A 72,089-nucleotide genomic window follows, 5' to 3' on the forward strand; every position below is an offset into this window, starting at 1 on the left:
ATCATTTAGAGAAGTAAATAAATGCATAACTTATGAGAGTGTTTATATCTGATCTCATCCTCCATCAATTCTTATTAACCTTTGTCAAAATAGTGATTATGGAAACAAGCAGTCCTTCACTTCCCCCTCGTCTCCTTTCCTTTCTCCTATTGTTCTTGTTAATATGATCTTTTTATTTTTGTTGTTAAACCTGTATTTAATGTTTTCATCAATATGGCTATGTGTATATGGTTCATTGTTGGTCCAAATTTGTACACTATGATTATACTTCCTTTCTATGTAAGTTTTATATTTCTCAAAGAAAATAACTGTCCCTTTATTTTCCATCTGCTTATTCTCCTTCAAATCTCTTACATAGCTCCTGACATCAAACTTCAGACAGTCATTATCAGTTCCATTTTTTTCCTTCTGTCCTCATGTTCTTATATGGCCTAATTGCCTACCTTAGTCTGCTACTGAGACTAGGGTCCTTGGAATGCCTACTTCTCTTTCGTATGTTGGATTCCTTATCTCCTGAATCTTGTATTTTACTGTTTTTGTTTTCTTCCTCATTTTGGTGGAACATATCCTCTAGTGGCTTCTTAAGTAGAAGTGCAGAGAAGCTTAATATTTCTGAGAATGTGATATCAATAAGATATCCCAATATTACCGTCATACTTGATTGATACTTAGGCTGGGTATAAAAATTTGGGTTAAAACCATTTTACTCAGAATATTGAAGACGTTATTCCTTTGTCTTATAGTTTCCAATACTACTTCTGAGAAGTCTGAGGCCATTTTGATACCTAGTTCTTTGTATGTGATTTGTTTTTTCTTTCTGAAGTTTGTGAGATCTTCTCTGTATCCCTGGTGTTTATCTCTAGTACCTTCAGATAGATCTTTGTGCTGAGGACTCAGACTTTTAGGATGTACAGGTATATCTTTTAGTTCTAGGAAACTTTGGGGGAGGTGTTTTTGTATAATACCCCATTCATTTTCTTAGTTTTCTCTTTATAGACCTCCCATTAAATGGACTTCCAATCCCCTGAACATATACCATAAATATCATATTATTTCTCTTCTATTTTTTATCTCTTTGGTTCTTTATTCCAGGTATTGATATTTTCAATTAGAAAAACTAGAATGATAAACAAAAATATATTTTAAATTGTTACATATTGTTGGGATGGGAATAGGGAATAAGGAGTATGGGAAGACAAAACACATATCACTGTGTGTGTGTCATGTATGTATCTTTCTAATAGTTTGACATTTGAATGATATAAAAAATTATAGTTAAAAAATAAACTTCAAACATAAAATACAATAACAAGCAGTTCTTGCTACATAACAAACACTATATAAATGTTACCTATTATTTTATCAGAGATCCATCTGGAAACAGAAACTCCACTAGATATTTTAAATAGGAATGTATTTAATTCAGAGAAATGGGTTCTTAATATTATGGAAAGGCTATGAGACATAGATTAGATAAAGCCACCCCTAACTTTCAGGAAATAAGGAAGATATACGAATCTCAGAAAACCATGATTGATGTATGCAGCACCAAAGCAATTTCCACAAGAGAATGCTTGAAAGTCACTGGCAAAACTGCACACCTGCTGCCTCTTAAAATCACATTCTTGCTTTCCAATTCTGAAGTAGCTGTAACAGCTTTAGTTGTTCTTCTGCCTTCTGAATCTGAATCATGAAAGTGCCTCTCATTGGCATTGAATCTGCTGGTAAAGATTTTGAGAAATGAGGTTTCCCAGCTTCCAGCTCCTATGTTACAGGAGAAAGTATAAAGGGAAAAGTGTGGCAAAAGGCAATGTGACACTATTATGAATATGACAATTTTTTAATATTAATATTTTCTTTTGAAATATTATTCTGTTCCCTACATTGTCTCTTTTTTCTCTTTAATCATTTTTCTCTGTTTATAGCTCTTTTAGTGTTGCTGTTGCTATTTATTTCCTCAAACCCTTGGTAACTCTTTCTTAGTGAAACACTAAAAGCCTCCATAAGCTCTGTGTACATGGATGGGACTTGTCTCCAGGTGAATGGAGATTATTTTTAGGTGGTCTGTCACTGTGAGTATATGGGCAGCCAGATAGATTTTATGCTGGGAACTACCAAATGCCAGTATCTTCCTCTATGTTCTAAATGTTCAGTTTCTCTGTTAGGTGGGTCCTCCAGACTTCTCAAGGGAGTGGATAGCCTGAATGACAGTAAGGCTGTCATTAACAATGGTGGGATTGGTACCTCACCATTGAGTATATAGATATTAATGTAATTTCATTTTCAGTAACATACCTCATTCCTGCCCTCCTATCTACTTGTTTCTGAGTTTGGAGGCTCTCTGCAGAGCCAGCTTCATGGGTGCACCACCCATATAGTTGCACTTAGAAGGACCCTGTACTTTAATTCTCTACTGTGGCCATCTTGAAATTCTTCATTTTTGAACAAGGGTCCCACATTTTCATTTGCACTGGGCCCCACAAGTCATGTAGCTGTGCTTGGCTCTGTTTCAATTTCTGCCAAGTCTGCCTCCTGACTTGTGCAGGGACTAAAGATGGGTAGTCTTATACAGGCTTTCACAAACAAACAAAAAAACAAACACAAAAAACCAGACCCCCAAGTGTCTGATAACTCCAAGTGCAAGTCTTCCTGAGGCTTCACGGGTAACCTCCTCCACAGACGCTGTGTCGTACCTTCTTCTGCTTGCTGAGTCACTCAGTAACTCCACTGGTTCTTACATCCTGTGGTTGGGGATACTGATGTCTCCTAGTTTTATTGAAGATGAACTTTGTATTTTTTCTGCTTCTTTTTTGCTTACTCTATTATTTTGCGGGGTCATTTTAGAAAGCAGAAGGGAATAGAAATTTCTGCTTGCTGTCACCTTGAAACCAGAAGCCCACATAACATTTTTACTGTGGTATTTAGAAACAGAAAATTTAAGAGGCTGCCTCAACCTGACCACAAGACTGAAACACACAGTTTTGAAACATATAGCCAAAGGTGAGGTCAATTATCTTCTTCAGTTATTTCAGCTGAATATGTTGCTTGCTCAATGTGTTATAAATATTATTTTCTAGACATCCTTCCTTATTGAAGTGAAATAGGTAACACATTGTTTCAGAAGAGAATCGCCCTCCACCCAAATCCAAATGGTTTCTGCTAGTCTTTGCAGTGAATGATTTCCCGATTTCTAAGCTAAAGGCTTTAGCCATTTGTGGCATGTGTTTTCATTTTGTTACTTATAACCCACTTCATTAAAAACATAATTTAAAGTATTTATAGCACATAAAACAGTTAAGTAATTTTTAAAAATATAAAATTACGTTCATGAAAAGAATGTGGAAGATTTTAGAACTATGAAAGCAAAGATTTCCAATGATTGATCATGATGTTAAGATCCTCATTTCCTGAGAACCAGAGCAAAAAAAAAGTTAGTTACATAGTTCTAATTAGCCTCTATGATGGCAGATGATTTGCTCTTTATGCAGCCAACTCCATTTCAGGATTTTTTCAGTAGATACCTCTCAAGTCCCGTAGTGGGAAAGACTAAATATTTGCCTCTGTATAAAACCGTGGAGGGGCATATTCCTCAGTGGCTGTCTGCTATTCCACATTCCCTAACCCAGAGGTAAGCACCGTAGTGTGGGCTGTCTGTTTTTAGCAGACCCCAGTCTAAACTTTGAGGTATTTCTCTTTTCTTCTATGTACGCATGTATTTAATTAGTTTGGACTTCTAGTGTACCAGTAATCTTTGGGTTAGTAACATATCAGTAATCCATGCATTTCTATCTATTTAGTTAGTTATTTGTAATACTGTAACAAGCACTCTTGAAGCCAGTATCCAAATAGAGTCTAGAACCTTAAGAATAAATTTGATCTTACCATAGAGTTCATGGAATAAACTCTACCTCATCCTCCGGCCTCCCCTGTAACCTGAATGCTGTATCCACCATATCCAAATAAAGGGCACATCCTGTATCCTTTATTTAACTTATTACAAATATATGTATTCCTAAAATGTGGAGCACAGGAGTAGGTGTCCGTGTGTGTCTGTGTGTGTTCTTTGTTTTAATTTTATGAAAAGTGATTATGCTATGCTCAATTCAGGGTACTTACTGTTTCTCTTTAATATTATACAGCTAAGATTAATTCATGTTACTGCATGTTTCATGCATTTTTACCATTATATAATATTATATTATACAAGTATACTTCTTTACCCCTTTCATTCATTAATTCAGCCAATATTTATTGAGTGTAAACTCTCTTAAGCACTATACATGCAATGGTAAACAAAACAACTCTTTTCTATCATTTTGAATCCCAGCTATGAGGCCAATGCTATCATGTCTCCCAATTTCTCTTCCTTTAAACTTATAGAAATTGTCTGGTAAATTCACCTACACTACACTATTAGTACCCTCATGAGCAATAGTCCAAAGCAGTGCAATGTCAATGGTGGAATTTCAGGTTGTGGCACCAGGCGAAAAAAGTGCTGGTGAGTGAAGGAGATGGTTCCATTGCCCTTCAGATCTCACATCTTAGGTAACCATCTATGCCACATTCTTTTAATCAACCCTACCCCAAGTAAAATCTTTCAGTTTATAAAAGAACACATAACCATAGCTAAATTGAGATTACATTTAAGAATTGAAAAAGCATGCAATCATTAAATAAATCCTCAAAACAAAAAAAGGACTTTGAATCTAGCATCCAATATACAGAGTAGGATGTAACAATTCCTGGTGAGTATATTTCGGCATTCACACAAAAAGAGAAGGAAGGGGGCTTCCCTGGTGGCGCAGTGGTTGAGAGTCCACTTGCCGATGCAGGGGACATGGGTTCGTGCCCCGGTCCGGGAAGATCCCACATGCCGCGGAGCGGCTGGGCCCGTGAGCCATGGCCGCTGAGCCTGCACGTCCGGACCCTGTGCTCCGCAACGGGAGAGGCCACAACACTGAGAGGCCCGCGTACAAAAAAAAAAAAAAGAGAAGGAAGGAATAACAGCATACTCCTTTGAAGCTAAATACATTTTTCCTTTTCTCAAACTATGTGAGTACCCTCTTCACCCTCCCTCATTCTAGACTAGTTTACTGAAGAATGGTGCCTCTCCTAAAAAGTAGCTTTAGAATAGTTCATTAAAGTGGTCCTTGTTTTCCTCCTCCTTCACGAGAATTGTCTCTACTTCTGACATCATCTTTCTATATTGTTTGCTTCCAGTGATTCTCCGATTCTCTTACACAATTTGTCACCTAGTATCTTCCCTCCCACTTGTGTCTCCACATACTGGCCTCCTCAGAGCAACACCTACTCCATTCTGAAAGTGTTTGCAGCAATACCTCAGCCCTGGCCCGGAGATTACAGAAAACTTTGGCTATTACAACACGTACATTTAAAACCTAGCCACAGAAATTTTTAACTTTTCAGGCTGGCAACGATGTCAAGCTAAGTACATAACACATTCTTTCACTCCTCACTATTGTTGAGTTTCTTTTCTTCCCTGTTATTACTTTCCTGGCACCTTCTTAAATCCTGCTTCTAATCCTTTTGTGCAGGTTCTTTAGATTTTCTCCATTATCCCACTTTTATGTTCCCTTACATTTTCTAGTTCTGATTTCTCTGTCCCTGAAAACCTCTTTCTTCAGGCTGTTTTCATTTTACTACATCAGAAGTGGTTTCTCCATTTTACATAATCTTGTTATATGAATGCTAAATTATTTTTTAAAGTTTTATTTTAAAAGCAAACATCTTGACAACTAGTATATTCTTCTAAAGGAGCATATATAGACATGAAAATTTCAAAAACTGCTTGAGAAGTTTCTCAAAGCCATAGGTTGAATTTGTATCATCTCTTTTGGAGTTAATGTCAAAATGATTCAAATCAAGATGTGCTTCTTTTCTTCTTTTTTTACAAAAGTATTGCATATGTCTTATTAAAAGAGGGAATTCCATTTTAAAAAATAGCGTATGCAGTAATAATATTTTCTAATGAGAAAATAAAATCAGATTATAACTTAATCTTCACACTAGGTAACTGTGAATAAGATGCATACTAAGTAAAGGTTTAGAGTTACTTTATACATTGGTATGTATTGATTTAAATACCTCTCTCTACCCAAGTATCCTCAAAGATCCAGGGAGATAAAACTGATATAAGAATATATTTGAATTCACATGTTCTTCCAAAATATTGTTGACATTTTGGATGACTGAAGATGTTGCTAACCTAAAACAGAACACTTGTGTGTCCATATTTTGTTTGTGATAAAATATTGTCATTTTTATGTGGCCATATGTATTTACTGTTTTCTTTGAAAAATCTTTGAACACTCTTTAAATATAAATTATTTTATTATACCTGGATAAATAAATGTTGTAATAACATTTTATAACAATAATAATATTACAATAATTTTACTATTTTAAAATTTACTTTATCTCAGTGGGATCCAATTTAGCAAATTTTAAATGAATGGATAATTATTTGGTGTCAAGTCTATAAACTCTTCACCTTGCCTTGCATTCCAAGGGTTTTTTAGCACTTTTTCCTAACATTTTTCTATAGGTTTATATTTTACATTTAAATCCATAAACCATTTTCATTTAATTTTGGATAAAGTGTGAAGTTTATGCTGAAATATATATATATATATATATATATATATATATATATATATATTTACCTCTATGGATGTCTAATTGCTCCAGCTTCCTTTTGAAAAAGCTATCCTTCCCATACTGAGTTGGTTTTGTACCACTGTCAAGAATCTGTTGGGGGCTTCCCTGGTGGCGCAGTGGTTGGGGGTCCACCTGCCGATGCAGGGGACGTGGGTTCGTGCCCCGGTCCAGGAGGATCCCACATGCCGCGGAGCAGCTGGGCCCATGGGCCATGGCCGCTGAGGCTGTGTGTCTGGAGGCTGTGCTCCGCGACAGGGGAGGCCGCAGCAGTGAGAGGCCCGCGTACTGCAAAAAAAAAGAAAAAAATGAATCTGTTGGGCTGGGGGTGGTGGTGTGATGAATTGGGAGATTGGGATTGACATATGTACACTAATATGTATAAAATGGATAACTAATAATCTGCTGTATAAAAAAATAAATAAAATAAAATAAAAAAGAATCTGTTGGGCATATTTGTGTGGGCCTGTTCTGATTACTTAATTCTGTTCCATTGATATATATCTGTCACTTAGCTAATACCACATTGTCTTCAATACTAGAGCTACACAATAAGCCTTAACATTGGATAAAGTTATTCCTCCTACTTTGTTCTTCTTTATCAAAATTGTGTTAGTATCATTCTGTTTTAAATGAGGGACAAGACAAGGATGTCAGCTATTTTAATTCCTACTCAATACTTTAATTTCTAGAGGTCCTAGTCAATACAAAAAGAGTAGAAAACAAAATTAAAGACTTAAGAATTGTAAAGGAATAGAAACTTTTTCTTATTTCCTGATGTTGAGAATATTTATGTTGAAAATCCAAGTGAATCAGGGGCAAAATATATACAAATTGATAAGAAACTTAAGCAAGACCACTGGGTACAAAATCAACTACAAAAATGTAGAGCATTCCCACACCCAAGTAATTAATAAATACAGTAGAAATGAAATCATTCTAGAATCAACAAAAATGCTAAAGTACTCAGGAATGAATCTAACAAAAACCACACAAGTCCTTTCATAGAAATATTGTAAAGATCATCAAAGGACAGAAAAGGTGCTTGAAGAAATGGAGAAATGCAAGTAAAAGATGATAATATTCTCCCAAAGTAACCTGTAAATGTAACTGATATTCTAATCAAAATTCCAACAGTTATTTAAGGAATTTAGCAGTCAATACTTAAATAAGAATAGATGTGTAAAGGACAAAGAATTGTAAAAATAATCCTATGGGGACAGGATTCTAGTGTTGGGACAACTATCCAATCAGGTATCAAGACTTACTTACTATAAGTTATATTAATTAAGAGAGTATAGTATTGGTGTAGGCAGAAACAAACACACTTCTGGAACAGAGAGATAGGCTTGTGTGTGAAGAAGTGACAAAATTAATGTGTGGCACAGGTGGCATTACAAATTATGTGGAAAAGATAAACCAGTTTCAATACATTGCAGTGGAACAACTGGTTATCCAAATAAAAATAAATAGACCTATGTCCCAGCCTCACACTATGTGCAAAAAGAAATTCTAATGAATCAATAACTTAAATGTACCAAAGCAAAACTTTACAACTTGTAGAATAAAATATAAAAGCATATTTTAATGATGCTTGGGTAGAAAAAACTTCTTAAACAAGATACAAAGATTATAAATTCTACAAGGGAAAAAGATTAGTAGATTTAACTGCCTTAAAACTTAATCTTACATTCTAAAAATATACACACAAAAAATTTAAAGGGTCTTCCCTGGTGGTGCAGTGGTTAAGAATCCGCCTGACAATGCCGGGGACATGGGTTTGAGCCCCAGGAAGATCCCACATGCCGTGGAGCAACTAAGCTTGCGTGCCACAACTACCGAGGCTGCACTCGAGAGCCTGCGAGCCACAGCTACTGAGCCTGTGTGCTGCAGCTACTGAAGCCCGCATGCCCAGAGCCCATGCTCCACAACAAGAGAAGCCACTGCAATGAGAAGCCTGTGCACCGCAACTAGAGAAAACCCGAGTGCAGCAACGAAGACCCAACGCAGCCAAAAATAAATAAATAAAATAAAATAAAAAGACTGGATGCTAGCAGACAATAAAGCAATCCATCAAAAGTCTCAGGGAAAATTTTTTTTTAAATTTAAAAGACAAAGCTTTGGTCTTGGAGAAGATATGTTAGTATACAACTGTCAAATGATTAGTATTCAGAATTTATAAATGACTCCTAAAATTAATGAGAAAAAAGAAAAGCAGACCATTAGAAAAATTTGAAAAGCATAAGAGCAGGCCATTCACACAAAAAATCCAAAAAGAAAAAAACTAAACTTCACAAAGAATGAGAGATGTATAGTTTAAATACATATATACAATCTTTCAGGTCACAGATTAGCAAAAGTCTTTAAGTCTGACAAAACAAAGTTTTGGAGAAGCCATGGAGAAATGGAAATCCTCTGTAGGGCTTATGAGTTTGTAAATTGGGACAAATATACTATAGAGCATTTTGATAGCAACAAGCAAAGTAAATGTGCATTAATGTGTGTATCCTTCAATAAAGCAGCTCTACTTCTGGGTACATAATGCAGATAATTTTTGCACGTCTGTACCAGAAACCTATTACAAGAATCTTCATTGTCTTATTGTTTCTTAATAACAACAACAAAAAAATGTTTTAAAATATCCATTAACAGAAGAATGGACAAATAAATAGTGGTGTGGTAATACTGAATACAGCAATTAAAATAGTTACATAACTTAACATGGACAAATCTCAAAAACAGAAAGCTAAATTTTTTTGGTTTTTGTTTCTTTTTTTGTGGTACGTGGGCCTCTCACTGCTGTGGCCTCTCCCGTTGCAGAGCACAGGCTCCGGACACGCAGGCTCAGCAGCCGTGGCCCACAGGCCCAGCTGCTCTGCGGCATGTGGGATCTTCCTGGACCGGGGCAGGAACCCATGTCCCCTGCATCGCCAGGCGGACTCTCAACCACTGCGCCACCAGGGAAGCACCAAAAGCTAAGTTTAAAAAGTGAATGGCCTAGCAATGAATTGAGCAAACCTGCAAAACAAAGTCATATAACTGTCTATGGATACATTTCATTTTAGTATTGATATAAAACATGGATAGAATGATAAATACCAAATTCAAGAAAGCAGCTACTGCTCAGAAGAAAGGAATTGGGATGAGAGAGACGTGCATGAGGGGACTTTAGCACTACCTGTAATGCTTTAGTATGTACAAATATTCCGAGGCAAATAAATCAAGATATTAGGATTTGATGAAGCATCAAAAGGCAAAATGAAATGGGTATAACAAACCATCAAAACAAGAAGTCAGGTAGGGAGGTAGAATCAGGATGTGTTTTACCATGAAACCCAGAAAACGTGAAGCAATTTCTGATGGAAAATGGGAAGTGAAACCAGGAAAAATTCTCTGAGGTGTGGAAACAGTACCACAGGCTCTTTGTGTAGGTTACATGTGACATCTGATAAGTGAAGGTTCCCTTTGCTCTCGCACTCACAGAGATAAGGTGATAAGGTGCTAGAAGATCTTGCAATAAGGTCTTGTAATTTTTAAGATCTTTGTAATTTTGCCAACTTTGGGGAATTTCATGATCAGGGCATATTATGACACCTGGGAATGCCTGGGAAATGCTAGTATCAGACATTTGTGATTGCTGCCTGTATGCAATCTATTGTTGATATGAAAAATGTCAAAGCCTCACCCATATAGCAACTAGGAAATTGGGAGAAACAACCCATTATTACTCCATCAAAACAACCATGGTAAGTAGGGAGGCCAATTGACCATGTGTCACTAAAATTGTCCAGGACCATTTCAGATTACTTGAATTCAGACAGAGAGAGTAGACTTTAAGGAAATGTGCGCACAATTCACGAAGCTCATTATCATACTCCTCTTTACAGCTGTGAGACATTGCACACAGCAAAGTGCCTCCATGAACTGTTCCACCTCTTACGGTAGCAACTTGAAGGCCTGAGTTATTTGTGTCGTGTGAAAAAGGCCTAGGAGGTATCGGATCCCAACTATCTCTTGTTTCTCTCTTCTCCAAATAATCTCTTCCTGCAGTGCACATGGTGAAAGCCTCTGCCAGAGAGAGTAATGAGATTGGGAGATGAATTAAGTCATTTATTTTTCCATTCCATCATGAAACAGTCCGACACGACTGCTTTCAACAAGCAGCCAATTGGTCATGTGACCACTAAGCAGTCCTCATTCTCTCTCAGCACATCTGAATTTATTCACCAAGGCAGAGAGCATCATCAAAAGCCTTGGATGAGGCTATGTGAAATTCAGTAGGCCTGACGATGCTTCCGAAAAAGCCTTCCTACATGTGTAAGCTGCATATGCATTCTGCAGGATAACCTGTAATAGACAGGAAATATTGACATTCATGAAGCAATGGTCCATTCTGCCTCCCCAAAGGGGCTGACTTCAAAGCCACGATCACCTACAGAGACCAGAAAGACCCAGAAAATGTGAAGTAGTATTACTGATGCTCTCACAATGCCTCCAACTCTGTATGTAAACATCTCTGATTCTCAGTATATATAAATTAAAGTGGCTTTTCAGGGACTTCCCTGGTGGCGCAGCCGTTAAGAATCCGCCTGCCAATGCAGGGGACACTGGTTCGATCCCTGGTCCAGGAAGATCCCACGTGCTGTGGAGCAACTAAGCCCATGCGCCACAACTACTGAGCCTGCATTCTAGAGCCCGCGAGCTACAACTACTGAAGCCCACGTGCCTGGAGCCCATGCTCTGCAACAAGAGAAGCCACCGCAACGAGAAGCCTGTGCACCGCAATGAAGAGTTGCCCCTGCTCAGTGCAATTAGAGAATGCCTGCACGCAGGAACGAAGACCCAATGCAGCCAAAAATAAAAGAAATAAATTTATTTTTAAAAAATTGGTTTTTCAGATAATATTTCAGGGAAACCTACAGGAATTTTTGTATCTTCAGCACACTTTCTATCCTCCTCAATATGCCACTCACCCGTGAAATGTTGCTGCTTTCAAGGGTCAAATGTTCTTGAAGACTGAGCCTGCCTTCCAGATAAAAACTTTTTTTACATTTGTCCTACTCATGTAATCTCTATTTCATTATCGGGCTGTGAAATTTCAGCTGCTTCCTTGAGTGACTTTTCAGCTGGTCCTAAAAGAAAATCTGGATTGCTGACAGTTGATTGCTTACTTGGCAATCTCTTGTCCTTATGTTTCATAGCAATGGGAAATACCACTAAAAAGACGGTCATTTTCTCATGCAGAGGTGAAGATCCACATTTAGAATAAGAAAATCCCTAAGCATCCCCATGAATATGAATGCTTACCCATAATATATTCCCATCAACCATTCTGGGGCAAATATTATCTGATATGCTATTTGTTTCTGTGACACTTCGGACCCATTCAATAGCCATAGTTTCCGAGTTAGTAAGAATTGATAGAGTTGCTTTTAGATTTCGAAATAAGCTCTTAGACCTTAAAGTCTCCTTGCTCACAGCGAAGGCAGATGACAAACTCTATCTGGGAAGCAACAAAGCGAAGGGTCTACTGTAAATTAAATAAGATAAAGTATGCACCCCCAATTCTTAAATAGTATACAATTTTCTATTCTCTGTTTAAACTACAAGCTCAGGAACAAACCTCTCCCTAAATTGTTTGTTACCACCCAGGAGCACAGGAAATAAAAACGTATTGTCTGGGAGATAACCAGTCTAGTGTGGCGGTAAAATTCAGTATGGACAACTTTAAGAATAATGACTCTAGAAAAAGTGAATAGTTAGCTATTAAAGAGTTTTTCTTTAAATTCTGAGAAGGAAGATTGGTGGATATAAAAATAATCTGGGAAAACCTTGTTTATAGTCAGTAAGAAAATCTGGTCTTTCCTCAACCAAATTTTAGGAGTTTACTTTGAATTCCCCAAATTTAAAATTTTACTTTATATTGATTATTGTGAACTGGTTATTGTTTTATGTGTAGACTGAATTATTACAGCCAGTTCTCTGTCTTATGCATAGAACAATAACATGGAACCCTACCCCTGCCCTAGGAGGAAGTATTTTAGACATCACTTGGGGGATAGCTGAGTATCTATCTTTCTCATGTATGATCTCTTATTCACAGCAGGGTAGTATGAAAGCCAATGTCTGTAGAATTGTAGGTGTTAAATTGGGAGTATTTAATATGGATTTAAACTGTTAGCTGTTAAGGAGTTTAAAGTAGAAATTGGCCCAGAACATATATTGTGATGCCCTTTTATGAGCTTAGATTGATATATGTCTTAATTCACAACAGAAGAAAAAACATTTGGAGTATATGCTAATGCTTCACATATGAATGCACACGCACACTGTGTATACAAATTCACCATTAGAACACAGCACCCTATATACATACATAATCACCAAAACATTCAGTCAAGTCTGTGTTGCCTTTTTAAGTCAAAGATATAAGGACAAGCCATGACATAAGTATTATGATAAGAATTTAGAGACACCCATTTTCCAGTTCAAGACGGTAACTTAGAAAGATCCTGAATTCCATTGTAGCTCTATTTACAATAACCAGGTCATGGAAGCAACCTAAATGCCCAACCATAGACAAATGGAAAAAGAAGATGTGGTACATATACAATGGAATATTACTCAGCTATAAAAAGGAACGAAACTGGTTCATTTGTAGAGATGTGGATGGACCTAGAGACTGTCATACAGAGTGAAGAAAGTCAGAAAGAGAAAAACAAATAGCGTATATTAACGCATATATGTGGAATCTAGAAAAATGGTACAGATGAACCGGTTTGCAAGGCAGAAATAGAGACACAGCTGTAGAGAACAAGCATATGGACACTAAGAGGGGAAGGCCGGGGGGCAGGGTGGTGGTGGTCAGATGAATTGGGAGACTGGGATTGACATATATACACTAATATGTATAAAATTGATAACTAATAAGAACCTGCTGTATAAAATAAAATAAAATGAGTCTTAAAAAAAAAAATAGAAAGATCCTGAACTCACCTTCTTGCATGAACACACTGAATCTACAGCTACAGTAAGGAACAACTTCCTTGAAAAAAAAAAAAAAAACTAAAAGCTAGATGAGCAACACCTACACATTAGATAAACAAGAAAAAAACGCACATTAAAGTATGTAGGAGAGGCTGAGATATAATGTCACCATAAACCCCACCGCCAGTGCAGTGACACACAATTAGGAGGGAACTAAAAACCCAGAGCTTCTCCTGGAAAAGCAAAGGGTTTGAACTCCACACAGGACACTCCCACTTTTAAGTCCTGCAACTGAGAGATGAGCCCCCAAAACATCAATATTTGAAAGCCACCAGGGCTCATATTCGGAGACTCTCAAGGCTATAGGCAACTGAGAAATGGCTCTTAAAGGGCTTGCATGCTCAGACTCACTCACCCCAAAACCAGTGCAGAGGCAACTAATTGAGAGGATCCCAGACTTTATGTGAAATAGGCTTATTTGCTTATCTTAAAGTGTCAGACTCAGGGACAGGCATCTAATTTAACACACACACAGCGGTCTGCTGGGGTATGCTCTGGAACAGAGGCTGGCAGGCATCATTTTACACTTTCTCTGTGTCTCTCTCCAACCTTGCTGGTGTCTCCCAGAAAGGAGTTTATACCCTCATCTGGCACCCTGATTTTTGCAGCAACTTCTAAGGGACACCCCTAGATGACCTGGTTTTAGTGGCAGGTGGGGCTTATGCTCACAGGTCCCACGGGCTGTAACCAATAGAGAAACAGTTTTCAACCAGTTACCACCCGCAGGGCACAGCAAGAGACAACAGACCCGGGAGCCCAGTCTTTCTGTGAAAGCGGTCTATGAGCTTGCCTTCATAGCTGTACTCAGAGGGACAGGCTTCTAATTAAACAGAAGTCTAAGAGCTGACCGTAATCCTTTCCAGAGACCTCTGAGGGTAGGTGCTGTCTTCGTGCTTTTCCTCTGCTGTGCTCCAGAGCGCCAGTATCACCTGTATGGGAGCTTACACGGGCATCTGGTTCCCCTTATTTATGCAACTGCCACCCAGGAGACACCCCTCGATCACCTGGCTCTGGTGGGCAGGAGAGCTTGTGTTCCTGGGCCCCAAAGGACTGTAGCTACCACAGAGACAGTTCTTAGATGGCTACCATCCCCAGGGCACTGCCCAGACAGAAGACTATAACACGCCACCAGTGTTTCTGTGAAAGGGGCTAACTTGCTTGTCTTGGAGCTTTGGCATGTGGGGCAGGGATCTAGTTTGGCACGCATCTAGGGATCCACCGATACACTCTTGTGATGGAGGCCAGTGGACACCATCTTTGCGTTCTCCCTCTGCCTTGCTCCGGAATTCTGGCATCTCCTGAAAAGGAGCTTGTACACTTCATAATTTTCAACTATTTCACGTTGGAAGTACTTTATCCGGCTCTTCTTTTTGCTTGCTTCTCAGACTTATGGAGAACATGAGGTAACCCATATTTTAATAATCTCCTCTATTAAACAATTTTATGTAAAATAGTGACTTTAAGTTAGTAACCTAAAATGATACCACCAAACGGAAAAATTCAGAGATCTTTAGAGTGATTAATATCGGGTTATGAGTGAAAATAATGATACTTAAACTTTACTGTAATAGCTGATTTTTTGAGTCTAAAATCTGCGGTAATAAAAATATTAATTATTATTATAGAACAATATATTACTCTTTGAATGTGAAACATTTTTTACATCTTTTTTTCTCATTTGAAATTTATAAGTTAACAGTACCTATTTTTGTTGCTTCCAACTTTGCAATATTTGCCCCTTTCCATAATTTTGCAAAAATTAGCTACACTCATGTTTGTTAAATGGTCTTTCTGATGACAATGAGGAAAATAGATTCCAATGATTAGATCATATTATACTAGAGGGCAGTTGTTCTACTCCTCTTTATGAAGTGAATTACAAGGTATTTGCTAGACTTCAGATGTCTGTCCTTCTTGCAAAAAGATGACGCTCAACTCATACAACTCAATGGCAAACAAACAATCCACTTAAAAAATGGGCAGAGAACGTGAATAGACGTTTTTCAAAGAAGCTATACAGATGGCCAGCAGGTACATGAAATGGTTCACAGCATCACTAATCATCAGGGAAATGCAAATCAAAACCACACACCTCACACTTGTTAGAAAGGCTTTAATTTTAAAACACACACACACAAACACACACACACAAGAAATGATGAGTATTGGTGAGGATATGGAGAAAAGGGAACACTTGCACACTGCTGATGGGAATGTAACTTGAGGGAGTCACTATGGAAAACAGTGTGGGGGCTCCTCAAAAAATTAAAAATATAGCTATCATATGATACAGCAATTCCACTTCTTCTGGGTATTTATCTGAAGAAAGTAAAAACTCTAACTTGAAAATATACATGCAACGCTCTGTTCATTGCAGCATTATTTACAATAGCCAAGACACAAAAACAACCACCTAAGTGTTCATCGGTGGATGAATGGATAAAGAAAATGTATATTTATATAATGTAATATTATTAAACCATAAAATATAAGAAAATCTTGCCATTTGTGACAACATGGTTGGAAATTGAGGCCTTATGCTAGGTGAAATAAGTCAAACAGAGTAAGACAAAATACAGCAAAACAAAAATCAAACAAATCAAACAAACAAAAAACGAGCTCATAAATACAGAAAACAGATTGGTGGTTGCCAGAGAAGAGGTAGGGGAGAGAAAGAGAGTGAATGAATGGATGAAAGGTACAAATTACCGTTATAAAATAAATAAGTGCTGGGGATGTAATGTGCAGCATGGTGACTATAGTTACCAATATTGTATCACATATTTGAAAGTTGCCAAGAGAGAAAATCTTAAAAACTCTCATCACAAGAAAAAAAATTTGTGTGGTGACAGCCATTTACTAGACTTACTATGGAGATCATTTCACAATATGTGCAAGTATGGAATACTTATGTTGTATACCTGAAACTAATATAATGTTATGTTATATATGTCAATATTACATTAACTTAAAAAAAAAAGATTAGCACTTCAGTTTCTGCCTATTTTGGGTCATTCTCCAATGATTTTAAGTAGTTTTGAAATATGTTGCCCAAAATTATAATTGTTATCTGCAGGAGGACTGGTCTGATACAGGATTCTATGATATTTCTAAAAAGAGAACAGAGCTCTAAGTATGATTTTCTTTTAATTTATTCTGCTTGCAGTTCTTAGTGATTAAGTCTATGCTAGATGTCGCTCATCAGTTTTGGAAATTTTTCAGCCATTATCTCCTCAAACTTTCTCTGTATGTTATTCTATCTTTCCTCCTTTAAAAACAAACAAACAAAAAACCTCTAAATATCAGGTCTTTGACTGTGTCCCATATGACTCCTTTATTTTTTTCTGATTTTAAGACTTTTTCTCTCTCTCTGCTTCAGTCTGAATATTTTCTTCTGACCTATCTTCTGCTTCACTAATTCTTTCAGTGTGTCTAAATGGCTATTAAGTTATATATTAATTTTCTAATTTCCATTATCATATTTTTCAGTCATAGAATTTCCTTTTGATTCTCTTTATAGTTCCCAGTTCCCTGTCATGTTCCTCATTTTATCGTATATTTCTTAAAAACATTATTAATCATTATTTTAATTTTAAACTATATAATCACACCAATATATGGATCTCTCATGTGTCTGTTTCTGCTGTCTATTTTTTATCTTGGATTTTGGTCAAGTCTTGCAATTTTGTGTACTTACATGTTTTTAATTCAGTCTGAAAATACATGTTTTAAAAATTTAAAGCTAATTTGAGGTCATTTATATATAATAATACAGATAATTTGATGAATATTAACATTTACTAAAGGAGATTTCTATTTCTGGACACTCTCGCAGTATGTAAATCTTTTGGTCCCCAATCTGTACTGTTTACCAGGGCCCCTCCTCCTTTTTGAGCCTGCCAAAACATTTTCTTAGCTTCTAAGCCTCTCAGCTGCTGCATTCATGTTGGCAAATGCCTCAAGGAAAAGAATGAGCCAATGTCATAACACATCTCTTGGTTTCTTTTATGTTCAGACTCTTGACCCTGAAAGTCCTCGGTAATGCTCAGTAAAATAAATTGCTCAGATTTTTAGTCATAGTTGATAGGAAGTTTGGTGCAAAGAAGGTGCTCTGCTATTCCAAGATCTAGACTCAAGGGATAGATGTGCTGGCATAACATTTTAAAACCTCTTTCTGAAACTTTGCAATCCAGAAAAAAATTTTGTAATCTTGCCTTTAATATACATCACTGGTTTATGTCTTAGCTAATGCATATTACTTGGTTATAAAAACAATACAAATTTAGATGTAACGTGATGTTCAAATTAATCACTATATATATAAATATATATCCTTATAGCTTCCCAGATAATCAAAGGAATCGTATTTGGCAAATATTCATCTTAATGCTGCATTTGATTCTATTCCGTATCTCTTTGGTTTCATGTGAAATCAGGTCAAGTAGTCATTCATTTAACATACATGTGAATGCTTATTATATACCAGAAACTCTACGAGATAATGGTTAGTTAAGACCACAGGGAGAAATGTCAGGATGGATAAAGAGAGGTGGAAGCTGAAATTTAATATTTTTAACTTGTACAGCTAAATAATCCTTATAACGCTATTCCTCCTTACCACAGTTCCTATTAAATTTAGAGCAACCATAGTAGAAACATTGTATTAAGATATTTGAGTAATTGAATACTGTTTATTTATGTGTGACCATCATTTTTTTATGGTGCTTATTCCAATTCATCAATTATTTTCTAACGGTAAAGAGAGAATCAAAATACTCCTTACTACACAAAATTTTAGAATGTAGTTTTGTGGATTTGAGGAGTAGGAGGAAGGTGGAAATTAATGCTTTCATATTGCTTTCAATGGAAAATATAAATACTATATTAAATAATAGTTTATGCATTTTGAATTCCCATTAACAGATATCAAATGGTATATTTTAATTTTATTTTAAAATGATAAAAATTTATTCAGTTTTGTAAATTGAACATCAAACCTCTTTTAAATTAAATTTAAATAAGTGAATCGAACACAAATGGAGAGAAATCACAGCAACTCTATTAACAGAAAGGGAATGAATTCTGGAATCTATTGATTTTTAGAAAAATAGTGCTGAGTAGTAGCTGGACAGCATTCTGGGCACTTTCATTTCAGCATCTTCGCAGAAGTCCTTGCAAATGTCATTTATCTCAATGCACGCAGGTTCACAAGAACTTCTAGAGATGAAGTACTTTTCTCTTCCTGCTTGTATTACACAATGAACCATTGTACTTGCATCATCTTACCTTATCCACTCTCTTTTTCCATTCTTCATTATTATTCACCAAGTCAGATTCCATTCCTTTTCAGAGACTCCATTCTCACTGTGTCAAGCAGTCTTCATGCCAATTTATAGTCTTCTCCTCTTTATTACAACTCTAAATTTCCATAAGGTGAAGTCTAAAGAAGATATGAGCTTTGTTTTTTGTATAGTTTTAATAGCATAAAATACTTTTATAAAGTTCATGTCAGAGCCTACTCTAATACTTGCATTATAGTCTAATATACATATACCATATTATTCTTTATTTTTCTAGGAATATTATTTCAATGAAATTTCACTGAATAAAGAGTTTTTAATATGTTAGTTCTTCTACCATAAAAGTCAGAGACACTTTTCAGAGACTTACTAAGGGCTCTTGCTTAATAAATTAGTCTTCAATGAAGGTATATCGCAAAAATATCTCAAAGTGTCTGGCAGAAGTATGAATTAATAAAGCACGTAAAATTAGTCTGGATTATATCATGACAGAATAAATTTGAAAGTCATTTATTCTTTGTATTTTGGAGTATTCAAACTTTATCTGATAAGCTATGCTTGCTCTCTTATCTTCAAATACTCACTACCAAGTTGCAGAACATGGATGCTTCCAAGTTTTCCATTTTAATTTTCCAGCTTGAAACACTGACAGACTGAGTTATGAGCATGTTTTCCCCTGATGTCATGATTACCATTATTATTCTGCAGTTTTCTCTTCTAAACCTCTGTTTAGTTTCTAACTGAATAAAAATTACACTATTTTAATCTACTTGAAATTTACATTTTAGGGGATTATTCTGCATTATTAGCTGGATATCCAATACCCTTGTACTAATAATAAATGAAACAAATGACGGATTTTACTTTTTCCTTCAGAAAAGTTCTTCCTAGCTATTGTTTGATCACTCATGGATATCATCTTCACACAAATTGTTACTGAGTAATCATGTGGTTTTATGTATTAATCCTGTGTTTTGGCATTTAAAGATCTAAATCCTTCATGTGCTGCTGTCATTTGACTAATGTACTTTTGATGAGATTATAATTAAAGAAATAGATTTCCCTTAGCTCTCATTTAGTCTCTAAATTTAAGTCCCTGTATCATCCCAAAACCAAGAGATTTTTTACATCTTCTCCACTTTCCTGTGGCAGCCACATATACTTTAAATCAAATTTGGAGACCTTTATAGCAAAACCTAATTTTTCTCATTAAGTCAGGTAGATATGAGTATACATTAATTTTTATTGAATTTAATTTTTATATTATTTTTAAAGTAAGGTCATTAAATCTCCTAAATGGGATCAAATTGCTGAAATTATATGATGGTCTGACATATGTCTAGTGGATGAGATAATTTAAATATTTTTGCTTTTTATATCTGAGGTTTTGGTTTCTCATTACTTCTAATTTTCCCTTTGAGAGAAAAAGTATTGAGGTTTGCTAAACTGTTGCCTTCTCTCCTATGTAATTCTCTCATATTCATGTAATTCTCTCATATTCATGCAATCAGTGTGATCTTTTCCCCATAATTATCTCCATGGTGGAGCACAATGAAGCAGAACTGGGCCCCTAATATCCACTTGTTTTCTCTGACACTATGGCGCTATGTAGTGCTATTCCTTCCCAGGGAATAACTCCAGCCAATAAAATGATGATGATGACAAAAATGACAATGACTGCAACCACAATTTAGTGAATACCTTCCATGTATCAGACACTGTTAAGTGATTTACATAAATTATATCATAAAATCTTCTCAACAATACCTACTTTAAAAGGTAGATTGCTATTCTTATTATACAGTTGAGAAGCCTGAGGCTCAGAGAAGTTAAATGATTTGCCCAGGGTCACATAGCTAGTAAGTGTAGGGCCAAGATTGGAACCCAGCATCCATCTGGCCCTAAAGCACATTGTCTCCCCTTTATTTAGGTGGTTTTCCAACTTGAACCATTGTCACAATCTGCTGGGGGTCACTTTTTTAAATGCAAATAATCATGCATTCTAATTTAACTGTGGGCTTTGCCTAGACAGATGGTTGAGGCAGGAGCAAGGAGTTCTCTTTTCCAGGGTTTTTAGGAGATGCTTTCTTTATTCTTGGGTTACCCCTGGGAAAACATTATGATTTTTCCAGGAGGTGTGAGGCATAAGTAGGTTTAGGTGAATCATTTTCCATTCTAGATTTTCTAAAATTGCTCTCTTTGCCTTATTCCCTCTCACAGAAGAAAAGCATACTTTACCAATCCCCAATCTTAGTATGGTACTTTCCCACACACTATAAAATCTAAGACCAAAGAATTTTTTTAAATGGAATACGTTAGGTGTTGATAAAGGGAATGACTTTTATACCTAGGTTAAAAAAAATTTTTACAAGTGTAGTCATCTCCAATTCTTTGATTTCAACAAAATTGAGTTGTCAGTTATTTTTAAATGATAGGTTATTGTGTCATTTTTTACCTATAACTTGGATGTTCAAAGAACTGAATTCCTTCTTGTAAAAAATCTTTCATTTCTATCTACTTATTTATGTGAGAAAAGTTTCTTAATCTCTACATATATGAAAATGAAATTTAATTGGTGATAAACGTGTCTCATTCTGCCAATATTATTTGTCTATAGATATATGAAAATAAATCTTATATAGTTCATTAAAAGATGTGTTTCCAAAAGCAATTAATTTTGAAATTTAATAATTATGCAAATTTCTAAAATATTGTTTAGTTCAATCGTGAACTAATAATAGGTATAATAAATAAACAGCCCAGAAAAAAATTGTTATAATCCACAGTCTACAGTTATAAGAAATTAAAAAATGATATTGATATACTTATCTATACAAGTCATCTTTTTTAATTGAAGTTAGTTGACAAAATATTATGTTAGTCTCAGATGCACAGCAAAGTAATTCAGTTATATATACATATATGTATATATCTATATTCTTTTTTTGATTCTTTTCCATTATAGTTTATTACAAGATATTGAATATAGTTCCCTGTGCTATACAGTAAATCCTTGTTGTTTATCTACTTTATATACAGTAGTGTGCATCAGTTAATCCCATACTCCTGATTTATCCCTCCCCCTCCTCTTCCCCTTTGGTAACCATAGATTTGTTTTCTAAGTCTGTGAGTTTGTTCCTATCTTGTAAATGAGTTCATTTGTACTATTTTTTAAGATTCCACATGTAAGTGATATCGTATAATGTTTATCTTTCTCTGTCTGACTTATTTCACTTAGAATGATAATATCTATGTTCATCCATGTTGCTGCAAATGACATTATTTCATTCTTTTTTATGGCTGAGTAATGTTCCATTGTGTGTGTGTGTGTGTGTGTGTGTGTGTGTGTGTGTGTGTGTGTGTATCATATCTTTATCCATTCATCTGTTGATGAACACTTAGGTTGTTTCCATGTCTTGGCTATTGTAAATAGTGCTGCTATGAACATTGGGGTGCATGTATCCTTTTGAATTAGAGCTTTTGTCTTTTCTAGATATATGCCCAGGAGTGGAATTGCTGGATCATTTTTTTGTCTGTACAGTCATCCCTCAGTATTCACAGTTAACTTGTTCCAGGACCTGCCACAGATACCAAAATGTGCAGATGATTAAGTCCCATAGTCAGTTCTCCATATCCATGATTCTGTATCCACGAATTCAGACAAATGAGGAGCATGTAGAACTGTAGTGTTTATTGAAAAAAGTCCATGTGTAAGTCAACCACAGAATTCAAACCCATGTTGTTCAAGGGTCAGTTGTATTTGCTAAAGTTTAGTGATAACACTAAATGAAGAAAAAAATTCATGGAAACTTTAAGGTCTATGGTCCAGATACTTATACTTGTTTAGAAGAAAAAGTATTTAATTTTAAAATTAATCCAAGGACATGTCAGAAACTCAATGAAGAGGAGATTGTGTACTATACAGCTACCATTTTTGGCACTGCTATGTTTTAATCATTTTAACCTTAAAGTTTTCATGATCACAATCACTGACACTGGGTCAACCACCACCACTTTTATGTACATGTTACCAAAAAGTACAAAGCCACTTAACAATTTAAGCAGTATTTACTTTTATCTGTCTGCAGTGTCATCAGGAGAAGAACATCCCTTACTCTGCCTAAAATCTCCTAAATTACTCTGGTCATAGGCAGTGATATTAATATTGAAAAACATATATTGACATTTTCAAATTGTACCAAACTATTTTCCAAAAAGGCTTTGCTCCTGTTTAATCACTTTAAAAGCACATTGTGCTATTAAGAAAACAAAAACTCTACCAAAAGGACAGTCTTTATTCAAAACTAAGAAGTTAAAACTAAATGTAAAGGACTTGAGGACAAAGTTAGCTTTGCTGAACTTAAATACTTTGTATCAGAAATAGCTGTTATTTCAAAGTATTTCCTTTTTATTATTAAAGATTGTGTCCAAATCATTGAAAATTTATGCCCTCAGTAAGACTAAGAATCAAGTAGTTTCTTGAAGAATAAAATATAGAAAACCTAGGTATTTCATTCTAATTCCTAAAACTTACTTTTTAAAATAATGTTCATATTTAGTAAGTGCTATTATATGGTTAAACTCACTTTGTTTATTTAATCATATTGTAACATCAGAGAAAAATTGTGACAGCGGAGTTAAACGTACAAGAAAGACTTTATTTGAGACTTTTGCAATAGGATTCAACACTACTGCAATACGAGAGAGAGACTGAATTCAACTTCTTTGAAACAAAGCACAGGAGCATTTTCAAGCATTGGGGTGAGCTATGGAAAAATACAGGCAGATGTTAGCGGGGAGGCTGATCAACTGATTAGGCCATCTGTGTTTGAACACTGGTGTTTATAGAAGTTAGATTTTTACCCTTCTACAGAGACTGAGAGGTAGGGACCCAGTCTTTCTTGATGATTACATTTCCAAAGGATGGTTCCCAAGTCCTTGAGAAAGACATTGCTGGGTTGTAAAACAGGCAAGAGGCTGGAAAAAGATTTACATCTCAGAGATAGAAAAAAGAATTTACAATTGCAAGTTTTTCTAAAATAAATGTTCTAAGAAAAGGGCAGTTAGGGGCCTATAGTCAGGAAGAAATCTGTCTAAAGCTTAGTCAAACTGAGGGGAACAGTAATACTGTCTCGGTCAATCATATAAAAAAGGTGATTTTGGCTGTTGAAAAAAATCCAGCAAAAAGATGGCTCTTCTTTATCTGTAACCATGCGTATGTCAATTGTCTTAGGACAGGGTGAACCAGGTGATCTACCTGGTGGAGCCTGGGAATTTTTGCCAGTTAAGATTGGTGATGTAGCTATAACATGCCTCTGTGACCAACTCACTGTAATAGATCTCACCATGAATAAAAACAGGGACTCTTGTTACAGAGGTGCTTTATATGCTCTCAAGCATATGATGGTTACAGACCTGGAAGTAAAGCACATCCTGGCAACCCAGGGATGTTGGCTTGCCAGGATGTGAAGACAAAGAAGCCTGAGCCTGAGATCTCCAGACCCCTTTCTCAATGCACACCCTCCTGCTATTACTATGCTTTAATTTTTGCCTGTGATAAAGCTGTTCTGTGACTGTGAGCTGAGTCTAGTGAGCTCTTTCAGCAATTGAACACTTAGGGTAATTACCATGTAATTAATACAGGTATTATATGCTTATACATTTTGATTCATATATAGAAACTGTCTCATGTAAATTAAAGAGAGATTACTCATTTTAATTAATAGAATTTATCTTTCAAAAGATTTTGATCATGATAGTTAATAAATGGTTTGTCAAATTTGGACCATCTATATATAGATTGATTTCTGCACACAGACTCCAAAATGTGTATGTATTAAGGCCTAAAAATTTGAGACTGAGTTTTATAAACTAGAGACCTCCAGGCCAAATTTAGAGATTTTACATATAAATCCTGATTGCCTCCTTCATTTGAAAAATTGGAAGATCTGGCCAAGTGAATACTGCCACCTGGTATATTGGCTTCCCTCTTTATACCAGGCATGGCATTTTCTGTCTACCATAGTCCACACTTAGCCTACTTCACACATTTATATTACCAGCCTAGCTTAGAACCATATGGCAACTGATATAATGCCATTCAAAGAATATCTGAAAGGGGTGGGGGATTTTAGACTAGAGAAAAGAAGCCACAGGAATGACATGATCACTTTCCTCGAATATTTCAAATATTTTTACATGGAAGGTGTAATAAAAATATTTTTGTGTTACCCCATTAAAAATTCTGATACCTTAAATCTCTATAGAACCTTATCTCATTTATTCTTCATGTCTATAAGAAGTGCCAAAATTCTTAAATCCATTTTATAGACGAGAAAACTCAAAAAGATTAAGGAGCTTGCCTATGATCACAAAACTGGGAAAGGTAGAGAGCTTGGAATTGGACCCAAGTCCTTTGATCTCAAGGCCAACTAGCAGACACAAATCCAAATGTTTAGGCACCAGACAAATAACACAAATATGTGAAGGACCAGGGAGTGACAGTGAGGAATAGTGGGGCCTATGGAACATTGGAGAATACCTGCATCAATTAAAATTTAACATAAAACAAAAGCAATGATGGGCAAAAACATATTTGCCTTTGGATATGGACTGGAGCCGTGAGTCTTGAATTTCTGTTTTCTACTATATGCTGCCTAGAATGAATGGACTGGAACCATGAGTCCTGAACTTCTGTTTTCTACTGTATGCTGCCTAGATGTTACTCCATAGCGGAACAGTCTAAAATTGAGTTTACTGTTGCTGTAGGTACTTAAACTACGTAGGGATGATGTACTAGGAAACAAACTCACAATGAATTGAATTAGGAGACTTTTAAAACTTTCCTGACTCTAAAATCCTATGAGTAATTTTTTTAAGTTATGTTTCTAGTAGTTATAAAATATAGGATGACCAAGGTGAAATGTGTATCCTATTTAGTTCCCAAAAGGATTGTGTTATACGCTACTGAACACAGAGGTAAAAGAAGTTACACTGACATCTCATGTTTCCTCATGTTATAACACCCTACTTATTCAGCCCCGGAGATTGGCACTGGGTAATTGTACTAATAAAGGTAACACTAGCTGTTATTAACAGATAAATCTCAAAATACGGTAAGTCCCCTACATACGAACGAGTTCTGTTCTGAGAACACGTTTGTAAGTCCAATTTGTTTGTTAAGTCCAACAAAGTTAGCCTAGGTACCCAGCTAACACAATCGGCTATATAGTACTGTACTGTAATAGGTTTATAATATTTTTCACACAAATAATACATAAGAAAACAAACAACAAGTAAAGAAAGCGTTTTTAGTTTTACAGTACAGTACCTTGAAAAAGTACAGTAGTACCATACAACAGCTGGCATACAGGGGCTGGCATCGAGTGAATAGGCGAGAAGAGTTACTGACTGGCGGAGGGAGAAGAGGTGGGAGATGGCAGAGCTGAAGGATCGTCAGCAACAGGAGATGGGGGGCAAGCTGCAGTTTCACTCATGCCTGACGTGGATGGAACACAGTTCCATCAGACTCAGTTTCCTTCCTTTCTTTCCTTGTCTGTGTGTAGTCCAAAGGTTGCCCTGGAGATCATCTCCTCTCCAACCACCAAAAGGTGAAAAGAATACAAAGAATATTGCACCTAGGAAGTTTTTATGTGCCATATCTGGAAGTAATGCTCAACACTCTTGTCCATATTCCATTGGCCAAAACTCACCTGGCACACCTAATGCAAGAGAGGGTGGCAACTGTAATCTGACTGTGTGCCTAAGAGGAAGAGGAAAGGGGTTTGGTGAATAGCTAGTCAATTTCTGTCACAGCAATGCTCAGGCTTATTTTAGGCTAAGCATAGATTGCCAAACTTTTAAAATCTACACAATCAAAAGAGCTCACCTTTGCATAAAGTTATTTATACTCGTCAACATGGTTTTACATTCAATATTGCAGGTGATCCTCACAATCATCCTGTATGAGTGAACTAATCCTCTATTCGCCTCATTTCTGAGCTATGATGCGAGTTTAGGCACGTGACCTCTACAGTCAGAGAGATTTGGTTTCAAATCCCACTGCAACCACTTACTAACAGTGGGTGAATTATATTACTTCTCTGAATCTATCATTTCCTCTGTAAAATGATTATAATAGAAATAATGTCTAATATTGAACAATTATCATGTGTCAGATGTTGATTTTAATGATCTCATTTAATCCTAAAAACAATTCAGTGAGAAAGTTCTGTCATTGTCCCCATTCTACAGATGAGGAAACCAAGGTACAGAAAAGTTCAGTGACTTGGGGGTCACAGTAGCTAGGGATTAGTAGAGCCAAGATTTTAAGCTAGGCCTGTCAAACTCTCAATCTCTGAGGGCCAATGCTCTTAACCACTTTGATATTCTCTTTTTAGTAGAATACATATTTTGCAAGGTTGCAAATGGATCAAATTTTTAAAATAAAGGAAAATATGAATGAATGAACGAGTGAATGAATCCTCATTTGTCTTATAATGTGACCAAGTGGGACTAAACAAATAAAGATATTTGATCCCTGTCACCTCATCAGAATCTTCATAATTCAAAAAGTAAATAGCCCTGATAGAGAAGTACAAAAATGTTCATGTGTCTTTATGACTTTTACTAGGTAGTTCTACTGTTAGCATAAGTGATTAATAATATAACTAATGAAGGAAGTTTGGTTAGCATTCTTTTTTCTGTCTATCTAACTCCTTTTCCAAGGTACATGGTGACATTTTGTGCTGGTCTTTAAGAAATATTTCAAATACACTAACATTAACTTGTATTTTTAAAAAGAAACACTTCTTAGCAACTTTATAAATTTGGTATAGAAACACCCATTCAGAGCAAAACAGGACAGTGCTGCAGTAGCAGTGATGATTATAAATGATTTGCCTACAAAATGTGACTCTGCAACCTTGAAATGGTGCCACCAGGGTATATTATACATATGGCACTGATGCCCACAGAAAGATTCGCAATTACCAAGCACATGTTACAGGATATAACTTCTTGCTGTGGGAGAAATAAAAAATCTTGTGTCTCTTAGCTCAAGCGTGGCTCATATCACTTTAATGTGTGACAAAGGTACTATATACTCAATTTTACATGTTACCTCTGAACGTCAAACAATGCCCTGGAAATGTCCAGTGGAATATGTGTGCAAACCCCAAACAAGAGGTATATCACTCAGGACAAATGTTTCTAGGTATCATTCCCAGAGAAAAGGCTATTACATTTCCTTGGGGAATGAACTAAACTTTTTAGTTGCAAGAAGCAAAGCTAAAAATAAAAATGCTTCTGGAGAATAAGTCAGGAATAGGCAGCACTTAAGGACTTTGAGTACGTTTAAAGACAAGGCACTGTTTAACAAAAGATAATGAGATGTCCTTATCCTTGATAGCCTGAGGGCAAATGGAAAAGATAACCAGAAATCTTCATAATCTGGGGTCCTAGAACACATATCTGTGGGGAATCATGTCACTGTGTTCTGATACCAATTGAATCTGTGACTAATTCCATAGTGCCTGCCTCATAAAGGTGCCCTGGAGGGATGAAAAAGTTAAGCTTCTCAAACACTTCCTTTACTCTTTCTGGAGAAGCCAAGATGGTTGCTAAACCTCCCAATTTAAGAGACGCTAACTTCCATCTTCAAATGGATCATTATGCACAAATAATCTTTACTCTTCATCCTCAAATTTCCCCCTCAGTCCACTTTTACATGGTCCTAGGTGTATGGAGTTCTCACCATAAATCTGAATTAAATAGATCAAAGACAGAACTGCACAGATTCTCTCACCTTTACCAGTTCCTCTCTTAAATTTGCATTTCTGAGTTGTCATTTTATAATGCAAGATAGGAAAGATAAAATGTTAACCTTAGAACATAAAATGAGAAAATGAATATAATAAAAAGTTTTCATTCCATCCATTCATGCCACAAATATTTATTATGTGCTTACCGTGGACCCTGAGTACTGCTCTTGCTGCTGGAGATGTAGCTAGGAAATAGAGCATGCCTCTGGCTTCATGCAGCTCTCAGTCTGCGGGGAGAGAGAGAACAAAATTACAATCTGATGTGCTAAGTGCTTTGAAAGTACAGGGAAAAGGGGCAGAGATGGATGCAATGGTGGGGGGAAGATCTCACTGAATAGGTGCATTTTGATATGAACCATCAAAAGGGGAAAGTACTTCAGGATGAGGGATGAACCAATATGAAGATTCTAAGCGGAACGAGCTTGTCACGTTCAAGCAGCAAAAAAGTCAATGTGACTGGAGCTGAGTGAGGTGGGGAATGGGGAGGGTGGTGAAAGATGAGTTGAGAGAGAGCAGAGGTTAGGTGGCAGAGTGAATATTAATTATCTTCTTCTATGAAGCTGGTCTTTAGTTTTCTCTGTCTCCTCTTTGTAGAGATCTCTGGTCTTTTTGTGACCACAACCACTGTTTTCTATGTGCTTTATACACCAGGGTAGAAATATCTCAGCCTGAAGAGAAAAGATAAAACACTAAAAAAAGACATCCTGAAGCTATAAACCAGAACTATAGAACCATTACTACAGAGTGTCTACCAGAGAGCCAACTAAGGAGTCTTATGGTAAAGAGAGTCATTTTGGGTTTACACTACTAAATAATATTTACACTGCTAAATATTTGGAAAATGAACTATTATTCTACTTCTGTATTTGGCACTCAAATATGTATGCTTTAAAATTACTTTAACCTTTCAGACAGGAATAGCCTAATGTCCTTCAAAAGAAATTATATTATCACAAATATGCATTTACAAAGTGTGTTTTCTTCCCACATTCTCTATCAGATTAAGTGAAGTCTTTAAAAGGCGACTCATGAAAATGTACATAGTGATGCTAAGCCTTCTGCTGCCCTTTCTGATCAGAAAGACAATGCAGCCATATGCCGAGCAGGATGGTCTCCAAATGATGGTGCCTCTAAATACATCCAACCCCTTTTCTAGGTGAAGATTAAAATCAGCACAATGTAACTCTTTTGGTTTCTTATTTTGGAACATACACAGAACTAGTCCATAAACGTACCTCATTTTCATAACTGCATTACCTATAGAAGCATCATAAACATTTTGGGAAATGATATTTTTCCTCAAACCTTTAGACTTAATGGACATTTTAGAATAGAAGAAAATTGAAACTTCAAGTTGTGTCCTTACTAAAAACATCTCCCTTTAATGAAAAAGTACTCTATAAAGCTAATGTTTTTCTATTACCGTATACAATTCCTTTCCCAATTTTTTAAAACCTAAAACTTCTAGGCTATAAGATTGCTATATAGTAAAAAAGGCACCCAACTGGGAACCTTGCTCTAATCTTGGTACTATCATTTACTGATGGTTAATCTTGGGCAAGACACTAACTGTATCCTATAAAACTGTGAAGATTTGTTCTGCCCTTTCAAAAGTTGTTGTGAATATATGAATGAATGAATAAATGAATATTTTCCTCTCTGAGATATCTCTAAGAATCCTGGATGACTGGATGTGGTTCATTCTTCCTGCTATCTGTTTGTGCTTGAAGCATTCTCTTTATGCTTAGCTGTTCATACCCATTCCACTGCCTGCAGCTCACTCTTCAGGTCATCTATCCTGAACTGCAACACTTTTCTTTCTTTAATTCTTAACAGCAATTGGCACAGTCTATCATATAATAGTTGCTAATAAAGAAATGGAATCCAAATATATCAATGATTCAATAATTCCACTTTACAGTATAACATTTGCTAATTAGAAGGAAGATGATGTATTTTTATAGATCTATTAGCTGAATTATCCTAATCACCTTTTCTCTTCATTCATCTATCTACTGCTGATGAATAGGACTGTCTGAAAGGATAGTAATGTTCTATATCTGTGCTAATACCTCAATCTCAACTTTACACTGTGGTTTAGGTACTCAGTAACCACATACCTTTGAGGTATGTGATGTAATATACCTTGAAAACTTAGAAGAAGGTACTGTGGTTACTGAGCACCTAAAACTGGTGCTGGTGCAACTGTGGTTACTGAGCACCTAAAACTGGTGCTGGTGCAACTGAGCACCTAAAACTGGTGCTGGTGCAACTGAGGAACTAAATTTCTAATTTTATTTAATTTTAATTAATTAAAATTTAAGTAGCTACATGGCTAGTGATTCTTGTATTAAATAGCGCAGAGCTATACGAAAGTCACAAAAATATTTTTAGGGGCAAAGAAAAGTTTTCATGGCCACTTGGATACTTAAAACCATTTAGACATGGAACCTGCCTGCCTACGTACATTGTGAAATTGGCTTCAGGTTAAACTCTTTATCTATAGCCATCAATTCCCTTTTTAAATAATCTACACAGAGCAGACTAGCACACCTGCTTATTGGTTGCAAGTACTTTTCCATTGGGGGTTAGCAAAGAAAATGTACCGGGGATGAGATGTTTTTCTGTAGCTAAAGCTTCCATTTTCAGGGAAGACATTTTGAGCATCTTAATGATCACTGATTTTCAGATATGACTTCAAAAAATACTTTGAGATGAATTTTTAGACATAGCCACAAGTAAAAAGAAGTTAAATGATTTTCCAGTGATGCCACAGGGTCGTTGGTCTTCTGGAACTAAGGAAGAAATATTTGAGCCTGGTAGTCAATGAGTATTTTCAAGAGAATTCCATTTTTGTCTTCTTTGGGAGAAAGTCACACATGGAAAGCATTTGAATGTAGGTCTTTGTTACTTCACCTTTTCCCCCAAAACAAACTCAAATTTAAAAGCTGTGGTCTTTTTAGCAAAACCTGCTTCAGAATATAAAAACGCCATGAATGAAAAAAAAAAAAAAAAAAACAAAGATGGATTAAATACCCTGAGGCCCAGTAAGATACTTAAAAGATGATAAGAAAACTTTGGTTTGACAAGAGCAAACACAATAAATTTGGGATCAGCTATATAAAGTATGACCATATTAAAATTCTCCAAACCTAGACATTTTGACAATGAGAAGTGGCAGTCTAAGTAATTACACTGGGAATATAGGTGGAAATTGGAACTATTTTGAGTAAACACAGATGTATGATCACCCTAACTTTTTGGAAGCATGTGTTCTAGATCGACATTAATTGTTTGACGGTAGTATGACAGTCCTGCTCTGTAGGACATGTCCTTGTTCCCTTAAAAGACTCATTACTTCATCTCACACCAGTCAGAATGGCCATCATCAAAAAATCTACAAACAATAAATGCTGGAGAGGGTGTGGAGAAAAGGGTTTCAGAAATCCAGGGTTTCACCAGGATTTCAGAGACAAATAAGATACGTTTCTTACTAATTTTTTTTTGATATATTTCTGACATGCTGGGCAAAGGTATGTGATATGGCTTAGTGTTGGAGAAATTGCAGCCCAAGGTTATAGGACAGCTGAAACAGAGACAGCACTAGACCTCATTGACCTGACTCAGTCCACTGCACCATCCTTCACTGCTGCAGCCTGGCATATGTTTGGATGATCAAGAAAAACAGTAGACCAACATCAATCCATTTTTAGAAGCCTCTTTTATAATTTACATTCTATACATAGGAGAGTTTCCTCAATCTCCCAAAGATGATTTTTGTTTTTAATAACACTAACATAAAATAAATAATAAATGTTTTATATGGTATTACATTGTTATCAGAAACCACTATAATTATGTAAAACAATATAATGGCAAAGTAATTAGCACTTCAAACATTTTTATGAGATTCAATTAAATATTCTGCTCTAAGTATACACTAATTAGTAAGAAGATGTATGCAAAAGTGCTTTGTCTCTCTGCCATTCTATGTTTTTTTTTTCCTAAATGATATTTAGCTTAGACCTGCATATTTTCCTTAGATCTAATTCCTAAAAATAAAACAAATTATATTTCAGTGTAAAGTTGAGATTGATCTTTGTAGAAATGATTTAACTTCTGCTTTGCAGTGGTATTAACCATGCTCAGATCACCTGGCCCTCATCCTGTGCTTTATCTCATTTAGCATATGAAATGTATTTAAAGTAGCTTCAACATGTTAAGACAGAGATAGAGCATCTCCGGCTCACTTCATTTCATTAAACTTAAACATAATTTCTTAAAGAAGTCTAATATAACATCCAGGTCAGGGTACCTTCTTCTAAGTTTTCAAGGTATATTACATCACATACCTCAAAGAATATTACATCATTGTCCTGGCATTCATGGAAATACCTGTTATACAGGATAGGAAATATTTGTTCAACTTACCCTTACTACGAAATTAATTAGGCTATTATACAGAATAAAATGCCAGACTTTGCATTAATGTCTTCCATAATTCTCATTTGATCTTCATTAAAACCATGTGAATGAGTATGGGGAAATAAAACTTCCTTGGATTTCTCAGTGATTTTGTAAAAAAAAAACAAAAGCAAAAACAAAAAGCTAGCTTTCTGAGACTTCTTTCCATTTAAAAGCAGAGAAAAATTACTTTTCCTCACCCCTCACCTATGGAATGTCCAGCTACTCATGTAGGACAATGGACCTGACTGTTATTGCATTGCTCCAGAGTAAACACTAGGGAAAGAAGGGATGATGCACTTGTTATTTACTGTGAAGTAATAAGAAATCTGTCTCTGACCCAGAATACCTCGTGTGTAAATTCAGGATAAAATTAATATGAATGAATATGAAAAACCCAACAGTGAGATAAATCCTTTATACAGTTGAGAATTCGGACACTTACTAACATATAAGGAAGTCTAAGTTAACAGATCGAGTATGGAAACTGATATCCCTCTGTCTTAATCCATTTGGGCTGTTATAACACAATACCAGAGGCTGCATGGCTTATAAACAACAGAATTTTATTTCTCACAATTCTGGAGGCTGGGAAGTCCAAAATCAAAATCCTGGCAGAGTCAATGTCTAGAAAGAACCTACTTCTTCATCGGTGGCTGTCTTTTCACAGTAACCTCACATAGTGGAAAGACCAAGGGAGTTTTCACTGGTGGCTTTTATAAGGCCACTAATTTCATTCACGAGGGCTCCACACTCATGATCTCATCACCTCTAAATGGCCCACCTCCTAATACCATCACTTTGTGGGTTAGGTTTCAACATATGAATTTTAGGGGACACAAACATGCATATCATAGCACCTCACATCACTGAGACTGCAGTTTCCTTTTTCCTGGTTGTTGAAGTGATAAGAAGATTCCTGGACCACCTTCCTCTTGGCTCCAGTTGCCTGCCCTTATCTCAAGGCTTAAGCCTCCTCCCGCCTCACTGCCCCATCTCCCCTACCTTTTTCTCCAGCGCTTTTGGGCCCTATTGGCTGTTTCTTGGTCTCACGCACACTTGCATCTGTATCCTTTCTGCATTACTCAGGTAATCATGCCCTTGGTGTGGATAAAATGTCCCCACTAAGTTTCCCACCTCTCGGCATTGCCACACTTTCCTCCCTCTTGCAGATGATAATCATTCATTCATTCATTCTTCATACAACACATGCCTTGGCTAGTTTTGTTTCTGCTTGCTTGCGTCTTCTTTTTTTTTTTTCCTTAAACAGCCTCTCCTACCTCTCTGCATATTCCCTTCTTTATGGTACAGGTTCTAAACATTTTATCCACAATTCTGAAATCCAAAATTTCCTGAAAACTGAGATTTCTTTATTGATTGGTTGGCTGGTTGGTTGTTTTTACCTGTTTGCTAGCAAAACTCTCCTGATCTGAATTTATTTAAGGACGAAAACTGGCCTGAACTGACAAAAGGCTATTTAGAGAATACTGTATTTCTCCAACTGTAGGCCGATTGGATAGGGGGCCTCGACAGGAAGAGAACCAGACATAGCTTTCTTAACATAAGAGGAGTCGTTTTAGGCCTAAACTACTGCGTGACCTAAGCTTGGCCCCAGTGCTTGCCTGTGCAGAAGAATAGGTCTCAGTAGTTAATAATTTTAAGGGAACAAAAGAATGTAAGAACCAATAGCTAAATTACCAGGCCAGGGAAATAACTATATCAGAGAAAATACATCAGTTGTAAAGACTCCCGGTTTGGTTTCAAAGGTAAAGATTAGCCTGAAGCATATTCTTGAACTATTTGCAGGATCCAAACTCCCTCAAGCACTCAACCACCAGACTAACTAAAACCTAAGGAATGAAGAGATAGACATTTGCTGACCCTCAAGACTTCAATCAGAGCCTTGATTCTGTCAACCTTTGCCCCGATTCTACACTGAATTCTCCTTGGCTCAGCCCCTTCATGAATATGCATGCATCCTTAGCTTAAGACTTCCCCAATTTTGCTGTTTGGGAAGACACTGCTTTGGGAAATATCCCCAATGTGCTTCAGCTAGTCAGAGGGCTGAGCAAGGGAGCTGGGGTCTTCATCGTCCAACTCCAGTCAGTCACTGGCTGAGGGCTTCTGGGGTGTCGTCTCTCAGGTGCTTCTGGCCTGTTGTGCAGGTGGGTGGAGCAGGCTCTGGCCATCTAAGAGTCTTAGGAGACAGTTGCTGGCAGAGGAAGCAGACCCTTTCCCAAGGGTCCCCAGGGACGTGGGTGTGGTAGCAACTCCCAACCATCCAGAGGCCTGCGGTGTGATGGAAGCCAGCAAAGCTACAGCCCAAGGGCCTGCGTGCAGCCTGGCAATATGCACGAGAACTGCCTCACCTGGTACGTATATTTCTGGAGCCTATAATTCAGAAACGTCTCATTCACTTAGTGTGATTAGTGCACAAAGCGTGCCACATATGCGCCTTTTCCAGGTAAATGCAGCTGAGTGATGAAAACAGCCACACTAACCACTTTGGTAAGACTCCCAAATGATTTACACATCTCCTTGCTTTCTCCTTATATTCTCCTTACTTGTTGCAAGTAATAATAACACTTCCTTCTCCCACTCTTTGGCTTGGTTGTGTCTTTTGGCTTGACACCCACCAAGAGGCTAACCCAGTTTTCAGGTAACACAACCTGATGTGTATATTTGTACATTTCACGGCAGCCCCTTCATATGCTTACTTTAGAGTGCTGCCTCTGATCCCCTGGACTTGAGAAGAGGATTCTGCAATCTATACTATAATCTCCACATTTATCATTCAAAAATGTTAGAAATAGTTTTGGTTTCCAAAACACAGCTGGCCCAAGGGGTTCAGAGAAGGGATTGGGCGCTGCACTCCCTGACACCACCCCTTCCAAGGAGATGAGCTGTGTCTCAGAGCTGTTTTCTAACTGTGTCATGCCTACTCAACTGAGCATGAAATGCTGTTAGGCCTTCTTACACCCATGTTAAAATTAAATTCAATTTTCTGCTTATCTGAGGAGAGTTCTGGAGTGAAGATAAAGATCTAAATACTTTATAAAAGGGTCTCTCCATTCAGTGGCAGAGAAACAGTGCTTTCTGAAGGGAGAGAAGACATCTTGGAATTAAATTCTGGATGGTGATGCTGACTGTGACTGCAGACTAGGGATCTGTTTGAACCTCAGTCCTCCATTCTAGGAGAAATCCAATACCACCCCTGAAATTCATCTTAGGATTTTAGATGTTAAGACATGTTTAGTCCAGTGGTAAACTGGGGAGAAAATGCTGCATCTAAAGGCATTCAAATCCAATTAAAAAGAGTAAACAGCCTTCTGATGACAAATTGGCAAATGAGCCACCACTTTGTGAGCTGCCTAAAGGGACTACTGGTGACAGTTGATAATTGTGTTTTCCTCTCATGTCGCTATGGATGGTAGATATTGATCTTGTTCCTTCATGATCTTCCTTCTTTCATTGACTCACCTGTCTTGCTTTCCTTTGATATGTATCTCTTTCTCTTTCTCAGTGCCCCATTCTCACTCCTTTGTTCTCTTGTGTCCCCCTGGCATTCCACTATCCTGTCTCATATGCCTCTCTTTACTCCACGTCTCTCTCTGTGCCCCTGGCTGTTTGCACATCCTCATCCTGATCTCCTGTGGCCATGGCCTGAAGCATCTTGAAGTAGGATTTCAGTCCCCAGCCAGAGATTCAAGTCAGGCCACGGCAGTGAGAGCGCTGAATCCTAGCCACTAGACCAGGTGGCCGGTGACAAGGCCCTGGTCCGTATAGCTTTGCAGAAAATGAATTTCCACAAAGAAACAGAAAATAGTGAAACAAGTGTTTATTAGGAGGAAAAAGAGTACATGTGGATAGACACACCAGCGGGTTCAGAGAGAGTCGCGCCCTTGTGGTAGTTTGAATCACTTATATTGGGCATTTCTTCTGGGTCTCCTTTGGCCAATCATCTTGCTTTGCTTGGTTCTGAGTCCATATTTGGTATATCTCAGGGTCCTCCCATGTGTGCGTGCTCATCTCTTAGCCAAGATGGATTCTAGAGAAGAGGCCTATGGGTAGGTTCACATCACTCCCTTTTTGACCTCCGAGGAGTTTTTCTGCACATGTATAATTGGGAATGTCTCCTTGACCTCGAGAATGAGAACTATGTGGTCTCTTATCTCCTCCTCCTCATCTGGGAGTATCTGTCCACAGGGGACAAACTCCTGCTGTTCAGCCTGGGGCCCATCTATCTCCTGCCTCAATCCTGACAATAATGAACACAGTAAGCCCATTTATAATTTTATTTATTGAATAATAATTGTTAAAAAAACAAAATTCACCTAAGAAAATTTGAAGATCTAATTGACTCTATTGAACAATTCATGAATTGGGTGGTATCCCATCTAATAAATAGAAGAGCACTCCAAGAGATTGTACAAAATGGAAGGTTTTTTTCAATAGGCAGAAAGAGGATGATGCAAGAAGATAGCAGCAGAATAAAAGAATGGATTGTTTCAAGCCAGGCCTTCTTTTGGAGTAAGGGAAAGGCAGGGGTCTTTATCATGCAGATGATCTCACTAGTGTTGATCAGGAAATTTCAGATTGACTGTTTAAAGGTCACATTCCAGTAATTAAGTCATGTTTTGCTGTCACAGGGGAAAATGACTCCATTGGGGGCCTTTTTTTTTCTTAACAATAATATGTAATTCTGATAGTAATTTAACATGAAACTGAATGGAAAGGTTTGTTTTCCTCAAAAAATTTTGTCCTTCGTCTACCCCTGCACCTCTATTAAATACAATCTGAATCTGAGTATGGCTTTTGAGTACATATATTTTTTTTCTATTGGTCACTTATTCTTAATTTACAGAAATTACTGTTTTCTCTTCTTTAAGATTTAACTCATACTAAAACCTTTTTTTTTAAGAGAAGCAACTGTCCTGTTCTAAAGAGTTAACTATAATTCACAGTTAATGGTCTTTCTTTTTTTTATTTTTAACATAATAAAGAACATAATTGAAATGTCCTTGGGAAATCATATACATTAATTTTTTCCAGCCAGGAATTTCCCTAAAGCAAAATTCCAGCACAGTCAAATTTACTTTCATATACTTGTTCAGTAATCTAGAGAATTTCATTCAGAGAATGAGCAAATATTGACTGCCCACCATGGGAGATAATTAGGAAAAGGGTGAAACTGGGATTTGGGAGAAGAAAATGGGGCTTGAGCATGTGATTAAGCAGGAATAGAGGTCTTTGCAGCAGTTTTCAAAGAGAAAAAGGAGGCAGAGAGGGCATAACTTGGGTCTATTAGAACCTTCTTCCTGGGTGTTGGGAAGAGCAGAAGACTTGAGTGTAAGGCCAACTGGCCCGAGGCAGGGGAACACAATCAGATTCACAGGTTGCATCAGACCGAAACTCTCTGGACCACCCAGTTCCAGAAACTGCCCTGGAGACACTCCGGACCACCCAGTTCCAGGAACTGACCTGGGGACTTTCAACCCAGCCCAGCCTTCCCGCCTTTCGAGGGGCGGGACTAACGGTTCCCCAGGATACCCGAAAAGACCACCAAATAAGGAATACCCTGCGTCCTCCCAGATTCACCACACCCCTTTCCCTTCTTCCCCTATAAAATCTTGCCCAACCCTCGCCCGGGTGCGACTTCTCTGGCCCTTTTCTCTCGGACCAGTGAACCCTGCCTGGGAGCGCTCCCTAATAAAGCTCACTTGAAGCTTTCCTCTGTTTCGCGGAGCCGTTTGTTAAGATCCGACCTTACATTGAGTCCTACAAAAGTTGCTGGTGGAGCCAAGTCTAAGAATTCTGCTTCATTCTAGGATCCTCTGGTGAATAACTTGTGTTCAGGAATTTTAAACATACCCCATTTTCTGCTAGAACATATGTGCTGAATAAGATAACACAAGCATGTTATCTGAAGCATGCAAGTTATTCCGTAGCCATGCAGTAAGGTTGGACAGAAGAAGTTGGGAGACAGAAGTTAATAACTGATTTATAAAATTAGAAAGAGATTGATGTCTTGGAGGGAAGAAGAGACTAGAGGAGAGGTGGGGTGGAAGAAAATGCCTCTCACAAGGCATAGTTTCGTTGACTGAAATAAAAAACTCACAACGTGGGAGCTGTGAGTTTCACTTTTATTCTGGAACGTTATTGAGGACTATAGCCCAGGAGGAGGCAGCTTCTCCGATAGCTCTGAGGAACGGCTCCTAGGAGAGCCCCCTATATATATATATATTGGCTAAGAAGTACGTGCAATCGAGCATACATCTCAATAGAAGTTTACTGTAAGTCAGAAGAAACAGATTTCTCAGTTAACGACTTTAGTGTCTTTCTAAGTATAGGAAGATGCAAGAATTTGGGTTCATAAATCACTTTTTTTCCTAAAGTATAACTATCTGAGGGCCTGTTTTGCCAAAGCACAGAGTGCCTCATTGTGTCCTTTGTCCTGAATTCCTTTCAGGTGCACTGTAGGTCAGGGACTGCAGTGCATAACGACTTAATCCTTGTAGATCTGGATGGTAGGCAACATTCTTTGTTTTACAGTTTCTACAACAAAGCACAATTGATTTCAAGCATTTCTTTGATAATGAATAAAAAGAAGAGCATGAGCAAAGGATGATATGAAAACTGCATCTCAGGACCAATTATTACTATTTAAGTTATGTAAAAGTTACTGATAACCTCTTTATTTGCTGTGTGTGGAGGTCGTTATTGTCTTAGTTTTAGCAAATGTTTAAAATATTTTGATTCCCTTTCATGACCTTAGTTATTCTAACATTAATTATCTCACTAAGGTTTTTAGTTCCTCAACGTAAAGTTCTCTTGCTACAGGGGATTTCAGAAAAGTAGTCGTTACAATTGTTGTTGGTTCTGGAAGGAATACTGGACATTTGATTTAAGGAATTTAGGAGGACTTTGTCGGTGTAGGATTCCTAAGAAGCAGTTACCCAAGTTTTGTTTAATTGCCCCAAGTTATGGAAAATTCACTGACATATAGACAGCCCGTTAATTTTCAGATAGGGATATTTGTTTGAAAATTTCCCTTACAGCAGTCCAAAATTTTCTTCTTGGCAACTTCTTCTGCCCTCTGAAGTAATAAAATCTGTGTCCTTTCCTAAGAGATGACGGCAACTTTTATGCTTGTGGTGCAATTTCCTTCTTTTACTAGCAGGTTTCCTGTGCATTCCTTCACAACATGCTGTTTTTCATGACCAATATGATATTTTTATTACTATAATACCATTATATCCAATATTGTTGCAGGAAGGGGGACCCCTTCCGGGGCCCAAGAGTGGGCTCTCGTCTAACACTTAGAAATGAATTGTCTGAGGAGATACACGTTCTCACAAAGCAAGAAACTTTATTGGATAGGGGTGCCCAGGGGTGGGCGTGGAGAGCAGCAGGGTAAGGGAACCCAGGAGAACTGTTCTGCCACGTGGCTCGCAGTCTTGGCTTTTATGGTAGTGAGGTTAGTTTCTGGCCAGTCATATTGCCTGGCCCATGGTCTGACTCAGGGTCCTTCCTGGTGGCGCGCATCTCTCAGCCAACATGGACTCCAGTGAGAAGGACTCTGGGAGGCTGGTCATCTCCTCCCTCTTTTGGCCCCTCCCAAATTCTCCCGGGAATTAGTTTTTGGAGGCAGCACCATGTTTCTTATCAGGACCTCATGGAGTGAAACAACTCAGGCAAGCAGCCCGGCCAAGGTGGGTAATTTCAGTCAACAGTTCCCTATCAATACAGTTCAGTGGTTTCATTTAATCTTCTTTCTTTAATTTCTCTCTCTGATCCCTCTTCCTTCCCCTGCCCTGGCTCCAATACTTGTCATTCTCCCAGCCTTTCTGGAACTCCTAGAACTCCCACCTTTGTCCCTGATTATTCCTCCTCTCCTACAAACTAACAAATGAGAGCCTAGGCCTGAGTCTGACAGATGGCTCCTCTGAGGCAGGTGGACAAGCAGGAGTCAGGCCTAGGACAGGCCACCTCTGGGTCAGGGAGAGAAATTAGAACTGTTGTAACTCAGAACCACCAGCCTGAGCAGAGGAGAGCCTCAGAGGCAGTGCCTCTAAAAGATCCCTTAAGGGAGCTGAACAGGGTAGGAAGGTGCTGGAATCCCAACGGACCAGCCACATCTGAGCCTGCAGCTTTGAGGCCCCTGGGAGCCTGGTGTTGAAGTCAGAGGAGCCTGGGAGCCAGAGGGATATCTGACAGGGTTTATATATTTCATATTTGAAATGCTTTAAGAACATGGATTCCCTGATTTTTACAAAAACATATTCTGACACTTAAAAATAATAAAATACTAGTGGTAATATTGGTAGATCAGTGTCTTGGGAAATAACACCAACTGCAGGAATGAAAGCTACTTCCTTTCCTTTTGTAGTCACTCCACTTCAACAGAGCCTTCCTGCCTGCAGCCTTCATTCATTCATTAGTTTCGTTCTCTGTTCCTACATAACAGGATTTCAGTCCCATTTCCTGGCTACCTTGTTTTAATGTATAATACATTTATGTGACTAATTTTGATATTGACCCAACAGCTATTAGTTATTCATTCAATGAAGACTTAGTGAAAGTAGACAGTCAGGCACTGGGCTTATTGCTGGGGATTCAACAGTGAATGAGACAGAGGGTCAAGATAGGGTGGTTAAGGGTCAGGATGATGGTTAAGCCTGTGGGCTCTGGAGTGAGACTGACTACATTCAAGCCTAGCCCTTCTACTTTCTAGCTCTTCTAGCTTTTATGTACTGTTTCTGTGCCTCAATTTTCTCATCTATCAAAAGGTGATAATAATAGTAATTATTAATTAAAAATCTTATAGGTTTATTATGAGTGTTAAACGTCTTCATAGTCATACATGTAAACCACTTAGAACAGCACTTGGCAGACACTAAACACTTAATAACTGGCATATGTTGGTATGTTAAATGGGTTCTGCCCTCAAATTCTTTATAATTTAGTAAATAGAACAAGAATTCCAGACAGTGATAAACAGATTGGAAACTTTGGCTAAAGTCATTTGGTCAAGTATGGATCTACCAACAGCTATTTCTCAGTCATTATTTTTTATTTCTCCATCTAGTCCATGAAGATATCTCAAGATTGGCCAATGACATTCAGATGCCATTGCTTAGTACATTATGATTACTGATACTATGTGTGGAATATAAAGCTGTGCGATACCTTTGAAAAGGTGTGTATCGGCTGTCAAAGAGCCTGCTATTAATTTTCTGTGAAAAATTGGACAATATCTTAGTCGGCATGGACTGCTATAACAAAATACCATAGACTATGTGGCTTCAAAGACAGACATTTATTTCTCACAGTTCTGGAGGTTGAGAAGACCAAGATCAAGGTGCTGGCAGATTTGATTCCTGGTAAGGACTCATTTCCTGGCTTCTATACAGCTATCTTCTCACTGTGTCCTTACATGACATTTCCTCAGTGCACGTGTATGGAGAGAGAGATAGCTCTCTGTCTTCCTCTTCTTATTAGGGCACGAATTTCATCATGAGGGCCCCACCTTCATGATCTAATCTAAATCTAATTATCTCCCAAATGTTCTATCTCTAAATACTATCACAGTAGAGTTATGCCTCCAAAAAACAAATTTTGGTGGGGACACAAACATTTGGCCCATAACAGGCAAGTTACAAAACTTACCAACAGGGCTTCCCTGGTGGCACAGTGGTTGAGAGTCCGCCTGCCGATGCAGGGGACATGGGTTCGTGCCCTGGTCCAGGAAGATCCCACATGCCGTGGAGCCGCTGGGCCCGTGAGCCATGGCCACTGAGCCTGTGCGTCCGGAGCCTGTGCTCTGCAATGGGAGAGGCCACAACAGTGAGAGGCCTGCGTACCACAAAAATAAAAACTTATCAACAACTCAAATTCTTCATCTGCAGAGTGAAGACCAACAATACCAATAATACTTAATAGGATTGTTGTGCATTTGCAATGAGATACTCTATATAAAGCCCAGTTCTCAGAGGTTCTTTTGAGTTAATAACCTATGTGCATAATAAATTTCCAAGAATACATCCTAGAGGTAGAAACATGTATTCTATATTCTATTAATTTGCTACCTCTTGGTGGGATTACACATTGGTGTCATCTTGTTGGACATGCACCAAATTTAACATGCTAGCGATCAGAGCAGAAAACCAGAAAGAAAACAAATCCTTGATAACATCATTACATTGCTGAATTAACTGATCCCTGAAATCCCCCCATATTTCTTGTTACATAAGATAATAATAAATTTTGTTTTAGGTTTTGCATTACTTGCAGCCTGAAGCTCTCTAGTTTATAAAAAGGCTTTGCTATAATAAAAGACAAGTTAAATTCAAAGTGAAGATAAATAGTAATAAACATGATGGCATTGTGGCTATACTTCCAGTGTGTGATTTAAAGGAATATTTCTGGAGTACCTCAAGTTGTCCCAGGTATCCAGGCACCCTCTCACTTTCCATCCTCACAAGCGCCTTCTGAGATGGGTATTTAACATACAGGGAAACTGGGTGGTGAAGAGATTGAATAACTAGACCAAAACAACACAGCTTGGAAGTAAAGGAACTGGGAATCCAAGACTGCCTGACTGAGCCTGGCCTTCTCTCACACACTATTTTGCTTCCAAATAACGTAAAGATTTTCTTGGCGGCTATAAAAGGCCAAAATGTTAATGCAAACATGTATTTCCACAGACCAATATTTCAACAAAGACCAAGCAAGTGTCTGAATGTTATTCAGTCTCTAATAATAGTCTGTATCTGGCATACTCTTGTCTTCTAGAACAGGGGTCCCCAACCCCTAGGGGCCGAGAACTGGTACCGGTGGTACCCGGCTTGTTAGGAACCAGGCCGCACAGCAGGAGGTAAGCAGGGTGGGGGCGGCGAGTGAGTGAAGATTCATCTGCTGCTCCCCATTGCCTGCATTACCCCCCCGAACCATCCCCTCCCACACCCCATCCATGGAAAAACTGTCTTCCATGAAACTGATCCCTGGTGCCAAAAATGCTGGGGAACGCTACTCTAGAAGTCTTCAGTAAAAGTGGAAATGTTCCACATATGTCAGTCCCACAACATCCCACCTATGTGCCCAAGGCTGTCTGCCACTCACAAACACTCTCTTCTCCAGCAGGAGACTCCCATTGGTCTGCAGCACCTGAGGATTATGGTGACTACTGGCAGGAATCTTTGGATGCAACATTGAAGCCACTGAGGCAGCCCAAGTATTTTTTTTTTTAAGCAGAGGTCTTCTTAGAAGCCCATATGATTTAAATTTATTTATTTATGGCTGTGTTGGGTCTTCGTTTCTGTGTGAGGGCTTTCTCTAGCTGCGGCAAGCGGGGGCCACTCTTCATCGCGGTGTGCGGGCCTCCCACTGTTGTGGCCTCTCCCGCTGCAGACCACAGGCTCCAGATGCGCAGGCTCAGTAGTTGTGGCTCACGGGCCTAGTTGCTCTGCGGCATGTGGGATCCTCCCGGACCGGGGCACGAACCCATGTCCCCTGCATCGGCAGGCAGACTCTCAACCACTGTGCCACCAGGGAAGCCCGACCCAAGTATTTTTGAGAATACTTCCTTGGCTCCCAATAGTCACAGGATGCCTACTTCAATATTTTAAAAAATGCCTAAGCCTCACAAAGAAAAGGATCCATTTCTTGAAACTACAAAATAAAGCACTAATGAAAGACAATATTTAAGATCAATTAAAATTCTATTTGACAATATTTGAACAGTAAGAAATATTGAAATGCCTCTCAGCTTCCATCTACTAAATAGAATTGTGCTCTCAAAAGATGCATACGTGGTCATTCTCTAAGGATATTGAAATAATTCTTTGATGCACTTGCAAAAATTGTGTGGAAAGATAATACTGAGGAGATTAAATTTTATGCATCTATCAACTGCAAATTAATAGAATATAGACTACTGAATTAACTCCCAAGGCATAGTAAAGATTTATAATTAGAGCTTCATTTTAATAATGAAGTTCAGAGGCTAGAGAAACTAAAAGTATTAGATCACTTGATTTTGAAATTTAAACAATGAATTTCTGAAACGATGACAGCCTCGTTTCTATACTGTCCCTTCAGATCATGACTGGCTAGATTGCAATGTTTAAGCAGCATTTTCCTGACTGTACATAAAAATTTGTTTGCTTCTCTTATGTGTCTAATTTGTCATTACTGTGCCAGTCTCACTTTTTAATTTAATATGTAATTTCAAAGCAGAAAATCAACTCTAGTTTTTGTATTAATTATGGGAATTATCCAATTTCCATTTCCTCTTTCCCTCTCTCTCTATCCCAATAAACCAGAGTGGGAAACCTATGCCAGAAATCCCCACAAAGAACTCCCTTCATTGATAAGAGATGTGTCATGTGCCCATGTCCAGACCAGTCATAGCTAGAAGAACTATGATGTGGCCATAATCAACATTCATCTCCTGTGTCTAGGGGCAGGCTTACAAACCACTTAGGCCTCCAGGTACCTAAACCATTGTGCAAGGACAGCCATACTTGTCTATGAGATGAAAAATAAGCTACCAGGACTTTAACTTCAAGGAAAAACCAAGAAGTAGGGAGAAAAATGCCACCTGTTTAACAAGTAAGAGCCTTATAGTAACACTTTCAGTATTTGAATACTGCCCAGAGGATAATGAGACAGTGTCTCCCCTTAAAATTTAAAGAGGGATATTTACTATTTATAGAGAAAAATAATTGGCCAATAAAATCCATGGAATCTGTTCGCATTCGAGGTGCAGATGAGAGGGCTGGATTGAATTGAACTGTTGACTTCAAATATAAAAGTGCTGCTTTGCAGAGGATAATGGCTGGTTGTTTTCATTTCACGCACAGGTCGTGAATGGAACTTGAGTTTACATTAAGGTATGAGGTTTTGGAATAAGTGACAGAGAAGAATTTCTTGAGCACTTTCGCCATTACAAATCAGAATAAGTTGCTAATGGAGAAACAGTGTCCTATTCCTTTGCCAATTTCTTTGAAAGAATAATTTCTTATTTGCTGTGGTTTAAGTATGATTCAAGAAGTTGGGGTTAGATTGTATTTCAAGTCCTACTAGTCCTTTAAAATAACTCTTAGTCATTTGAAGGCTCCTTGGGTGAAGTGTTGATGTTCAAGTTTCCCTTCATGAATAGCACTGGTATAGGAGCAGTATAGGAGCACTAGTATAGGCTGCTGGCAAAACAATCGCCAGAAAAGGGTGGGTTGCTTGCATTTAAACACATATGTGAAGGCATATATTTCCACACACTTTCATTTATCTTTCTCATCCATTACACTGCTATATCAGCAAAAGTAGCAGTAAATATATATATTCTTTTGTTGTTGTTTTTTGTGTGTTTTTTTTTTGTTGTTTTTATTTTTTGCAGAACGTGGGTCTCTTACTGTTGTGGCCGCTCCTGCTGCGGAGCACAGGCTCCGGATGTGCAGGCTCAGCGGCCGTGGCTCACGGGCCCAGCCGCTCAGCGGCATGTGGGATCCTCCCGGACCGGGGCACAAACCCGTGTCCCCTGCATCGGCAGGCGGACTCTCAACCACTGTGTCACCAGGGAAGCCCTATATTCTTTTTTCTTTTTTTTTTTTGCGGTACGCGAGCCTCTCGCTGTTGTGGGCTCTCCCGTGGCGGAGCACAGGCTCCGGACGCGCAGGCTCAGCGGCCATGGCTCACGGGCCTAGCCGCTCCGCGGCATGTGGGATCTTCCCGGACCGGGGCACGAACCCGTGTTCCCTGCAACGGCAGGGGGACTCTCAACCACTGCGCTACCAGAGAAGCCCCCTATATTCTTTTTTTGATGAAATACAAATAGGTGCTGGGTGAAGAGGGCTGTCAATAAAAAAAAACCCAGTAATATTCCATGCTTGGTAACACCTGAGAGGATGCTGAACACACTTCTGACCACCCTGGGAACTTCTCTTTGTTCTTAAGTAGTATGTATTAGATTTTTTTTTTAGCAAAAATATTTTTAAAAAATGAAAATGGAAACTGACAAATAAGACTGGAGAGTATAATTCAGCTCATCTAGTTCACGTCAGAATTTAGATTCAAAATATTTTTAAAGGGATGGAGAAAATAAACATTCAAAGGGACATATGTTTAACTCATCTAATATTCCATTAACAGAATGCAGAAAATAATGTATTTACAGGAAGTTATCACCCTGCCCTTACATTCGTTCAAACACATTTCTTTCTGTTTTTAGTTTCATGGACAAAAAAGGTGGCTATATAATTACCTACCCCGGGAAAACCACAGCCTTTCATTACAATCAAAGTCAATGGGGACTCAGCCAAAGGTTTAGCGTATTCCAGGCCCTGTCAATGCTTAAAAAGAAACTGGATAATTCCCATAATTAATATAAAAACTAGAGTTGATTTTCTGCTTTGAAATTACATACTAAACTTAAAAAGTGAGACTGGCACAGTAATGAAAAATTAGATACATAAGAGAAGTAAACAAATTATTATGTACAGTCAGGAAAATGCTGCTTAAACACTGCAGTCTAGCCAGTCATGATCTGAAGGGACAGTATAGAAACACGGTTGTCATCATTTCAAAAATTCATTGTTTAAATTTCAAACTCAAGTAATCTAATACTTTTAGTTTCTCGTTATTAAAATGAAGATCTAATTATAAATCTTTACTATGCCCTTGGGAGTTAATTCAGTAGTGACATCATGTATTCATTATATATACTATGATGCTTTATTGCATATTATATTCTGAAAAAATTAATTTTGCTTGTGGAAGGAGACCATGTTTCAAAATAGTAGGTCAACTCTAGGTCTTTTGAACTGTGTCAACCATATTTTATGATTTTCATCAAGGTTGCCTCATATGTAGAGAAAATGAAGTTCCCAAAACCAATCCTATTTAGTCTGAATATATGAAATGTACATGATCCATATCACTAAACATTTAAAAGCTTGTTCCAGAATCAAGTCTTTCTATTGCAAAATCTTCTCTCCTTCTTAGTTTAGTTGTGGAGATGAATTAGCTGGTTGTGTATAGGAACTGATCAAATGTATCTGTTCTGGATAGTCATATACATAGTCTTGCTGCAATATTTTCCTTTAAATGCATTCTTGTCGCCTTTGACTATCAGAAAGATAAGGAAGGAAGAGAGGAGGGGACGGAGAGAAGGAGACAAAGAAAGAGAGAAAGAGACAACTATGCATGCATGTGCCCTTACTACTAACCCAAACCTTCTTCAGTCCATTCCGGCTGGCATCATTATTGATTTCATCTGCAGCTGCTGCCTTAATTGAGCTCATCCTGACTAATCAGGACAGATAGGCAGTAGGTGGAGTTGGAACCAATATCTTAGTGATTGAGGTGAGCCCTGGGCATCTGAATGTTCGCTGAAAGGGAGCCTGCTTTTACTCATGACCTTTCAGCCTAGTCTGCATAATTGTATAACCGTTCTTAAAAGGGATGCTTAAAAAGGAATTGGGCAGTTTCCTTGCCCAGGTCTCTTCAGTTGAAGACTTGCAAAGGGCTGTTCCACTGATAAGCTTTGTGAACCCTCCACTCTGGACAAAGTAAGGGAGGAGCTATTCTTCTGGACAACACCCAACACCTTAGGCACTACCTAGAGGCCACTTTTCAATGTTGCCACCCACCTGGCTCTACTTTATTCTCCAGGCCTTCTTTTCCAATCCCCTTTATTCCCTTCTTTTCTATCTTAAAAAGTATATTAAGTACCTACTTTGTGTCAGTCATTGTGCTAGATACTGGAGAAATCAAGGGGGAAAACTGCCATTCTTGTCTCAAGCAAGTTTGAGATGAGTGAGGAAGACAGACATTAACACATCACCAAGCCAATTGCCCTTACCCTGGTCTACCCTGTGCGATGGGAGGCCAGAGGAGAGAGACCTGATTCTGCTTGTGGAAGTGGTGTTGTTAACAAACCAGGTTCTTTTTGCCTGACGCACAGCAAGCCAAAACACTGAGACAACGCGGTTTACAGAAAAGTAAGGGTTTACTCACAAGGCAGCCAAGCAAGGATACAGGAGAACTAGTCTCAGATCTGCCTCCCCAAAAGTAAGGGGCTCAGGGTACTTATGGAATAAAGAATAAAGCAGCAGGGCAGGCGTGGAAAGCACAGGGAGCGTGGGGAAATGTGATTGGAAAAATGTGCGGTAATCATCATTCTGCACAAGTGTAACTAAGCTACAGGCCTCTGCATATTCAAAATGGAGGTGTTTAGGAATATCTGAGGGCGGAGCTTTTGGCTCTCTGAGGTCAAAGGATCACCGAGTGGACCCTTGCTCAGTCCTACTTGGAAGGTCAGTGGTCCTATCCAGTCTTAACCAGCTCAACTTGAACTAGACACAGCTGATTCCAAGTTCTTGGAAAACAGCTCTGGCAAACATTTTATTGTTTAGGCTACACCACCTGGAGGACATGCAAGTCTTAAAACAACCTCGATTATTCCATGGAGCAACTAAGTCCCTGCGCCACAACTACTGAGCCTGCACTCTAGAGCCAGTGAGCCACAACTACTGAGTTCGTGTGCCACAACTACTGAAGCCCACGCGCCTAGAGACCATGCTTCACAACAAAGACAAGCCACCGCAATGAGAAGGCCAAGCACCGCAATGAAGGGTAGCCCCTGCTCACCACAACTGGAGAAAGCTGGTTCACAGCAACGAAGACCCAACGCAGACAAAAATAAATAAATAAATAAATTTATATTAAAAACAAAGAAAAGAAAATGAGTGCAGAGATATGAACAGGGATCAGATTTAAAAAAATAACTTGATTAGTGAAGACAGGTGATATGGATTTGGCTAATAATTACCCACGGTTTCAGTGTATCAGGGGTGGATGGAGAGAGGGTAGATGAAGGGAATGTTAACTTCCTAAAATCCCTTTTCTGGCTTCCAACGGAATGTGGTAGATGATCTAAATCTCTTTGGTGACCCCTGAGGCTCCCCATGATCTTCCCTCATCAGGTGCATCCCTGCCTGGCCAGCCTTCCCTTGGGTTCTCTAATGCACTGGGCTCTTTCTCAGAGCTTTTGCACGTGTTCCTCCCTCTTCAAGGGAAACGTTTGTGCCTACTTGTCCAGCTTAATACTCAGCCATACTTTGGATTTCATCTTAAATGTTATTTTTTCAAAGAGACTTTCTCAGTTTCTCCAATTTATATTAGCTTTCCTCACCTTTGCACCCTCTGGCCTTGATCTCCTGAGCACTTGGCACAGGTTATAATTCTGTGTTTTTTTTGTCAAGGGCTGTGTTGTTCAAGATGGTAGCCACTAGTCACATGAAGCTATTGAGCACCTGGACTATGGCTCGTCTGAATTGGGACATGCTGTACGTGTAAAATACACTTTGACAACTTAATACAAAAAGAGAACATAAACTATCTCATTAATAATATTTAATACTGGTTACAGACTGAAATGATTTTGGTACATTGTGTTAAATAAAACATTATTAATTTTGCCTGTTTTTTTTTTTTAAGGTTGTTACTGGAAGATTTAACATTAATGTGATCTTTCTTGTCCTTTCCACTTCTGCCTTGGGACTCCTCCCTCATCCTTTGGTTCTCAGCTTGAGGCACTTCCTCAGGGAAGGTTTCTCTGTAGGACCACCCTGTCCCAGCTGCTTTTGCGCAGTATTCCTCCAGTATCCTGTTTTGTTTTGTTTTCTTTCAAAGCGTTCACATTTGTGTGACTATTTGATTTATCTGTGGTGCCTCAGCTAGACTGTCAGCATCATGTATGTCTGTTTTCCTCACCACCTATCCTCTTGGCACATACTTAGTATATATACTTGGTGAAAGAAGTAAGCAGTTGAATAAATGGGTCTGGAGCTTGGGAGGCAGGTTGCAGCTGTTAAGTTCAGATTCACATTTGGATAGCACTTTCCTGGGTCAATCCTGAGTACTCTGTGTTCCCTTGCATCAAGAGCTTGCATGATTACCTGCACTTCCAAAACATCCCTTGAGGGGGATAGGAATAACTATTCACTTACCTTCCCTGAAGGCCCACCCAGGTACCTCCTGTTTCTTTCCAGCTTGATTTTCTAATGAGCCAAGCTGAATTTTGCAAGTCTTACATGCTGAGAATAAATAACAGGTGATTTGGCAGATTTAGTGAAGGATGAAATAGAATATTTTGGCAATTAATTATCTCAATTTTGAATTTCCTTTTTTACTTTTCTTTTACATGTAATTCATGAACTATGTCAATGAATTCAAAAATTATTGCAGAATCCAGCTACCCAGAAAGTTCACATTAGAAGAATCAGCATTAGAAATGCTAGGATATAGAAATATAATGAAAGTAGACCCTACATTTTATCATGAATAACTTATGTGATTCTCCTATTAACTATTCAATGGATTTTCACTCCTCAAGCTCTTAGCCAGTGTGAGTTATATTCATTTCAAGCTCTGTGATGTTTAATTTGGTTAGCTTTGTCTTTAAATACTAAACAGCTGGTTTTGAAAGCTGAACTTGTTTAACACTCAACAACCAGGTTGAAGAGGGAACTGCTGTTTGCTATGCATGGGGTATCCATATTCAATGATAAATCTTGGTTTAAACTTTAATGTAACACTTCAAAAATAAATAGGGAAAACTGCATAATTATCCCAAACACGTGTACTTGCCTGAGCAATAGTTTAACACATGCAACCTGGCTGCAATCTGTACAAAGAATATCTTTAAATGTTTAATGTGTCACCTCATGGATGGAAAAGTTACCATTATAATGTTGTTAAGATTGTAGTTTTTCCCTGTTGGTTGGAAAACAATTCTAATTAGGCCAATGACAATGTTGGGTACAAATTATCTACAAAAAGGGTAAACTAAAGATCCTGTATTTCTTTTAGCTCACCTAAAAGCAGTGCTCTTTGAAGGTGGGAAAGAGTAACCTTGTGGATGATTCAAACCAATTCAGTATGGTTACCAAAAAAAAACCTTATTACTAACATTAATGATTGTTCACTATTAGCATAAGCAATAATATGTTAAGACTTTTTTTACACTGTCCAAGTCATCTTTGCTCTATGGAATATCCCTTGTTTGTATTTATCTAGATCTCTTCCTCTTCTACCGCAGAAATGAATGCCCTAGGTATTGTGGTGGGCATTGACCTTGAGGGAGTGGGGGTCTAACAGAATTTTTCACCTCTTGTCCATGTGACTGATCCAAGCAGGTGATCCAAGTTGGGACAATGCAATTCCTTTATGGGGACTTTTCAAGGTCAAGATGCGAAAAGAGAGCCTTTTCCCTCTAGTCATAAGCTCTGGGAGCATGAGTCAGATAAACCCAGGGCTATGTTTTTGTTGTTGTTGTTGTTTTTGCCACATGGAGAAGATAATTTGAGGGAAGGAAAATGATAGAAAGATTTGAGAGGGAGAACATCCAACTAAAGAGGTCTGAGTCCTTCGTTTCAGGTCCAGAGGTCAGGTCCACATCTGCCTTTTCAGCAGATGGGTTATATGAGCCAATAAATTTCCCATTGTCCATTTTAGCTGGTTCACTTGGTGATTCAGTCACGTGAAACAGGAAACATCATGACTGATACATCACATTAATAAGGCAGCAACTCAATAAAAAAAAAATGAAGAGGCCACTACCTTTAGTATCCTTAAATCCAAATACACAAATGTGGCTTTCACCATCATTCTGTTTCTTTCAAATAAGTTTACTTTCTTAAAAAAACAAAAGCAAAAACAAGCAAAGAAACAAAAACAAAAAAACCTCCACAAGACTTCAATGAAGTAATTAATTGTTGCCATTCTTAATTATGAGAATTTTAATTTAAAAAAATTAAAAAACAGCATTTTATTCAACCTAATCTCTAAAAAGGACCTCCTAACAGGCAATCAGGATTGTCAAAGGTAAATATTACATCGTTGATGTAAAGTGGAATTTACATCTGAATATTCTGCTGTGAGTTGTCAGAAGCATTTGTCATGATGTTTTTCAAATCCTATCACCTTGAAGCAGCAGTGTCATCTGTCTTTGCTTATAGCGATTTCCATGCAGTGACATTAAGAACAAACTTAATTGACAGTCAGTAGGAACCCAAGGGCAGGACACATGATCAATTATCTAAACATGCTTGTGGTTACGGGAGAGAATGGAGTTCATGAATCTCATATAGCAAGGTTATTATGTAAAAAGAGTTTTGTTTTTTGGTGGCATAGAGCTATCACCTGAACCTGAGTTATTTTTATTTCAAATATATATTAAATGAAAGTTCAATAAGCTTTCCCCCTTTTGAAATCTGGAGAACTTTACTGGTGCAAACTAACCCTAAATAGAACTACCAATATTAAGAGTGATAGTTTCTGTCAGCTCTTTTCTGAGTATTACTTTTTTGATAGAAGATTCGTGAAGGCTCCATCCTTTATTCTCACAGGTTCTGTCATTGTACTGTCACAATTACATTTCGGGAAAGGAAGAGTCTCTAGAGTGGAGATTGGATTCTGGCATCATTTTTCCTAGATTCCAAAGTTATTGGATATCAAGTTTTTGCTTTAAGAAGTCATTTGTAATAGAGATAATTAATTTGCTTTACCAAAGTGAGTTATTTTGAAACAAATGATTGATAAGTTGTCTGGGAAGAGCTTGCTTTTTTTTTTTTTTTTTTGCTGTACGCGGGCCTCCCACCGCCGTGGCCTCTCCCGCCACGGAGCAACAGTCTCTGGATGCGCAGGCCCAGCGGCCATGGCCCACGGGCGCAGCCGCTCCCTGGCACGCGGGATCCTCCCGGACTGGGGCACGAACCCGCATCCCTTGCATCAGCAGGTGGACTCCCAACCACTGTGCCACCAGGGAAGGCCAAGAGCTTGCTTTTTACTTGAAGAATTCTGGATAGTAAGCAACATACTCCAGTCATGATAGTAAGCAACATACTCCAGTCATACTTGGAGCCTGGAACCAGACAGACTTAGGTTTGAATTTCAATGCTGCCTTTTACCAGCTGTGTAACCCTAGGCAAGTTTCTCAACTCCTTAATTTCTTCATGTGTAAACTAAGCAATGATAGTACCTCCCGCATAAGATTGTTCTGAGAATTAAATGAGATAATGTTTGAAAAGAGCTCAGCAGAGAACTGAGCACAGAGTAATCATTCAATGCATTGTATTCCTTTAAGAATCATTGCATGTTTCTTTCCAAAATTAAGTCTAGATTGATACATGTATCCTGATGAGAACTGGTTCCAATGGTTTGAAGCGTTAAAAGTCCTTTCAAAAGTCCTTTTGGACATGTGTATCCTATAAAATTTGACAACAGTTTAGCAAGACTTAATTTGTGTATATCATAGTTAAGCTTCCTTTCTTCTTTTTATCATTGTTTGGCAGGGTCCCAGAGGTGGTGATAAACAATTCAGAATTTCTGACAGTCTGATAAAACTAGCGCTCATTACACAACGTACATCTTTATTATAGTTTTGAAAAGTATATTTTATTCTAAATATTTTTATCTCTAAGTTTATATACTTTATGTTCTCATGAATCAATTATTATTATCTATTACATGTTAGGCACTGTGGTAGGTAATATGGTATGGACCTTGTCCCCAAAGAACAGCCAATCTGGGAGAGGTTTTGATTCGGGCACATATCTAACCACAGTCGCAGTCAGTAAGAGAGAAATGCAAAGTGCTGTGGAAGTTCAGGAGCAGCAGAGATTTACTTTCAGCTGCAGACGTGAAAGAACGAGCCACTCTTCGGAACAGTAGTCCTTAATCTTGGCTGACATTAGAATCACCTGAAAAGGTCTAAAAAACAAAAAACAATGTCTGTGCCCTCCCCCAGATCAATTAAATCAGAAACTCTGGGAAAGGGTCCCAGGCAGGCATAAGTAATTAAAAAAATCTCCCCACATGATTATAATATCTAACTGCTTTTGAGAACAATTTTCCTAGAAGTAGAAGCAGTAGTTTAGCTGACTGATTGAAATAGGGGTTGGTGGAATTTCCAGGTGGAAACATTAATGCCCACAAAGTCAAGCACGTGAGATGGAGCAGAGCACATGGAGAATAGTGAGTGACATGGTCTGGTTGGAGTGTAAAGAGTGTACATGTTTTAAGGCTGTGTTGGGACCAAATTATAGGGAACTGTGAATTTAGTGTTAAAAGCATTTAGCTGTTATTTTGTAAGACAAAGAGAACCATAATGACATGATCAGATTTGTATTTTAGGGAAGCAGTGTGAGTAATCTATGATATGTCATCCTGTTGATCACTGTTTGACTTGGCATCCTTACTGTCTTCGTCCTGATAGAAACATGACTTTGCTTCGGTATCCCAGACATTGCTCACATGACTTGAGGGAATATGACTCTATCTGCCTTCCTCCCGGAATGGATTCTCCTTAGTTTAAGTAACGAATAAGTAATGAATAGCTTTCACCTGGCAGCTCTTTAGACCCCAGAGGCAGGCTTGTGAGTGAAATTGGCTCAGTCAGATAGAAGGGAAGAATTTATTTTCAATGAGAACATGCTTTCTTCCTCCTGCTAGAACAAGGACTATTGTTTTAATTTTCACATTAAGAATCTTTGTCCACAAAGAAAATTAGACTTAGGATGAAACAATAGAGCACAGAGGCTGAAAGAACCTAAGTCCTTGTTGATATCATTGGGCTGTGGATTAGGTTCTACTCTCCTCTCCCTCCCTTTCCTCCATACTGCCCCTGTACTTGCAGTTGCACAAGGTAATAATTTCCTTATTGTTTAAGACAGTTTGAGAAACAGTTAAACAACCAGAATCACCCTCATAGATCCAAGGGAGTTTGGGTGGAAAGGGATAATAATGTATTCAAGGTTTCAAATTGATCAGGAGAATGATGGTACCATTAATAGAAATAGCAACGTGGGGAAGAGGAGCACATAGTGGTTCTTGTCATGTATTTGAGGGGCTTCTGGGAAGTAGGTACAAACGTCCGGTAGACTTTTGAATATGCTGCTTTGAGATTCAGAAGACAGGATGAGACAAAAGAAACATATTTGAGAGACAACTGTATACACATCTGGAATTTTAAAAAGTAAGTGAGAATCCCAAGACAGAGATTGGAATAGCCTGGCCTTACCAACCTGCATCTACAAAATCAATTCACATTTGCATTTATGTTCTTGTTATGGTATCTTATCTCTTCCTCACCTGCCTAAGCAGGAACTTAGCTGTGGATCACTGTGGGAACGATTTCTGGGAGTCCCTAGAGGCAGAATCACACAGAATGCCAAGTCTTCTTACCCTAGAAGCTTAGGGGCTTGAGGGGTCCTAGTCCTACAAGGTGAGTCCGCTCTTTATCAGACTTCTGTGGTTTGTCAGTTGAACCTCAATGCAATTTTGTACAGAGTTTCACAAAAACTCTAGGAATTCTTTCATATTCTAGGCCTTACCTTCTCTTGAAACTGCAGTTTTTCTTAAAAATGGGTTCTTCAGGTTTTAGCCTGTGCCCCTTCAATCACAGTGCCTCACACTCAGTCCAAGGATCTAAATCAACCAAAGAAGCCAAACCATTTCTTCCAGTTTTCCCTTCTTTCCCCCCAATGCCTTCTCCATCAAAAGAGTCTCCTTTTCTTAACAGTTATAGAACAAATATTCATTCATATAAGTTACTACAAATAGATACAGGGTGCTGGGGGTTAATTAGGGAGAAGAAAGCGTCTGATGTTAACAGCTGGTTGTACAGGAGAAATCAGCTTCCAAGGTGACCCCAAGTGATCCCTGCCTCTTGTAGTCCCTCCCGCATTATATCAGGGTTGGACTGTGTGACCAGAGCATATGGCAGAAGTGGTAGTATGTCACTTCCAAGATCAGGTTATAAAAGACTGTGGCTTCCATCTTAGGTTTTAAAAGTTAGGAAATGACTGGGGAGTAGAGACATGGAAATAATATGTGCAGTTGTTTTTTGAATAGTTTGGAAGTTGTAATTTCAGGGAAATTAAATTTAGGGAAAACAGTGTAAAATAAAATATATATATTATTTTCATTTAAAAGTTTAATTTTATATTATTTTATTATATTTGTGTTATGCTGGAATTGAACTACTTAAGCTATTCTATTTTGCATTTGAAAGCAGACACAAAGTAGTCCTATCCCAAAACATATACAGATATGAATTATGTATGTTACATAGATATGAACATACTATATATGAATTAATGAGGTATAAATCAATAAGGCTATAAGATATTAAGTGTAGTGTCTTTAAAAATAAATAATTAATTAATTTTATTTATATATTTGGCTGCATTGGGTCTTCGTTGCTGTGTGCAGGCTTTCTCTAGTTGTGCCAAGCAGGGGCTACTCTTCGCTGTTGTGCGTGGGTTTCTCATGGCGGTGGCTTCTCTTGTTGCGAAGCACAGGCTCTAGGCGCGCCGGCTTCAGTAGTTGTGGCTCACGGGCTTAGCTGCTCCGCCGCACGTGGGATCTTCCTGGACCAGGGCTCGAACCCATGTCCCCTGCATTGGCAGGTGGATTCTTAACCGCTGCACCACCAGGGAAGTCCCGAAGTGTAGTATCTTTAATGCGTATTCCGATGTTCATTACAATGAAGGCTTCATTACATAGTCTCACTGTTTTTAAGGAATAAAATGGTGGATATAACAAGAGTTACTAAAGGCTTTAGAGAAAATATCTTGAACATTCATCTGAAAGAGTACTGGTCAAGTATTTTGAAGAATATCCTCTGATGTGGGTTTTTTTTTGTGTGTGTGTGGTACGCGGGCCTCTCACTGTTGTGGCCTCTCACGTTGCAGGGCACAGGCTCTGGACGTGCAGGCTCAGCGGCCATGGCTCACGGGCCCAGCCGCTCTGCGGCATATGGAATCTTCCCATACTGGGGCATGAACTCGTGTCCCCTGCATCGGCTGGTGGACTCTCAACCACTGCGCCACCGGGGAAGCCCTGATGTCGTTTTATATGGTGTTTTTCTCATGATTGGACTGGGGTTGTAGGTTTTGGGGAGGAAAACCACAGGTGAAAATTACCATTCTCATCATACCATATCAAGAATATAGCTATTAACTACTGATGTTAATGTTGAACATTCATTTTTAGGGATTTCCATTTGTTCAGTGTTCAGGACTGTGTAATTAGAGACTCATATATTGATGGGGATGCTAGAGCCTAGAAAGTAGGAGATTTTGATTGGAGTTACACCCAGGCCGACGGCTATCTGGAGGGTGCTGAATCATGGAGGAAAGAAGAAAATGTTTGACTAAATGTTACCACAGAGAAGATGCAGCTGCTGTGGGACCACCACCCACCCCTGAGGCAGAGCAAAGGATCCAGAAATACCTGGCTTCCCCCATTATCTGAAGCTCCAGCCATTCACTATCTCCCACTGGCTGAGCCTATGTGGATGCCAGTTGACAAGAGAGGGAGGGAAATGTAGTGGTCCTAGTAGGCCCGACAGAGCAGAAGGACAGCGTATGGCTCTAAGCCTCAAACAGGCAAAAGACTGGTACTGCTTGTAAAGGGATGTGGTTTGTGCCATAAAATAAGGGTGAATAATTTATGATGGAGCCAAAGAAAAAGATTAATTTCCACTGGGGTGAGAGTGCAGCTGATAATGGCTTATAGAGAACAATGTGTTTACAAATGAATGAGGGCTGATTTGGGAACAAAAAGAGCAAATTTGATTATAAATACAGCTGCCACTAAATTTTAAGGAGCTTGATTATATCATTAGAAGGAGGTTTTACGTCTGCAAATTTAATTTATGTGTAAGGAAAAGTATAGAAATTTTATATGGAATATAGTAATAAATTGGATGGAGCTTTGTAAATATCCAGAGGAACAGCCTTAGGCAGTGACCTCTAAGTTCTGTCTCTGTGGCATGGTGTTGAACTTGATCTCACCTCCAAGAGAAATTCCCACTAAATCTGAAACCATTGTTTCTTCATTTGGGAAATGGAGTTTATATAACTTTCATATAGCTCATTCACACTGAGTAATTACATTTTAAATAAGAAATAACGTGAGACCAAATTCATTATTAATGCCAGACTTCAGATTAGTATAGACCATGATTCCAGCTCTAAAATGATCATGTGGTCTTAAATACAAAACTGTATTTATCTCTATAAATAAATACGAATTCCATTCACCTTGAATTCAGCTGAGCTATCTTTGGCAACTAGCACCTAGGGAAGATTGTAGCTTTTTGCTTTGTGTATTTTTTAATTTGATTTTAGTCATGGGACATATTATCTCAATTATCTAAATATAGAAAGTAGGCACGGCAATAATCCTTTTTATGTGATTTACCTATATTTTTATGTGATCACTGAGTAAATCTGGCTTATACATGATTCTAATGAAGAGCTGCTTAAGATTCATTGTGTATTTTACATCTACAAAGAAGAAAATTGCTCATCTACTCATATTCTTAGATCCTACGGAAGAGGGGCACCTTGCCTCCCAAATACCAAACACTGCAGCCAATTCTACCAGAGTTTCATTCTTTGGGTATAGAACAATTTTTTCTTTAAAAATACCTATAGGACCTATCACGCCTTAGATAATTGTTATTCTTCCTTACCTGAAACTTATGAATATCATTTAAATATTTTCTGAGGAAGATAATGAAAATTGAGAAAGGTACATGGAGTAGTAGGAGAGGGGGGAAATACAGCTGGTGAAAAGAAAGGGTCTTACTTCGTTTAAAAAAAAAAAAGAAAAGGCAAAGAATTTCAAATCCTTCAATTTGGCTTAAGACCAGTCTTGCCTACGTTCTTCTGAAACATGATTTTCTGATTGTGAATTGCCTTCACATCTTACAATAACAGTTGGAATTTAAAAATAATTATTATCTTAATAGCTAATATCGGACTCCTCTTAGGAGTGAATTATCTTTACTAGAAAAATTCCTTGATCAATGCCTATGCTAGAAGAAAGGCCCACAGGCCTGCACATGGGTGGGTCTCAAGGCTTCTGAGCAGACAGCTGAATTGTTCTGCCTTACCAAAGGAGTTTTTGTAGCTCCTAGAACTGTAGAACAAGGAAGAATTAGAAGATAGAACTAGTTGATAATGGCTTTATGGTCTGTAATGTGATCACTTGTTGACCTCCAATTCTCCAGTAAGATATACTAAACTCATAATTATATATGTGTATTTAGTGAAAACAAGTGATGGGAGTTTCATGTCTGGGGTGATGTAGTGTAAATAGAAACACTGTCTCCACTTGTGGGGATCCAGCAACCAGAAGAACCCATGAACAGGGATTCTCCAAGAGAATTTTCAGAAATCTTGAGGTGCACTCTGAACTTGTACCAGCTAGGGAAATGGTGAAGGGGTGTGTGTGTGTCTGGAGGTAGGGGTGTTGAGTTAAACTAACTTGGCTCAGAATGGCACAGGGGACCCCAACTGCCATCTGGGTTTCACTGCTTGCAAGTTATGACTGTCCTGGCCACTCCTTCTACACACTCTAACTAGGAGAAAGACAAAAGAAAGAAGGTGAAAGAAAGTGCAGCATAGGTCTGAATCTGAAGGAGCTAAGGTGTCAAGGGCTAATGTGGGCAGTTGAGGACAGAAAGTCAATAGCATGAGTCAGAGGTTGTGGCCACTGGCTCTCTTCAGAATTCCAGTGTACTTGAACTTAACACTCTGCTTCTCATGCTTTTCTCATTTTTCTGCATGCCTTTTCCCCACCACAAGTCACTGGTTTGTTGATTGTTCATGCAGGTTACTTGAAAGTAATAATAACCATGTGAACAGTAATACTTTATTTTGTACAGATAGCTCCTTATAATTTGCTAAACATTTTACAATCATCTCCTTTGAACTTTACAGTAACCTTGAGGATACATAGGATTTTATTATTATTGTCATTTACAAATAAAGAAAGTAAATTTCAGACAGGTCAAGTACTTACTCTCAGTCGCACAATTAGCAAGGGTTGAAGTTTTTTTTAATAGCTTTATTGAGGTGCAATTGATATAAAATAAATTGCATATTTTGAAAGCATGCTATTTGATTAATTTTGACATATGTATACACCAGTGAAACAATCACTTCAATTAACATAGTGAATATATCCATCACCCCCAAAAGTTTCTTAGTTTTACTTTATAATCTCTCCCTCCTGACCCTTCTGCATTACCCCAACTCCCATTTCCAGGTAACCACTGATCTGATTTCTGTCTCTATATATTAGTTTGCATTTCCCAGAATTTTATATAAATTAAATCATACAGTATATGTTCCTTTTTGTCTGTCTTCATCACTCAATATATGTATTTTGAGATTCATCCAAATTGTATGAACATCGATAGTTCATTTCTTTAATTACTGAGTTGTATTCCATTGTATGAATGCACACAAGTTGTAAATCCACTCACGTGTTGAAAGACATTTTGGTTGTTTCCAGCTTTTGGCTATTCCAAATAAATCTGCCATGGACATTCGTGTACAAGTCTACGTATGAACGTATTCTTTCCCTTCTCTTAGGTAAATACCTAGGGGTGGAATGGGTGGATTATACGGTACGCATATGTTTAAATTTTAAGAAACTGTCATAATGTTTTCTAAAGTTGTTATTCAATTGTACATTCCCACTAGCAGTGTATGAGACTGCCAATTGCTTCATATTCCTGCCAAAACTTCTCATAGTCAATCTTTTCATTTTATCCACTCTAGTCCATATATAGTTGTATCTCATTGTGGTTCTAATTTACATTTCCCTAATGACTAATGATGTTGAGCATTTTTTCATGTGTTTATCTGCCATCCACATATCTCCTTTGTTGAAGTGTCTGTTGAACTCTTTTGCCTATATTTAAATTAGGTTTTTAGGCACATTATTATTGAGTTCTTTATATATTCTATACACAAGTCCTTTAATTATATGTTTTGTAATTATTTTCTCCCAGTCTGTGGCTTGCATTTTCATTTTTCCTTTTTTTAAAAATAAATTTATTTATTTATTCATTTATTTTTGGCTGCATTGGGTCGTCGTTGCTGCGTGCGGGCTTTCTCTAGTTGTGGCGAGCGGGGGCTACTCTTCGTTGTGGTGCGCGGGCTTCTCATGGTGGTGGCTTCTCTTGTTGTGGAGCACGGGCTCCAGGAGCGTGGGCTTCAGTAGTTGTGCTCACGGGCTCTAGAGCACAGGCTCAGTAGTTTTGGTGCACGGACTTAGTTGTTCCATGGCATGTGGGATCTTCCCAGACTAGGGCTCAAACCCATGTCCCCTGCATTGGCAGGCGGATTCTTAACCACTGTGCCACCAGGTAAGTCTGCATTTTCATTTTCTTAACAGTGGGTTTTTTTTTGTTTGTTTTCTTTTTTTTTTTTTTTTTTGCGGTATGCAGGCATCTCACTGTTGTGGCCTCTCGCGTTGCGGAGCACAGGCTTTGGACGCACAGGCTCAGCGGCCATGGCTCACGGGCCCAGCCGCCCTGCGGCATGTGGGATCTTCCCGGAACGGGGCACAAACCCGTGTCCCCTGCATCGGCAGGCGGACTCTCAACCACTGCGCCACCAGGGAAGCCCATTAACAGTGGTTTTTAAAACACAGAAATTTTTTATTTTGATTAAGTCCAATTTATCAATTTCTTTCTTTATGAATTATGCTTTTTTTAATTTTTTAATTTATTTTATTTTTTTATTTTTGGCTGTGCTCGGTCTTCGTTTCTCTGCGAGGGCTTTCTCTAGTTGCGGCAAGCGGGGGCCACTCTTCATCGCGGTGTGCGGGCCTCTCACTATCGCGGCCTCTCCTGCTGCGGAGCACAGGCTCCAGACGCGCAGGCTCAGTAGTTGTGGCTCACAGGCCTAGTTGCTCCGTGGCATGTGGGATCCTCCCAGACCAGGGCTCGAACCCGTGTCCCCTGCATTGGCAGGCAGATTCTCAACCACTGCACCACCAGATAAGACCCCTGGCAGGAGTTGGTTAGACCCAACCAAGTTGTCAATTACTTGCCGCACAGTCTTAATTTGGATGTTTGGTGGTCGTCTGGGTGGATCTTTTCAAGTCCAAAGAGATAGAGCAATAGGAGAATGAGAAAGACTGAGGGGGAAAAGCCTTGGCCTCAGTGCGCTTCTTCACGGCCAGAGAACTGGTCTCTGCCAGATCCTGCAGGCGACGTCAGCTGCCACTTAACGGGCTACTTGAATCTACGTGGCTCAGGATAAGTCCCAGCCACCCTTCAGAGGGGAGCCATAGCCCAATAGGCGGATCGAGATTATGGCCTTTGAGGCCCCGCATTGGGTGCCAGAAAAGATGTTGCAGGAAAGAGAGTGGGGTGCGAGAGGATGGTCACATTCCAAGTCATGTCTGAGTCCCTGGGATGGCCGCCAAGTGTGTGTTCTTGGCTTTGTGCAGGCAAGAATTCAAGAGCAAGACATAGTAAAGTGAAAGAAGGTTTATTCAGGGAGATACACACTCCATAGACAGAGTGTGGGCCATCTTGGAAGGCAAGAGGCCATGAATTATGCTTTTCATATTGTATCTAAGAAGGTGTTCCCAAAGTTACAATATTTTCTCCTGTAGGTTTTATAAGTTTTAGGTATTGCATTTTAGTTTATCACCTATTTTTGAGTTAATAATTTTATATGTGGTGTGAGAAATGAATTGAAGTTTTGCAGGGTTTTTTGTTGGTTTTTTGCATTGGATTTTCGATGGTTCTAGGACCATTTCTTGAAAAGACTATCCTTTCTCCGCTAAATTGCTTTTGCAGCACTACCAGTTTAATCTTTCTCAGGCCTAGAGTAGGAAATGAAAGCTTAAAAATCTATGATTTGAGACTCTTGGATTGAAGGATGTAGTGCTTTTAAATGATTTCCCCATTTCGTCAGAGTCTCTTTAGTCAAAGACCAGAGTTCTCCTGTCAACATTTATTATAGTCATCAACTTTGGGGCAGAGTGTCCAAGGCGCTTGTGAGTAACTGTGATAATTAAAGTGTCTATTTCCTCCTAAGCACGTGTCAAACTTTCATCTGTCAGTCAGACAGATCTAGGAGGCATTGTGACCTCAGCTGAGCAAGCCCTATTATTATATACAGAAAGGACTCATTGAGATCATCACTGTCAGAGAAGTCAAAGGACAATATATAAGTGGGAGAATGTAATGCTTGATCTGATCCAAAGCAATTAATATAATTTTCTGTTTAAGTTAAATTTGCTGATATGACACTGGTGCAAGGTTTGATTCATAAGGATTTGGTTTAAATCCTAATAAAGGGAAGAAAATTAATCCAGAAAGAATAAGATCTAAAAATATATTATGATGGATTTCCTTATCATTATTATTATTAATATAACACAGTTAATTATATTCTTAGTAATATAGGAATCATTAATATGCTGATACTACAATCATTATGTGTCAATTTTGATTTGAAAAGGAATCACTGAGACTTTGGTTATTGGTGATTTATTATTTCTCATTTGGGGTTGAGGAATGGCTCATTTTACCCTACATAGTCAAAAAACTTTGTTTCAGTGCTTACACAATGAACAAGAAGTAATGTGTGCTCAGTGTTTTATGTCACCATTGTTTCTATGTCTCTAAGAGAAGAAAGACATTCTCTTTTTAAAACCCGAAATATATCCTGCCTGAAGTAACTTGAAAACATCCTCATTGTGAAGTCTGCAGGGACATCAAGCATCACAGAGATTTCTGTTACTCAGATATATCTTCTCCTTCGTCCCTTAGTGTATTTGTGGCTACACTTCCTACAGGGAGGGACAATTTTACAATCATGACCAAGGGTTGCTTCAAGATTTGTTGAACATGTAGATGTTTCATTCATTTTGAATTAATTTTTATATATGGCATGAGATCCAAATTAATTCTTTTGCACATAGATATCCAGCTCTACAAGAACCATTAGTTCAAAAGACTATCCTTTCTCCATTTAATGGTCTTGGCACTCTTATTGAAAATCAATTGACCAAAGATGTATGTATTTATTTCTGGACTCTCAAGTCTATTGAGAGCCCAGAAACAAATATATATCTACCTTATGCCAATAGTACACTGTTTTTGATTACTGTAGCTTGGTAGTAAGTTTTAAAAATCTGGAAGTATGATTTCACTTTGTTCTTTTTTCAAGATTGTTTTGGGTATTTGGAGTCCCTTGAAATTATATATGAACTTTAGGATCATACTTTTTGTTTGCTATATAAACTTTGACTTAATTCCTATCTTCAGTATAATTCCCCCACCCTCACCTGTGCCAGAGATGCTCTATCTACTGTCCAGGAAATAAGTCTCCAGTCCTCTTCTGGGTAGGGGAATAGTAGTTCCTAGCTGCATGGAATCAGGAAGAGTCTCTAGGTGCCTGGCTGCTTCTACTTCTTTTTTAAAATATACATTTTTAGCTTTTATTAGAGGAAAAATAAAAGGAAGAAAATGAATTCTGAGAAAACTTCTTGACCCACAGAGCTTGAGGTTTAGCCTCTGATTGCTTTCCTATTTTGCTTTGTCAATAAAAATTTTTTCCCTTTCTACCTCTTAATCTAACTTTCAGTCAGTCTTTATATGTTTAGTACCTCCTTTAGGCTACTTTCATGAGTACCTGATGCCATCAATTTCTGAGTTTTTCATGAGTTCTGGAACAAAATGGAAATCGAGTTGCTTATTGGTTCTCTCCATTGTTGACTTAGGGCTCAGCTTTCTTGTATCCAGGTTAGTGACCCCATGTCTATCTGCTTTCCAGCATCTGAAACGTTGCTGTTATTGTTTCCTCTATTCCTGTCTTTGTGTCTGTGGGGTTTTTTCCTTTAAAAAGCCTCTTTACTGTCACTTTTAGGGTTCAGGAAGGAGTGAGCCTAAATGTATGTGTTCAATCTACCATTACCATCTTTTACTGGAAGTCTCCTTAGCAATGGTTTCTTTGTATAATATATTTAGAACGTCCTTCAATATGATTACATTCTTCTACTACACAATTTTTAATAGCTGCACTATATTCTATTGTGGGAATATATGATCATTTATTTAATAACTTTCTTTTGGGTCATTTCCAATTTTTTAGTTTTAGAAGCAATGCTGTGATGAACATCTGTGTAGAAAATTTTGTACATGCCCATAAGTATTTCCCTAAAATAAATTCCTAGAACTGGTATTATTTAATCAAAAGGTACACACATGTATTAAGAATTCTGATATTTATTGATAACCCGGAAGAGTGGTTTTATTGATTTCATGTCTACCAGCTGTTTATGAAAATGTTCTTTTCCCACACACTCATCAACATTAGGCATTATCATTTTAAAAATTCCCTTATACTCTTAATTTTTATTTTTTCAAGTTGGAAGTGAACTCAACACAATTGGTTTGGCTATAATGTAATTATTAGAGAGAATGGATTAAAATCCATTATTCTAAAACTGAATATATTATATTGGGCAGAAGTCTCTAAATTGTAATCAACTTATATTAAAAAAATAAAACTCTCCGTAGAGCAGATCATTTGTTTCGGTTGTTTAGAAATATGTATTCCTACTAAGTTTTCTAGCAATTTCAATAGGGGACTTTCTTACTCAATTAGATATTCACTGAGGAAAAGTGAAACTTACTTCCTATGGAATTGGTAGAAATTTTATAAATCCTACTTAAATAATTGTGCTACTCACTGTAGAACAAAATGTTAAGGGACTTGATCAATCATTTGTTCATGTCTGGAGCAGATCTGGGACTCTTTTTTTTCTGTATCTGTTAATTTAGGGGAAATATCCTGGCCTTGCTTGAAGGTATTCCTTTGGCCACAGCAGAAAAATATGGAAAGACCATGTATTCCGGAATGAGTCATAGTTAGCTGCTCCAAAATTTCAACCAGTAATGTTAGCCTTATCTGCTGTTTATTTGGCTTTTAAAGAGTATGGAACTGTTCATAATAGCACTAGAGAATGCCTGTGAACAAAGCTGATTCCCTCCCGTTCACATTTATTAAAATCCTAGAGACAACTAGCAGTTATGAAAGATTGTTTGAATGACAGGCAATTCATCAATCCCAAGTGAACTGTGACTTTCAAATACATTTTTAATTGCTGAACCCTTTCTTTACATGAAATTTTGGCTTGACTTCCCTCACTTCTCATAAGGTGAGCAATCTCCGGCAGATGGAAATGCCAAGAACACTTTGCTAGCCCTCTGAAAGAGAGGCACTTCATTGAGCGTCTCCTTCTTATGATTGTCAAAATGTTTGGAGAACAAATTTTGTAACTGTATGTCTCCTTTCCAACTTTTCTTCTGGTGTAATCCACTTATTTACTTGTTCTGTGGTGATGACGAGTTTGTATTCTTATTTTCTCTTTTATTGAATATATGTTGTCAGCTTCTAATTCGCTGAAAAACAGGTTAAAAAACAAAGGAAAAGAAAAGTTTTTAAAAATGGCACAGACAATGGGGACCCCTCAGAGATTCCTAAAAAGAATGATGAATTAATTACAGCTGTAGTTTAGAAAGATATGAATAATACAGGTAGTTTTGTCAAGAAAGATTAAAGAGGGGACTTCCGTGGTTAAGACTTCGCCTTCCAATGCAGGGGGTGCCGGTTCCATCCCTGGTCAGGGAGCTAAGATCCCACATGCCTCGGGGCCAAAAAAACCCCCCAAAAATTAAACAGAAGCAATATTGTAACAAATTCAATAAAGACTTAAAAAAAAAAGATAGATTAAAGGGGAGTTCAGACTGGAAGCAGAATGACAGACTAAGGACATTATAAAAGCTCTTGGCCTCCAGGGGTTCACAGCCAAGAAGAGGACTAACCCTGTATATCGGACAGGTTAACAGTCACAAAAACAGAAACCATTCTTGTTATTTCAAACAGAGGGATTTTAATGAAGAAACTTGGTTACAAAGATGTTGGAAAAGCTGGGAAGCCAAACATGAAATTGTGAGGCAACCCAGAGTTTAGCCACAACAAGAAGCACTACTCTGAAGGGAAATAGAGAGGAAGGAGGTGATGTGACAAAGCCCCAGCTGCGGCGGTTTGACTGGAGCTGCACTCATGGTGAGGACTGTCTGGAAGGTGCTAAGTCGTGGAGGAAGAAGATGTCTGATGAAGGTTACTACAGAGAAGATGCAGCTGCTGCGGTGGGGACCACCACCCACCCCTGAGGAAGACAAGGGAGGGAGAAATGCCCTGGCTTCTCCTTTCCTCCCATGCTCCGGTCTTTCACAATCTCCCACTGGCTGTGCCTACCTGGATGCCAGTTGGCAAGAGTGGGAGGGAAATGTAGTGGTACTACTAGGCAGGACAGAGCAGGGAGAAGACAGAGTATGGCTCTGAGCCTCAAACAGGCAGAAGACTCGAAATGCATGGAAAGGATGTGGTTTGTACAATAAAATAAGTATGAACAATTTATGATGGAGCCAGAGAGAACGATCAATTTCTACTAAGGTGAGAGTGCAGCTGATAAAGACCCACAGAAGACAATGTTTTGCAGATGAATGAGGGCTGATTTGGGAACAAAGGAAAGAAATTCGATTATAAATATAGCTGCCACTAAATTTTAAGGCGTTTGGTTGTCTTACCAGAATTTTAAAGGAGTCTGAGAGCATAAATCCTTAGATTTTCAAAGACATTTTAAAGTCTACTGTCAACTTATGCATGTAGAAAAACACACAGAAGTTAATTAAAAAAAAAAAGATGAAGATTTGCTAATATTCAAAAGAAAAATGGCTTATGGAATTGACTTTTAAGGGCCCCAAAGAGAGGGACCTTGAGCTTTACTGTGTGACATTCAGCTTGATTGCAAGAGAGTTGAGTTCTGCCACTGTACTGAGACTTTGGGCAGAGCTTTTGGCCTTCCTGTTGCTTGCAAAACCATTGAACGATTATGGGCGCATTTTAAATGCCCGGAATTACCCCAAAGAACACGAGACTAAACTCACTCTTAATGCGAGACCTCAGACTATATACCATGATTCCAGCTCTGAAATGATTATATTGTCCTAATATCATAGCCATATTTATTACCATACATAAATATCAACTTTCTTCCCTTTGAATTTGACCAAGCCGCCTTCGACTGCTATTGTATGCTTCTTCGGCTTCTTTGTTTAGGTGTATTTTTCATTTGATTTTTAAATCCTGGGATATAGTTATCTCATTTTCTAAATACAGATAAACATGCACAAAATTATTATTTTTTCACTATTTATACTGAGTGAATCTATCATGTATGTGATTCTATTGAAGACCTAACTATAATTCTTTATGTGTTTCTATATCTATAAAGAGGATACTTGCCCTGACTTCTAGGGTCTTAATGTACGTGCTATTCTCTTCATTTTCTCATATTTTGCCCTACATGACCCTAGTCTATTCAACAGCTCAACATTTAATTTTGCAGACCAGATTTTCTAAAATGTTTAAGGATTCCATTTATTTCTGGGCTTTTTAACATTAAATACTTAAACATTTATTTGTAAGATTTCTAAGCAATTAGTCTTGACAAAAATAACACCATCATTCTGATATTGAGTAAAATTCTCAAAGTTTTGTAACTGGTTAACACAAGGATGTTCCAGAAGACTCATTTGGTGAAGCCTATTCTAGCAGCACTTCAGGTTTCCACAGTAACTATGGAAACTCACTGGGGCCCTCAGTTAAATGCCATTATGTACAGAGTAGAGCCCTAGACCTTTTAGTTCTGGGGGAAACCTAACTGGTGAACTGTTTCTATCTTTACATGTGAGGGAAGAAAATAAACTTCTTTTTCTGATATTTTATTATTGAGACATTTTTAACAGTGCTTTAGAGTGTCATCCTTCTCTCTTGTTTTCTTGTCACAGTTTATATAGAATGTCCTGGAATATAGTCTGGTTTGGTGCTTTCGCCACTCTAAGAATGACTACTCTTCTGTATATCTAAAAATCACATTTGAAATGAAATTATGACTTACTGAGGACTATTTAGTGTTTTATCTTGAAGCCAGAAGAAAGAAATTTTTATAATACTTGGATTCTGAATATCGGCTGGTTTGAATTCTTAAATCTTTCATTAGAAAGTTGATTAGTATGAAAAAAAAGTTGATTAGTATGAATTACAGGGGTGATGGTGGGATAGACGGAATCTAATTTCATCGAGCTGCTTAAATCCCTATCCAGGTGGGTCTAATTCCCCACACAATTAAGATGAACAGAGCTAGCTGCTCAAGTTTTCCTGGTGGTCAACAATACTATGGAACTCTTCTCGAATGTATGCAGTGCTTTTGTGGGCTCTACGTCGTTCTCTCTTTTTCTCTTTTCTCTCTCAAACTCTCTGCTTCCCTCCCTCCCTCTTTAATAGAAATTATATATAAATACAGGTTAAGATGGACTTTTGACAGGGATTTCATATTTCACAAACCTTATAAAAAGAAGTGTGACACGGTGATGCTATTCTTTGCTAGGTACAAGCAGACATCTTATAGTCCTGAAAGCATTAATACAGCTTTCAAAACAGAGAATGGTGAAATCAGGCCCGAGGCAAGGTCGCCCTGACCACTCTTCCCAGAAGAAACCCAATCTGGGATCTCAGGTGTTCTCTATGGGGAGTCCTGGATGAGAAACACCTGGATGCCCTGGGATGGGAGGCCCCACCTCCCAGGCTAGTCCATAAAGAGCTTGGCTCACCGCGCATGTGGAGCAAGCCTCACCCCTCGTGGAAGATGCGCTTTTCTACCTGCTCAGAGGCACAGTGGAGCAGTGCCTTGCCCCAGAGGCCATCCAAGAGGCCAAAGGCTTACTTGCAGCAGAGTGGGCTTCTGGAGCTGAACCTGGGGTCCCAATCTGACATCTGCCAAGGTATGAACACAAATGTTTTTTTCCTAGTATCTCACAAAACTTTGAGATGTGTTATAGTTCGTGTGATACCATGGTAATGAATTTACCTTTCAGTCTTTTCGTTAGGGATACCTTCCAAAAGAGCTGAGAAATATCCCTTCTTAAAGAGCATTATATTCCTCTTGCTTTTTTTCTATTTTTGCATTATTATGCCTTTGGAATGTTTCTATTGTCAAGCATTCTTTGGGCTGGGGTCTCACAAGGTAAATTGGTTTATGCTTCAGGCTATAATTAGTTACCTTTCCATCTCTTAGAAACTTGTAGGTATCTTTCATCTGCCTAAGGCCCTTCACTTACTGTCTTTGTTGATTTACATTGTTTTGTTTCAATCATTTGACACAATTTGTTTCAATGTTTTTGTATCGCTTACACATATCCTAAAAATTACTATCTTAACCATTTTTAAGTGTATAGCTTACCGGTATTAAATATATTCACATTGTTGTGCAACTATGGTTACCATCCATCCCCATATCCCTTTCATCTTGTAAAACTCAAACCCTATACCTAGTAAAAAAAAAAAATTCCTCATTCTCCTCTCCCCTGAGCCTGTGGTAACTATCATTACACTTTCTGCCTTAATGATTTTGACTAAGTGCCTCATATAGGTGGAACCAGACAGTTTTTTTGTTGTTGTTTTCGTAACTGGCGTATCTTATTTAGCATGAAGTCCTCAAGTTTCATCCATGTGGTAGCTTATTAAATCTCCTTTGTTTCTTGGGAGGACGTGTAGGGGGTCAACTGGTTCAAGGGCCAGAGTGAGGGACGCTAAAGGGCCACTGTCTCTTTGGTTAGGTTCTTAACCTTTAAAAAAAAATTTTTTTTTAAGTCTATAACAGTTTCATTGTCACTCCCAACGCCCGCTCCCCCAGAAACCCCATTGCAGGAGCCTGTTTTTATGGGAAGTTCTTAGAACTCCTAACCATTCCCTACTCTTCACTCTCTTTTCCACCCCATTTTTTCTCTGTAGTAGGGTATTTTGCACTTGATTACATATCCTTCACT

This window comes from Leucopleurus acutus (assembly GCF_964270905.1).
Source record: "Leucopleurus acutus genome assembly, chromosome: 9".
NCBI lineage: Eukaryota > Metazoa > Chordata > Mammalia > Artiodactyla > Delphinidae > Leucopleurus > Leucopleurus acutus.